At 32.0% G+C, this 71,482-nt stretch overlaps 6 protein-coding genes across 12 annotated transcripts; 4 read left to right on the top strand and 2 right to left on the bottom strand.

Annotated features, from left to right (window-relative positions):
• Positions 1-3,051: 3,051 nt before the first annotated feature.
• On the top strand, positions 3,052-5,193 carry LOC108484466 (uncharacterized). Of its 2 annotated transcripts, none has more exons than XM_017788258.2 (3): positions 3,052-3,206; positions 3,295-3,429; positions 4,751-5,193. In XM_017788258.2, exons 2-3 carry the CDS (start codon positions 3,383-3,385, stop codon positions 4,992-4,994), a joined length of 291 nt encoding a protein of 96 aa, XP_017643747.1. In that variant the 5' UTR covers positions 3,052-3,206; positions 3,295-3,382; the 3' UTR covers positions 4,995-5,193. The 2 variants fall into 2 exon arrangements, with proteins under 2 accessions (XP_017643747.1, XP_052886107.1); XM_053030147.1 differs by having other exon boundaries at positions 3,098-3,206; positions 3,368-3,429.
• A 4,137-nt stretch (positions 5,194-9,330) lies between these two features.
• On the top strand, positions 9,331-22,634 carry LOC108486129 (uncharacterized). Of its 2 annotated transcripts, XR_001871433.2 has the most exons (7): positions 9,331-9,965; positions 14,692-14,817; positions 15,058-15,209; positions 15,303-15,462; positions 20,750-20,897; positions 21,001-21,093; positions 22,262-22,634. XR_001871433.2 is itself a non-coding variant. In XM_017789972.2 (6 exons), exons 1-5 carry the CDS (start codon positions 9,480-9,482, stop codon positions 20,894-20,896), a joined length of 1,071 nt encoding a protein of 356 aa, XP_017645461.1. In that variant the 5' UTR covers positions 9,331-9,479; the 3' UTR covers position 20,897; positions 21,001-21,297. The 2 variants fall into 2 exon arrangements, 1 of the variants encoding a protein (XP_017645461.1); XM_017789972.2 differs by lacking the exon at positions 22,262-22,634 and having other exon boundaries at positions 21,001-21,297.
• LOC108486128 (fluoride export protein 1) lies at positions 22,358-26,483 on the bottom strand. 4 transcript variants are annotated; one of them, XM_017789971.2, is made up of 7 exons: positions 26,008-26,483; positions 24,710-25,074; positions 24,545-24,619; positions 24,277-24,375; positions 23,598-23,790; positions 23,044-23,468; positions 22,358-22,830 (listed from the first exon to the last, which is right to left on the bottom strand). In XM_017789971.2, exons 2-7 carry the CDS (start codon positions 25,070-25,072, stop codon positions 22,612-22,614), a joined length of 1,374 nt encoding a protein of 457 aa, XP_017645460.1. In that variant the 5' UTR covers positions 25,073-25,074; positions 26,008-26,483; the 3' UTR covers positions 22,358-22,611. The 4 variants fall into 4 exon arrangements, with proteins under 4 accessions (XP_017645460.1, XP_052885423.1, XP_052885422.1 ...); XM_053029463.1 differs by lacking the exon at positions 26,008-26,483 and adding an exon at positions 25,189-25,397; XM_053029462.1 differs by lacking the exon at positions 26,008-26,483 and adding an exon at positions 25,189-25,397 and having other exon boundaries at positions 24,710-25,079.
• A 17,556-nt stretch (positions 26,484-44,039) lies between these two features.
• Positions 44,040-48,341, top strand: LOC108484260 (cold shock protein 2-like). Of its 2 annotated transcripts, XM_053029957.1 has the most exons (4): positions 44,040-44,824; positions 46,935-46,996; positions 47,103-47,134; positions 47,508-48,341. In XM_053029957.1, exon 1 carries the CDS (start codon positions 44,160-44,162, stop codon positions 44,679-44,681), a length of 522 nt encoding a protein of 173 aa, XP_052885917.1. In that variant the 5' UTR covers positions 44,040-44,159; the 3' UTR covers positions 44,682-44,824; positions 46,935-46,996; positions 47,103-47,134; positions 47,508-48,341. The 2 variants fall into 2 exon arrangements, with proteins under 2 accessions (XP_052885917.1, XP_017643473.1); XM_017787984.2 differs by having other exon boundaries at positions 47,103-48,341.
• Positions 48,342-51,536: 3,195 nt separating this feature from the next.
• LOC108484328 (auxin transporter-like protein 3) lies at positions 51,537-53,963 on the bottom strand. The gene is made up of 8 exons (XM_017788073.2): positions 53,653-53,963; positions 53,366-53,551; positions 53,140-53,252; positions 52,868-53,051; positions 52,679-52,776; positions 52,379-52,586; positions 52,041-52,298; positions 51,537-51,952 (listed from the first exon to the last, which is right to left on the bottom strand). Exons 1-8 carry the CDS (start codon positions 53,806-53,808, stop codon positions 51,761-51,763), a joined length of 1,395 nt encoding a protein of 464 aa, XP_017643562.1. The 5' UTR covers positions 53,809-53,963; the 3' UTR covers positions 51,537-51,760.
• A 12,125-nt stretch (positions 53,964-66,088) lies between these two features.
• LOC108484664 (ubiquitin-fold modifier 1) lies at positions 66,089-68,301 on the top strand. The gene is made up of 4 exons (XM_017788537.2): positions 66,089-66,246; positions 66,360-66,457; positions 67,552-67,584; positions 68,036-68,301. Exons 1-4 carry the CDS (start codon positions 66,179-66,181, stop codon positions 68,101-68,103), a joined length of 267 nt encoding a protein of 88 aa, XP_017644026.1. The 5' UTR covers positions 66,089-66,178; the 3' UTR covers positions 68,104-68,301.
• The last annotated feature ends 3,181 nt before the right edge of the window (positions 68,302-71,482 follow it).

The following is a 71,482-nucleotide window of genomic DNA, read 5'->3' on the forward strand; positions in this document are numbered from 1 at the left end:
TTGAATTTATTTTTATCTATAATTTTATATTTTATATTGTTTTTTCATATATTAAAAATATTATGTTAAATTCAGATTCATTACAACGTCATTTTTAATTACATGACTACTAAGTGAGTATTTTTATTTAAAATGTAACATCAACAAAATTGACAAAAAAATTAACGATGTCAACAATTGGACTTGATTTTTAAATTTGAAATATTAATATTGAATATTTTCAATAATATGTGAATAATATTATTTAAAATTATTATTTTAAAATTTATTATTAAAATAAAATTGAAATATCAAAATAATTATATTTATTATATTAATAATTTATTATATGACTAGATATAAATAATTAAATATGTATGTTTAATAATATTAAAATATAATATTTTTAAATATTTTAAAATTAAAAATAAAATTTATTATCAATATAATAATATTAAGTTTGATTTAAGTTAATTTTATATAAAATAAACTTACGCTTTTCAAAAGGGTAAGTCATTTTAAAAGAAAAATGACTTATTTTAACTTGACTGTAAGTCATTTTCCGTTGAGTAAATTATTTTCTGTAAAATAAATACAAAAAATACAAAAATATTTTTCATAAAATCTTTTACATATAAACAAGATTAATTTACGAGAGTAGAGAATTCCTACAAAAATCAGATGTTGATTGATATTATTTTATTCTCCTTTTCTTTTGCCAAATGAGCTGGTTTGTAGAAGAGATATAAGCTAAGCTGTCAAAGCACTATAATTTATAAAAGCCATTAAAAGGATAAATTTTCAATTAATTAATTACTTAATACTTTTTATTTTATTTTTATGTGCGTGGTAAAGTATATTGGACCACCCTATAATTTTTAGGTTTGTTTACATTCATTTGTGTAGGTGCGGCACTTGTTTAACATTTAAGTTATATAATTTATATAGGGATACATTTACATTACTTTATAATTCATTAATATTTTTATAATTGAATCCTTAAATATGTTGGTATAATTGTACTTGTTACGTATATAAAATTTTGAATTAATTTAATAATTTGAGCAAAGCACACTTATTGATTGAATTGTGTTCATTCATGTCCGAAACCAATGCTTAATTTGTAGATTTACTGTGTTAGTAAAATATGTGCGTGTATGAGTTTGAACTTATATTGTATAAAAAAACATTTATTACAGATGGAAGTTTCTTTTTATATAAAATAAATTAGGAGTGAGCATTTGATCAAATCGAATCGAATGAAAAAATTTCGAGTTAATTGAGTTTTTGAATCATATTTCATCGTCGTAACTCGATTTGAAATTTTTATGAATTGAGTCGAGTGAGATGGAATTTGAATCGAATCGAATATATTTATTCGAGTTAAATTTAAGAAATGACATTGGTGTAGTTTATTTTCATACAATTTAAAAAATATATTTTTCTTTAAAATTTTCTTCCTGAATTCATCATTATAGGGATTTTAATTTGAGGGGTTTGAATGAACTAACGAAGTAGAAGAAGAAGAATTAATGGTTTGATTTAAGGGTTTTTTTAAGAAGAAGAAAAGAATTGATTTGGAAATTAATTTAGGGTTTTTTTTTTTAAGAAAAAAATTTGGTATTTGAGAATTGGGAGTTTCAAGTTTGAATTGGAGAAGAAAATGGATAATAAAATCTTGACTTTTGGGGAAATTGGGATGGTGGAGCTGGCCAAGCTTTGGGAAATTGGGAAAATGACATACGGGCTTTTTTTTTTGGGGGGATAGAGTGGGTTTGGGATTTGAGGAAATGAGCATTGTAAAAGGATTTGGGCTTGGGGAGTGGGGAGTGGGGAGTGGGGAGTGGGGAATATAATTTAAAATTTTAAATTATATAGTTTGTATTTGATTTATTTAAATTATTTGAATTTAAAAATTTAATTTAATTTAAATTTTAAATTTTAAAAATTTTAAGTTAATTCGATTAATTCGGTAATTAAAATTTTTTAAAATTTTTAAATAATTAAAATTTTTTATTTTATGTTAAATAATTTATATGAATAAAATATGAAATATGACCATTACATCATTAAAAATAATAATAGTATAAAATAATACAAATGAATGTAATTTTACACGTGTGTAAGTAAAATTTTCCCATATAAATTCTTCCCCACTCAATCTAAACAAACGTGACCTTTTCGCCTTCCTTGGTTGCTTCCGGCGTGGTCCCTGTTTGGTTGACCGTTGCTAACCTTGCCTAAAACAAACCTCACATCTCATCCTCTCTTCTGTAAGCCCACCTTTCTTTTTCCGTTTTCCTCAAGTTTTTCTAGCGTTTCTGTAGTAATAACGATGGCTTTGGGCATTTCTGGTGGCTCCTTCTGCATGGGGGGTCTCTCAAGTCGTTGTACTCGTTTTTGTCTCCACCTTCGGTGGTGGTTTTCTGGAGTTGCCCACGTTTAGTGGAATAGGCTAGCAGAACGAGTCCATTATAATGGAGGCTAGGGCATAATGAGGCTCTACGCATCATGGCAGCTACTCCACCCTGATGGTTAAACACAAACGTATACCAGTGAGGGTTTCTGCCTTTGCTTTCTTTGAATAGACAATGACGGCTTGTTTCATGTGGAGTATGCTACAGGATTTGGTTTGTTGGCCTTTGGGTCTTGACTTTTTCCGTCTATACGGTTTGTATCAGACTTTATCTTATGTATGTTTTACATCTGTTATCTTGTACTGAATGTACATTTGCTCCAGGCTTGATCATGATTTACTTTCCTTTTCTTTGTACCACATCCAAAAAAAAATCTAAACAAACGTGAATAAATTTTCTTTGTTCCCCGTTCATTTTTTTTATTTTCCTCGTGATGCATGATTTTCATATATATATGTTTTTGTATTCAAATCAGACGGCGCCGGTGATGATTGATGACTAAAATCAAACATTCATATCATCACTAGGTCAGAAAGTTTCTTATTTGGTACGGCCAGAGAAAGATCGAAACCCAAAAGAAAAGAACACCTTTAAACGAGCAAGCAGGCTTATCCTTGGAATAACCTACTGTATCGGGCAATGGACATTGATGATAAAGAAATGAACTTTTGGCCCATTAGAGGCCCGTTAAAATTTCACCTCAAAAATATCTGCAAAAAAAAAAAAAAAAAAGAACCCGTCTTTCTCTTTGTTTGTTGGCAACAAGAGAAAACGAAGCAGTCCTCTTATCAGCCCTTTCTCAAATTTCAGGTTGGCTTCAAATCATTCATACTTTGATGGGTTAATATTGTTTTTAAGTAATTTTCTTTTACATAATCGGGAGTTGCTGGTTTCTCAGGTTTTAGGGCTTTCGTTTTAGCTGATATAAAGTTCATTTTTTGGGGGGCTTTACGTGTGTCAAAATCAAATAGTTAGGAAAGAAGGAAATGGGTGGGCAAGAAGTTAAGCAGCTTGAAGAATGCTCAGTTTCCAAGTTAGTTCTCTCCTTTGACTGTTCCTCTAAATTTTACATTCTTGTTAATCTATTCAACCTTGTTAGGTTTAGGGTATCAATTTGTGCTTCTATAGTATAAAATGATTCTTGTTATTTACTTATAGTTTGGTTTGAATTATCTTCTATAAAGAATTTGACTAGTTTAGAGTTGCACTGGCCAAGAAATTGGGATTTATGTGAACCTCTCTATCAATGGCTCTAACCCTGGTTTTAGCAAGATTCAAGAGCAAGGATGTGCAATATGCTAACTGCTGATTCCCGGTCGGGGGTTTTGTCTTTCTATTCTACGGAGAGCCTTGACAGGTTCACAATATGAGGAGAGCCTGAACAGGCAAAAACATGACAAACTAAAGAGTTTGCGCATGGTCTGACTTGATCTCATGCCTTTGAATAACCAAAAATGATTGTCTTTCAACTGCTCCTTACCCAAGAACACCATGCTTGCTTGTGCCCACCACTAGAGTTACAGCAATATAGTTCTTTGCTTCTCTATTCAATACTTTTTGTGTCAATCTACCTTTGCAAATCTGGCATTCATGATCAACCTGAAACCTGAGCATCAAAAATCCGATTCTAATCGATCATGTGCTGGACTCTTAAGTCTAGTGATCAGATCAAACCCTAAAACCTGAAGTATAATGAACCAACCTTCTTTACTGAACGTAGGCCTTCATATGCTTCTAAATAAGATTCTAAATTACAACTTTTCTTCTAAAGCATAATGTACAATGAAATTTCAAATTAGGGCACAAAAACTGTTATTAAGAAACCTTTTACAACCCTTGAAATTCTCTTGAAAGTAATGAAATGTACTTAGCTGAACTATGGGAAACATGAACAACAAGATCTTTAGGTTCTGCAACTTTTACAAGAGCCCAATTAAGCGCCTGCGTAAAGAAAGCAATATATTTATTGAATTCACTATGACAGCTTATGGTGTTTGGGAGTAATTTGCAACTCATTGAATTGAACCATTGCTGATGATGTATGATTGCATGCACCTGTGTAAAGATAGCGATATGTATATTGAATTCCGGTTGCAGCCCTTTTTAAACCGATCCACTCGCCAACCATTTTGGCTTTTTCTGTATATAGTATTTAACCTGTAATATGTGTCTGGATGAACAATGAACATACTACAATCCAGTACATCGAGTTTCATCATCTATTTCCCTTCATGAAGTGAATCTCAATCTTCTCAGCAAGGTGGCTTGATCTTCAGATTTATTTCCTTTGGTTATATGTTTGCCATTACATTAGATGTATTGTGACGAGTGTAACTGTTGTGGAATATCTGCAGTGCATTGGGGACATGGGTGTTTTCAGTAGCAGGGGCTTTGCTAGCAATTCCGGTGGGGATAAAGCGGAAATCTTTAGCACCCCTTGTGTTCTTTGGCACAACTGGTACAATGCTCGATATCATTATGGGAATCAGTGCTTGCGAAAGGGAGCATGCAGAACGCCAGATGAAGCTATTAGAAGCCCAGAATTCCACAGCCGATGATTCATCATTTTCCGAGACGGGATCAGAATCGCATTCCTAAAATCTTAGGAAGGTCATTTACATTCAGTATCTTTGAGTGTTGCTTTCAAGCTGCCCTTCAAACTTTTCTTGGCTGTAAACAAGACGAAAATCGATTGCTGTTCTGGGTTGGTGGGTTTTCTCTATGATCTTCCTTTTTGTTCATGCTCTTTGTCAATGAACCATTACAGTTGAATAAGAAGGTGGCGGTTTGTGTTGAATTTGGTAAGTTGATTTGGGTTTTTTGGCAGAGGTTCAGATAGATATGATAAAGAGCTTGAAAGCGAGCTCAAAGAGTTCCACCATTATTTCGAGCATTAAATTCCAACCATAAAAATGAAATTAATCACCCACCTATGAACGTGATTTTGATTGTGATCTAACTGCAGAAACTTAATTTCTTGACTAACAGAGAGAAAATGATGATGTGATTTTTTAAATTGGTACAATTACACTTTTGGTCTTCAATATTTATAAGTTTTATCATTTTAGTCTGAATTCTAAATAATTCAACAAATTTAATCTTCTACATTTGTAAATTCTATTAATTTAGTCTTTAAATGCATTCTTTTGGTTATACAGCAAATCTAACCAATCAAAAAATGATATCGGCAAAAAATAATCAACTTTTAGGATACTTTCATTTTAGTCACCGAACCCTTAAATTTCTAATGACAGTTAACTTGCATGCACTATATAATGTTCATACTTTTACTTTAGTGGCCAAAAAATATATTTTTGGACCGGGTAAAAGCATTAAGGATAAAGTAGTAGAAACTAAAATAATGCTTTAAAAATTGTCAAGTTGTACTTGTTTATCCCTTGCCGAAAGCTCAATTTTTTTTTCAATATTGAAATTTTAAATTTCAAAACATCAAAATCAATTAAATAAGTTATTAAAAAAAATTATCTCTTGATAATGTGAATCGATTTGTTTTCATAATATTGAAATTAATTAAATTAATTAATTTAGTATCCTTTAAATCTTGAAATTTTATTTTATATTTCCAATTTAAAATCAACTCAAATAAATCATCTTTAATAATTTTATATGAAACCCAAATTTCTTTAGATTATATGATATCAAGTCTTTCATACTAAGCTAAAAGCAAAGAAAGATCCTTACAATTAATTTAATTAATTAATTTTATATTCCATGTCAAACAAAATCCATAACTTTTTCATCACTTTTTAGCCAAATGAAGAACTTGCCATTAATTTAATTAATTGTAATATTTTTCTTTGATTTTATCTTAGTATGGAAGATTGGAGATTATATAATCAAAATAAATTTAAATTTTGCAAGCAATTGTTAAATACGAGTTATCGAGTTGATTTTATTAAGAATAATATGGAAATATAAAATAAAATTTTAAAATTTAGAAGGAAATTAAATTTAATAACTTCAATATTACAATAACAAATCAATTAATATTATCAAGGGATAATTCTTTTTAACAATTTATTTACTTGATTTGTATGTTTTGAAATTTAAATTTTAATATTAAAAAATTAGAATTTTCTATAATGTGGTATACAAATACAATTTGACAATTTTCAATGTTTTATTTTAGTTTCTATTATTTTTAATTTTAATCCCTAATTTTTTACCCCAATCAATATTTTAGAAGGATTTTTTGTGGGTGACCAAAATGAAAGCGACTTAGAAGTTGGGTGACCAAAATGAAAGTGTGAACATAATGTAGTGTGTGCAGTTAACCACCATTAGAGATTTAATAGTTGGGTGACTAAAATGAAACCGTCTTAAAAGTTGAGTGACGAAATTGTAAGGATTTCATTTTGGGTGACCAAAATGAAAACACCTTAAAAGTTGAGTGACCAACTAAGCAATTTACCCTAATTATAAAAAACGGATTTTAGTAAAACATAAAGAAAAAAAAAAGGTTAGGTGTAAAAAGAAGAAGGTTATGAATTATGGTAAGGAGATGAGAAAATTTAGGTGAAAACAACCAAGAAGATGAGAAATCCAAATAGCTTTTGGGGCTAAATAATTTTTTGTAGTTATGGAGGTTTTAATTTGTTCGACTAGCTAGAATTAACACCCAAATTGAGAGGATGTACAAGTGTTATTGTACTCATTCAAAAAAATTACACTATCATTTTCGACATGATCAAAATAGAACTAATAAAAAATATTAGTGACGAAATTAAAAGTTTTTATAGTTTATTGACTAAAAAGAAATAGTTAATAGTTTTATAATTTACCAAAATAAAATTTGAGCAGTTAAGTCCAATAAAAAATATAGATATTTTTTATTTGTATAATTATGTTTGTTTTATGGTTTATGAATATTAATATTTTCGAGATTCATGCTATCCTTTCTAACATTATCTTTTTTAAATTTAAAATATGAATTTTGCAACAATATCACGAGGCCCTTGTACTAGGAGTCAAATTGTATTTTGCCCCCCTTTACTAAAAAATGAAACAATTAATTAAAACAAATGCAGTTAATGAAATAACCAAATAATTATACATGGTGCGCCATATGATACTCATATCAACATATAGGGACCAAATTTTAACAATAAAAATAGATGAAATTTTTAACAAAATAATTAATTTATTATTTAATTTATAATATGCAAGGACTAATTTACTCGTGTTTTAATAAAAAAAAGCAAAGAAGTCTATATTACTTTTACCTGTTCTTGAAAGTGTGATGTAAAGAAAAAACCCAATTGGAGACTTCAGCTGGGCTTTTCCGGTTCATAGGCTAGATTATGTCGTCCTTGGGCCTTCAAAAATCGCACTAAAGTTTTAAATAAATATTTAATTAATATTTGATAGAGATAATTATTAAATTATTAAATAAATTTATAAAATGCCATATTGCGAAAATATAAATATGGCACACATATTTTTAAAAGTACGGACCAACTGATGCAGGGAAGGGAAGGGGAAGGACTGGAGAGTTTTCATTTAGGGTTTTCTGATGGAACCGCCCAAGCTAGCCAATGCATGTCAAACTGTCGGCAAGCTAAGGCTAATTTAAGGCTTTGTATCAGACTTTTATTCTCCATCACATAAATGCATCAGGTGATTTCTAAAAAGAATAATTATTTCATCAAATTCTTAAACGTTTTTTTCGCTGCATATTTTAATTCGGTGTTATCAATTTGTCAAGAGATACTAATTTTTTTTATAATGATAAAGCATGATTGGAGAGATTTTTAAGGTGGTGCCGTTTAAAGAAAAATAACGGTATCTAACTCTGTTATAGAAATCAAGTCATTTCTATAATTAATTTTGAAATTAGATATTTTATAATTTTAAAAATTTTAGAAGTTTCTTAAAATGTCAATTTTTTTGGCTTATTATCCGAATCACATGTTATATTATTAGGTAGTCAATGCTTGTTTAGGCCAAGTGGCTCTTTCATTTTAATTATTTATAGACAATTCATTAAAATAGACAAATATTATTTCATTATTTTTATATATATTAACTAAATCAACATTTCACAAATATTATAAAAATGAAATTAAAAAATAATAGCGTGAAAATAAATATATAGTGAATTTTATTTGGCATAATAATAAATTTAGTCTCTAATGTTTATTTTTTATTTATAATTTTTTGTTATTTTGATCTTCAACTTTTAAAATTTAGTCAAAATTATTTGTTTTTCTAGGAAAAAGCTGATTAAACTGTTAAAATTTCAACTACATTAACGTGACTACTAACATAATACTCTCTGCACAATTCATAAAAAAATTTAAAAATTTATAAAAATTTCTAAAAAATTTATCTATATTAATAGTAAAGGATACGTGAAATGCCACATAAATTACCATATAATCAAGGGCGAAGCCAGGGGGTGGCATGGTCCTCGGCCCCCCTAAAATGTAAATTTATATTTTAGGCCCTTAAAATTTTTAAAAAATTTTAAATTAGTAAAGGTAAAATTACACTTTGGCCCCCCTAAATTATAAAAATTTATAAAAATTTGATTTAATCCTTTACAAATTATAAAGATATAAACTGTAAAAAAATTAAAATTTCATCTGACCCTCCTAAAAAAATTTTTCTGACTTCGTCCCTGCACATAATGCCATTAAAATTTTATAGTTTAGTCGACCTTTCTATCAAAAAATCAATAGACTAAATTTTAAAGGTTGCAAGCTAAAATAATAAAAAATAAAAACTAAAATGATAAAAATAAAACATGGAAATAGAGTGAAGTAAAAAGAAAAGAAAAATCAAATAATACTATTGGAAAAATTATAACAAGCAACTAACATTTGGTTTGAAAAAATTTTGATTGAAAATTATAAATAAAATAATTTCTATTTTATTTTATTATAAAAAATTAAAAGAATGAAAATCTTGGCTGTGGCGATTGGCAATGAAAAAAAAAACCACCAATTACTGTTTAACTGTTTTTATGACCATTTAAAAAAAAACATGTTTTTAAGACCGTTGCTTCAACGATGTTAACAGTTTTATTACCCAAATAACGAAATCGGTGAGAAAAAGGAGAAAATGAGTTTGGTTGTTGCTCCTCCTCACAGATCGATGATCCACTGCAAAACCCCAAAATTTCGCTTCAAAAATCCACAAAATCTCTTCGGTAAAACCTTGACTTTCTACTCTCTGAAGTCTCCGATTCACTTCAATTCGTTGCTTTGCCTACCAGTCAACTCAGTCCGTCCAGAGTCCCCCTCCATTCAGACCCATCATCCCATTCAGGAACTACTCCCTCTCCTTGCTTTCTCATTGACCCTTTTGTGTTTTCGTCTTTTGTCCAATGTCCTTTTGCCCGATTTCGCTCTTCGTTGGCAAAGCCTCGTTGCTTTCTCTCGTGAAGCTGAAGCTCGGACCAAATCTTATCCAAAACATCTATGGGAAGCCATCGTTGCTTACGAGGATCGTCGCTTCTTTACACATTTTGGGATCGATCCAGTTGGCATTGGTCGAGCTGTTTTGTCGCTTTCGGCTCGTGGGGGAGGTAGCACCATAACTCAGCAGGTTAGTGCTGTATTTTTTTAATTCGAGATATATGTATATATTTATGTACACAACATGTTTGATTGTTTTCCTCAACTAAGTGCGTTTATATATATATATATTCATTTGTTTATGTTTAAAATAGTGGGCGCTGTTTATTTGAGTTCCTTTTTTTTTTTTTTTGCCTCATTTCTTGAATTTTGTATTTCGGTACATGTGAATGGCTGAAAACGCATTTGACTCGGGCTACATGCTTCAAGTTTACCCAAGTATGAGTTTTAATATTAAATTGTGCCTAGGTGAATCGAATATAGTTGTTGAGCGACTTATGAAGTGCACTAGTACATACCAGATTGATGATTTTGGAATAAAGCCAAGTAGGATAGACTGGCAAGGAACCATTAAATTGGTAGTATTGTTGGTGTTTGGTTATTTTCCTTGTCTTTTTCCTATTCCTTTCTTTCTCAACTTGTGTATTGCAAGGTGTAATTTAAGTTATCTGAGTAAGAATATAACAGTGTGAAAAGGAAAATTCTATAAAGGAAAAAAATATAGATGGGAAAGGTGTATCTAGTGCATGGAAACACCTATCTGATTATAATAGTTAAACACTTAGGTTTGACTAGAACCAAATTTGTCATGCTTTACATCCCTTGCTGATGTTAGCATCAATTAAATAACAATCAGGAATTCGTCACTGTAGAGAGATTTGTCAACGCATGCTGAGCTCCAGCAATGAAAAAAATTTGAAGAAAATCATTGCAGACATATTCCATCCTCACCAACAAGGCTTCCATCATTACGAAATCTCCTCATTCTTTTTTCCATCTCTATGGAATCCTTCCTATTCTTTATCTTCGGTTTCCTGTTCTATTCTTCTGTCTCTGCGAAATCTTTCTCAGAGTTTATCTACCCAAATTTCAGTGCTTCACACTTCAGTTTTATTGACAAAGATGGTGCCTTCTTGTTCTCTCGTAATGGAACATTCAAAGCTTCTATCTACAACCCCGAAGCTCAAACCAACTTTTACTTGTGCATCATACATGTTGAATCCAATACCATCATCTGGTCAGCTAATCGTGATTCTCCTATCTCAAGCTCCGGTAAAATGGATCTTACAGTCAACGGGATTAGCATTGCAGATCCAGATGGTAATCCCAAATGGTCAACACCTCAGTTGCGGACGACAATTTATGCATTACTGCTAACTGAAATGGGTAATCTTGTTCTACTTGACAAATTTAATGGTTCTCTGTGGGAGAGTTTTTACCATCCAACTGATACAATTGTGATCGGACAACAGCTTCCAGTTGGGGCAAAACTGTCAAATGCTGTATCAGAAAGTAACTTGTCAACTGGTGATTATAGATTCATGGTTAGTGCTTCTGATGCATTATTGCAATGGCATGGACAGACATATTGGATATTGTCAATGGATACCAAGGCCTATGTGAATTCAAATTATGTGGTTGAATACATGGAAATGAATAAAACAGGCCTTTCTCTCTTTGGTCATAATGGATCAGTTGTTGTAATTCAGCTTAACTTGTCACCAGCTACCTTCCGACTTGCCAAGTTGGATGTTTTAGGTCATTTTACTGTAAATAGTTTTTCTGGTGGTAAATGGGTTGAGGAATTTGTCGGGCCAATTGATGACTGTCAAATTCCAACTAGCTGTGGCAAACTGGGATTATGTACAGGTGACTCCACTTCAAAAGCTCCCACTTGTTCGTGTCCATCTGATTTCCATCCAGCTTCACAAAATATTGGTGGTTGTTTGCCGAGTGGTAGTTCATATTCTCTACCTACTGCTTGTGACTCAACCAATAATGTTAGCGAGTCAAATTCTTCAACTGTTTCATATCTGAGGCTAGGCTCTGGTATTGATTACTTCTCTCTTCTTTTCTCTCAGCCTGTCAGATATGGTGTAAGATTTCCAGTTTGTCAAGATTTATGCTCTGAAGACTGTGCTTGCTTGGGCATGTTCTATGAAAATTATTCTGGCTCTTGCTATGTGCTTGAAAATGACTTGGGCTCCATTATATTGAGCAGTACTGTAGAAAATGACTTTCTGGGATATGTAAAAGTACTTGTTGGACCTATTTCAACAGATTCTGGTGGCGACAATAGTTTTAGCAATGAAAAGAAAGAGTTTCCCATAGCAGCTATTGTGCTCCTACCTTCCATCGGGTTTTTTCTGTTAGCTGCTCTAGTTTTCTTCTGGTGGAAAAGGCGGCTACACAGCAAAGGTGGAGAGATAAAATTAGGACATGTAAACTCAGGTTCTTCAGAAGATATGGATGCCTTCTACATTCCAGGTTTGCCACAAAAGTTTGATTATGAAGAACTTGAGGCAGCTACTGATAATTTTAAGACCCAAATAGGATCTGGAGGGTTTGGTTCTGTATACAGAGGAACACTTCCTGATAAAACTGTTGTGGCAGTCAAGAAGATTTCAAATCCTGGAATCCAAGGGAAAAAAGAATTCTGTACAGAAATTGCAGTAATTGGAAATATTCATCATGTCAATTTGGTCAAATTAAGAGGATTTTGTGCACAAGGGAGACAACGCTTTTTGGTGTATGAGTATATGAACCGGGGCTCATTGGACAGAACCCTCTTTGGCAGTGGACCTGTATTAGAATGGCAGGAGAGAGTTGATATAGCACTTGGAACTGCTCGTGGGCTTGCATATTTGCACAGAGGCTGTGAACATAAGATCATTCATTGCGATGTCAAACCAGAAAATATTCTCCTGCATGATCATTTTCAAGCAAAAATATCAGATTTTGGGCTCTCAAAGCTTCTAACCCCAGAACAATCCAGCCTGTTCACTACAATGAGAGGCACCCGTGGCTATCTTGCACCTGAATGGCTTACTAACTCTGCAATTTCTGAAAAAACTGACGTTTATAGCTTTGGAATGGTACTGCTTGAATTGGTGAGTGGGAGGAAAAACTGTTCATTGAAATCTCAGAGTCATAGCATTGAGGATACCAACAGTGGTGGAGGCAACTCCTTGTCCTCATCAGTGATGGGATTGATTTATTTTCCACTGTTTGCTTTAGAGATGCATGAACAAGGTAGATACTTGGAGCTTGCGGATGCAAAACTTGAGGGACGAGTGACAAATAAAGAGGTGGAGAAACTAGTGCGTGTTGCTTTGTGTTGTGTTCATGAGGAGCCAACACTGAGGCCAAGTATGGCCACTGTTGTTGGGATGTTGGAAGGTGGGCTTCCTCTAGGTCAGCCAAGAGTAGAGTCCTTGAATTTTTTGCGCTTTTATGGCCGCAGATTTACCGAGGCTTCCATGATAGAAGTGGAAAGAAAGCAAAGTGATTTCATGCAATTCCCACAAGCAAATGCTTCTCATAGTAGTACAACTGGCTCAAATACATGCCTTTCTTATATCTCTTCACAGCAAATCTCAGGCCCTAGATAATGTGAATGGTTGCAACTTATGCACCTTGTGTAGAAATTGTAGTGAATGCGGGTTGTTTGGTGTTTGTTATTGGGAACTAAACTTAGTTGTTATTCTCTGAACTAGAGATGGCAATATTGTGTATATCTCCTCTAAAAGATCCAAATATAGGGTAGATGGATGGTTGGCTATATTTTATTCACCTTGTGCAAATTATTTACTCAAGTAAATATTAAGATCGCATGGAAATTTATTGTCCATTTTGCCTCTTTCTTTTAATCTTTTTCAACTTTGTGTTAATTTTTTGTCTACTACTGCCAAACCTATAGTGTTAGGACCACTGAAAGTTACAGGGGTACACACTGCCACATGTTGCTGTAGGTGGCTGGCACGGTATGTGGTTCCGGTGCTGGTTTGTTCTGCATGAACTCAGTTACATCATTTTACGTTAGCGTATCTTGATTTCTGAACTCTTTCCAGATCGTTTGTTTTTCCTTGTAGTAATTTGTTGGCTGTTATTGACTTTGTAAGCAACACATGGATTGTGAATGAAACTGTTTATCTCCTAATATTGTTATCCTTCTATGTATATGAGATTGAAAGTTAGTAGTTTAAATTTTGTCATGCAACTGTATATTTTTCTTTGGTACCGTTGGGACAACTTGTGGCTCTGGTTTATTACACAGTTCAGCTGTTTTGACCATTTTTTCAAGTAATTCTTTATTTATTTTCTGCTTAGCCTACTTCAAGTTGGCAGTTCAAACTTGGCCAGGTGGTACTTCCTCCTTTCTGCTCAATGACAAGGTTAAAATTAAGCTATTAGTTAAACTGATAGGATTATAGTCCTCCAAAACATTTTAATTGTTTTCATCATATTTGATATGATCTGAAGTTGATAATCACTGATGACAAACAGTAAGCCTATCTTATCCTCATAACACTTGATAGATGTTATCTTGCCCCCAACCTTCATAAACATTATTGGAATGTTTGTATTCTTTGGGCATATCAATCAGCTAATATGGCATTACAGCGTTAATGTCGAATGGATCTATATCTTTGTATTTGTTTGGTTTGAGTGACATTTTGATTGTTGAGATGATAAATTTTTTTGTGCTTTTACTCCTGCCTTCTTGTTGCCTCAAACGAATCCTTACATATCAACTGGTATTTTGGACCTTGACCATTTTCTATTTTGCAAATTCTGGAAATGGATTGAATTCAACCAATACTTGCAGTTTTCGTTATTATATATATCTTCTAATTGATTTGTCTGTTTTATCAATTTTTGTTTTGTCTGATAATTCTCTGCAATTCACATGGCAGCTTGTGAAGAACACCTTCCTGAAAAATGAGCGCACATTCTGGAGAAAGATCCTGGAAATGGTGTTGGCACTGGCACTAGAAAGGACAATGTCAAAACAAAGAATATTGAGCTCTTATGTTTGTAAGGTCAGATCATATGTCTCATTTACTTTGATGATTGATGCCCTTCCTAATGTTTATGCATGTGCTTCATTCTTTCCCATCTTTTTTATTGAATGGATCGTAATACTTCAAATACATTATCAAGGAATGTCCAAAGAATGGATGAAAGAAGCAAAGCAGTAGTATTATAGCCATTTGTTTTGGGATTTTGTGACTCTTAAGATGTTGAAATTTGAAATCTGAAAAGGCCTTTGTAAATTACAGATATACTTGGGACATGGTATTAATGGCATTGAATCAGCATCAAAATTTTATTTTGGGAAGCATCCATCTCAACTGAGCTTGGCCGAGTCTGCAATGCTTGCTGGACTTATACCAGCCCCAGAGCATAGATCGCCACTCAGGGATCGCAGCAGGTTTTAAATTAATCCTGTTTATAATGAACATACATTCTCTGTTTCTAAATCTTTCAACTCCTTTGCTTAGAAGTTAATTTGTCTTTATGGTAGTGGCAAGACCTACCAGGCCAGAGTTCTGAAAAGGATGGTGAAATTTGGCTTCCTTGATATTAAGATGGCACTTTTAACAGTGAGACAACCTCTTTATGTACGTCTTAGAAGGCCAGAACATGCTGATGAACTTTCAGATGCGTCATCTTTCTCTGAGCTGGTATGTCACCTCTTCTTGTTTTGCCATTCTGTAATGACCATCCACAACAAATAAATGAAGTTGATCAAAAGATCTTAATATGAAAGTTTCAAGATGACAGCAGTGACCCAAAAAGTCACCAGGTTGCTATTTTGTGGTTCCAGAGCTCTCTCTTGCCTATATTCATCGTGATAACATCCGCAATCACTATAAACATGAAGCAACCACAATTTACATATGATGAAATTAGGGATGAATATTCTAATGTATTGAGGAAAAAACTCTCTCAAAGTATATATTTCTTAGAAATATGTATAACCATATAAACATGTAGGATTTAAAAACTAAGGAAATAATATCTCTTAATTAGAATCTCTAAAAACATCAGATGTAATCTCTAAAAATACTATTTAATAATATTAAATAATGAAAGATTCTCAATATCAAATAATCAAAGATTCTCAATACATCCCCTCAAGTTGGTGCATAGATGTCTTGCATGCCTAACTTGTAAAGAAGATTATGATAAGTCTTAAAGTTGAGTCATTTAGTAAAAACATCAGCCAACTGTTTTTCGGATGCTAGGTAAGATAAACTTAAGGCACCACTGGCTACTTTTTCCTTAATAAAATGACAATCTATTTTGATGTGTTTGGCTCTATCGTGCTGTACTGGATTTTGAGCTATGCTGATGGCCGCCTTGTTGTCACAGTACAAGGTTGATCCATTTTCGTTCAACAACTTTAGCTCTTCCAATACTTTTTGTAGCTATAAAAGCTCACAAACTCCTTGAGCCACGACCCAATACTCAACCTCTACACTTGATCGAACCACAACACTTTGTTTCTTGCTCCTCCAAGTGTTAAGTTTCCTCCCACAAAAGTACAATAACCCATTGTAGACCTTTTGTCATCAAGAGAGCCAGCCCAATCTGCATCTGTAAATACTTCTATCTTGAGATGACCAATTTTTGGGAAGAGAATACCTTTGCCCAGTGTAGAGTTCAAATAGCACAAAATTCGTAATACTGCCTGCATATAAGCTCCGCGAGGATCATTCATAAACTGACTTACCAAACTAACATCATAGGCTATATCAGGTCGAATATGGGTGAGATAAATTAAACGTCTGACGAGCCTTTGATATCTCCCTTTATCCACCATTTCATTGATCCCTGCTTGTAACTTGTGATTACTCTCAATAGTTGATTCTGCTGGTTTGCAAGCTAACATGCCAGTTTCTATCAGAAGATCTAAGACATACTTTATTTGGGAAATAAAAATTCATTCTTTCAATTTGGCCACTTCTATTTCGAGGAAATACTATAACTTTCCCAAGTCTTTGATTTTAAATTCCTGAGCCAATTGTTTCTTAAGCCGGGTCATTTCTTCCTTGACATCTTCTATCATAATTATGTCATCAACATAAACTATAATGAGAGTAATCTCACCATTGTGATGTTTTATAATGAGGGTATGATCAATATTATTTTGTAGATAGCCAAACAACCCCATGGCTTTACTAAACCTGTCAAACTAGGCTCTGGGAGATTGCCTTAGTCCATATAGGGCCTTTTTCTGTTTACATACCTTCCCTTGAGTATCTTTATCCTCAAATCCTGGAAGAACTTTCATATACACTTCTTCCAGGTTTCTATGTAAGAAGACATTCTTTACATCAAACTGCTGTAAGTCCCAGTCAAGATTTGTTACACATGATAAAAAGATTCTAATCCTGTTTAATTTAGCAATTAGAACAAGTGTTTCTTAATAATCCACTCCATGTGTATGAGTGAATCCTTGCGCCACTAATCTGGCTTTGAATTTTTCAATTGAACCATCAACCTTATACTTGATAATGAACACCAATTTGCAGCCAACTAATTTCTACCCCTCAGGAGTATTAACTAGTTCCTACGTCTCATTTTTTGTTAAAGCCTTCATTTTTTCAATCATAGCCTTCTTTTATCTTGGATCGGTGATAGCCTCTCTCTAATCCTATGGAACAAACATAGAGAACAAAGACAAAGCAAAAGCTCTAAAGGATAGGGATAAGAAATCATAAGAGACAAAGTCAGAGATAGGATGTAAAGTGCAAGTTCTAACACATTTTAGTTGGGTTATTTATAATTTCGAATCAGTAGCAACTTGAGGTAAAGAAGACTCACTTGACAATGAGGAGTTAAGGCATAAAGTAGATTGTATGATGACATCTTCTTTCTTGCATTTTCTAGTGTATGCCTGTAAATCAGGCCTATCCAACAATCATCCACTAGTCTTCTCTTGAACCAAAGTTTCTGTTGGAACTAAATTCTTTCTCGAAAGAGTAACAAAACAAGGTATCATCTCTTCATTTTCAACAACCTCCCCTTGAAGAGATAGTTGTGATGAAGAAAAGTAGGATTCATCTTCATGAAATGTTACATCCATACTTACATAATACTTTCTAAATGGCGGATGATAACATTTGTAACCCTTCAGTGTTGGAGAGTATCCAATAAAAACACATTTAACTCGCGAGGATCCAGTTTGCTCCTATTTCGAAGATGAACGAAGTAAACACAACCAAAGACCTTTGGTGAAACTGGGTAATTCGTCTTGCCCTATAATGTTTCTATGGGGCTTTTAAAATTAAGGACCCGAAGAGGCATCCGATTAATGAGATAAGCCGCAACCAAAATCGCATCCCCTCAATAAGGCTTTGGGAGATTCATAGTGAACATAAGTGATCCAGCAACCTCCAAAAGATGCCAATTTTTTCTTTCGGTAACACCATTTTGAGCATTTGTACCTGGACAACTAGTTTGATGCAAAATACCATATGATTTCAAATAATCATTAAAGTTATACTTGGTTCCATTATCAGCTGGCAAAATTTTAACTTTAACATCAAACTGAGTAGTAATCAAGTTATGTAAAGAACGAAAACACGAGAAAACATCACTTTTGCATTTTAATGAAAATACTCATGTCATCCGAGTGCAACAATTAATAAAAGTAACAAATCAATGATTATCAGATAAAGAAGTAAGGCGAGTAGGGCCCGAAACATCCGAATGAAAAATCTCAAAAGGAATAGTACTTTTGTTATTACGCAAAGGATAACTGCTTCTTACATGCTTAGCAAACTCATAGGCATCACAAACTAAAGAGTCTAATTGAGTTCTTGAAAACAAATTAGGAAACATCTTTGCAAGAATAGTAAATGATGGATGTCCTAACCGCTTATTCCACTGAATTATCTCCCAGTTAACATCTTTATTGTCACTAAATAATGCTTGAGACATACTGGACAATTGATCTAGAAGATATAAGCCATTACACAATCTATTACTGCCAATCGTTTTCCCTATCTAGAGGTCCTAAAAGACACAATGATCGGGAAAGAATTCAAGTTTACATTTTAAGGATTTAATGATAGTACTAACAAATAAAAGGTTAACCCGAAATTTAGGGAAATGAAGGACAGAGGATAAAGTGATATTGGGAGTACAAACAACAAAGCCTGTTCTGGAGATGGAGGTAAGGGAGTCATTGGCTAGTCACACACTATCTTTAGATGGACAAGTAGTATAGTTAAATAAGCTTTTGTTTGACCTGTCATAAGTCAATTCACACCGGAATCAATAATCCAAGAGTCAGAAGTAAATGGAGCAGTTAAAACAATACCTGAGTTTGCATGATTAGACTTGCCAATCGAGGTAGAGTCCAATTGAGACAAGAAGCGTCGAAGATGTTGAATCTGGTCTGAGGTAAAACTTCCAACAAAAGTGGACTTATTCTCTGTTATCACAGAGTCTTAACAAATTTGACTCAGACCGAAAATTACCCCCTCGTTTTCCACCACGACCACGAGTGGGATGACCATGCAACTTCCAGCACAAATCTTTAGTGTGCCGAGGCTTACCACAGTGGTCATACGTTAAGTGATCCTTGGTAGACTTACCACCCGATAGAGTATAACACCACAATGACTCTCCTCCTGTTGTACATAGGAGTATGCCATATGAAGGGAAGGGAACGAAGTCTTGCCAAGCACTTGAACCCGAATCTGATCATACTCAGTATTCAACCCAGCCAAGAAATGAAAAACACGCTCCTTTTCCACCATCTTTTGAAACTTTTCGGCATCATTGGCATAATTCGCTTGAAAATCTTAATAATAATCAAGTTCCTTCTATAACCCACTTAATTCAGCAAAATATTGAGAAATCATTAGCTCCCCTTGTTTTTACCATGCACCTTATTATGAATCTAAAAAATTTACGCATCATTCCCAATATGAGAGTAGGTGAGAGCAGCAGCATTCTAAATCTTTTTTGCAGTATCAAGCAACAATTAGGTTTTGGAAATATGGGGTTGCATAGAGTTTATAATTCATGTCATAACAAGAGAGTTCATTGAATCCCACAACTAAAGGTTGAATCAGTGAGTTTAGGTTTCGATGAGTTACCGGTGAGGTATCCTTGTAAGCCACGAGCCTTGATAAACAACAAGCAAGACCAAACCAAGCAAGGTAATTATGTCTATCAAGCTTCACAAGGCTAATTTGCAATGAGGGATTATCGGTTGGAATCATGAGCTTCTCATTCTGGAAAAAAAACCACTAAACCCCTCCCAAAAAAAATCTGCTTGCACAATTAGAACAAAAATGCTAAAAAAAGAAAAACACCAAATATATCCCACACAAAAAACTTAGCCAAAAACACACCACCACTTAGAGGAGAATGATTGGAAGAGAGCAGAGAGCACAGCGACGGCATCAGAAAACACATGGCGGCAACAGGTAGAGTCCATGTGTGGCACGCAAAACAAAGCAGGAAAAGCTTGCAACGACGTGTAGGGCCCACGCGCAGGTCTTCTAGTCACCGAAGTCGGGGGTTTCACCGACGAGTGGATTTCAACTCCACTGGTAAGGGTGCTGAGAAGAAAAAATAAGGCTAGGGTGGAAAGTATCAAATTTGTGTTTCTACGGTTCGTGGGAAAAAAAGTTTTAATTAGAAAAAAAAAAAGAAAGAAAATCTCAAAAACTGGATAAAAAATCTGATATCATGATGAAATTAGAGATGAATACTCTAATGTATTGAGGAAAAAACTCTCTCAAAGTATATATTTCTTAAAAATATGTACAACTATATATACATATAGCATTTAACAACTAAGAAAATAATATCTCTTAATTAGAATCTCTAAAATACCCACCGGAATCTCTAAAGATACTATTTAATAATATCAAATAATCAAATATTCTCAACTACATCAAAGCAGCAACTAATTATTCTCAGTTCTTATCCTTTTTTTTTTCTTAGGGAGTTGGACTAAAGAGCAAGGTGAATGAAGAAGGTACGGAATCAACACTAAAAGGTACATGGGACTGGGAAAGAGAAAGCAAAATACGAGAAGTATGTGAGGAGATGGAAAGATGGGCCATGAAGGCTGAACTCAGAAGTTCTTAAGGTAACTCAAATGCTTTGTTTAAAATGAAAAGCTGAAAATTTGTGCTAATTGAGCGTCCATTTGTTTATGAGACTCAATTTTTACTTTTTTTTGTTGAAACTAGACGATCCACTGCTGGTAACAATGACTAATCTCCTCACCGTAGATGCTCACGAAAGAGGCAAACAACTAACCATAAAATGTGCTCTTCGAAGAGGTAAATGTCAGTTAGGTTAAAGTAGTTATTTACCGGTTAATAGTTCAGCGAATCTTGCTCTCCAACAAACACTATCTTATCATCACAAAGGTCCCTGTTATTACTAGGCACTGAAGATTGGATCATCCTCATTCTAGAATTTTGAACTTCATTTTAAGTAATGTCTGTTGTTCTAATAAATCTCAGAGGCTACCATTTCAACGACTTTGTCTTGTGTCTGACCTTTACAAACGTTATTTAGTGATTTATGAATCCCTTGCCAGTTTGATCAATAGATAAAAAATTATTTGTGTTTTCATTGATCAATACACTAAGTACACTTGGTTGTGTACACTAAAAAATAAAAGTGAAGTGAAACATATTTTTCAACAGTGCCAGCCTCTTATGAAAAAAAGATTACACCGAAATCCTCTCTCCATACTGATGGTGGTGGAGAATATAAAAGCCTTTATTCATACATCTCCATTCCCATGGTATAAAACATCTTTGATCATTTGCCTGCCACCGTGCCGACACCAGCATGTTATTGAAACAACAAAAACAATTTTACATAAAGTTTGTCTCCTACCCAATCTTTGGTCACTTGGCTGTCACCATGCTGCACCAAACTACAATTCTTTAAAAATATTTTGATCCGTGGCCAAATCAAGGTATTGTTAATAGTTCAACGAATGCACTTCAACAAACAAATCATATTTCAACAAATTGTATTTTAAATACAGATTTTATTTTATTATTTGTTATAAAATAAATAGATAGAGAGTAAAAAATAAAGAAAATGAGAGAGCAGAAGAGAGAGCGTATTTTATTAATCAATTGGAATAGAGCATTGATACACTTCCATTCATCTTCTTGTTCTTTTATACCAGTAAGAGTAGTATTTCAGTACTCTCACTATTCTGAAGACAGTAATTTATGGACCTGCTATTTTTCTATTCATTATTTCTCAATGTTGATGAAATTTATTAATTTTTATTCTTTTTGAACTATATTTTTTGTTGAAATTTAATAAAATTAATATTTAAGTTGTTAGTGTCAATAAAACATAGAACACTAAACCTCTATGATAAACCCATGATCATTTTGTTCAATGTCGAACTTTTTTACCTTAATGATCTTGCACTTGCTACATGATGTGTTGATAGAGAGAGGTCTCTTGTAAATCCAGGTCGATTTGATTCTCTCAAGAAGCATGGTTCATTAGTGTCAACATAAAACACCTTCAATTGTGACACGAGAAAATATACAAACACACTCCGGGAACTTGAGCTTTGAAGGCAGCAATGGAGCTTTTCGTAACTCATTTTATTGTGGTGGCTTATTAAGAACGAAGAAAACTGATGTATATACCTTGCTCTCTGGTACAAATCGTGTAAATGTATTAGATGGAGAATACTAACGGACAGCAAGGTATTGTCACAGCAGGTGTTCATTTCTATGAACAAACCAACGTGTTCTCGTCAACTTTTGACATCCCCGGGTTCAAAACATAGCCATCCCTGCGGCAACCCCCGGATTCTAAGTAAATCCTTTTGTCCAAACAGGTACATTGAATATTAGAATCCCTAAAACAAATGAAATCCCCATTGTAGTTGAAGCATAAAGGTAAGCTCTCCAAGGGTGCTTGCTTTCTCTCATTGCATTGAACTCGGCAATGAAAGTTGAAACTGTACTCAAACAACCCAGAAATCCTAGCTGTATCCCGTTTGCAACAGTGTCGAAGTTCTTGATATTTACCTGCACCTCATAGGAATTGTTTCGGTATTCACAATGTTGAAAGCATAGCTGCATATAACTATTTGGCAGATGAGGATATGATGCAGATAATGAGAAAGAGCCATAAGTTGCTAATGTGGAAGACTATGCTAGTGCACATGCGTCGTGTAAACAAGTGACATTGGTAAATAGAAGATAAAAACTACGGACAGAAACCATTCAGTGAGCCCTTACCGACTTTTCAATCGTGGAGAGTCCAGCCATTATACAAGCAGCAGAAACGTTGGTGATCAATGTCCCGAATGGAAGCCATCTCAAAATCCCAGATTTTCCTAACCCACGTCCATTAAGTCGAGCCAAGAACCACCTGATCCATACTCCGAAAGGTCCAACTAAGCAAGCCAGCCACAGCTGAGCTCCACTGCTACCACTGCTAAATTCTTCCTTGAGCAGCAATCCACTCACGCCCAATAAAACACCAAGAACTAACAATAATATCAACATTGCTACCAAATGACGTCTGGAGCTGTTGAGTGTCCAATTACAGTTAGAGCTCGGGACTCCCTTTTCCGATCTTGTATTCAGCTTTTTGAGAATCCACCGGAAACCCTTTGCTGTCTCTATCCCAAAAATGATAGAATAAGCTACAAGAAACAAGCCTGCAAGAAAAAGAGTTTCAACTTTAATGGATGATTGAGCCAAGAGAGTACCATTTTGTTCATTAGTTCTGAATATCCAAACAGAAAACACTTTTTCCAATCATAAACAGGCATCATGTAGCACATTACCTATGAGAAACCCAAGTATAGCTTGCACCCAGTGGCCATCTACACTGAGATCAAGCATTTTCTGATTCCAACCACTGAATGTTGTGACGCTACCCAAGTATCCGGTAGTCAATCCAATTGCCAAAATATCAGATACTTGAGATATGTCACCTTTGAAAACAACACCCCACCACCCCATCAAGAAAGAGCCAACCTGTATGAACATGTAACCAAGTTCACAAGTGGAAAAAAACTTTGAATATATTCATAGGGGTGAAACAAAGAAGAGAGGAAATCCGAAGTGAATAAAAATTTATTTGGAAGTGCAAAAACTGAACACTAGGCATCCGATCTATCTCTAGGCTTTCCTAACCAAAGTCTGCAAAGAGTTGTCTACCAATGTAGCTTCCTCGGGTTATCTAGAATCTACGGGTTCGGATTAAGTGCTTGTAGAAGCACATCCAGTGCATAAGCTTCACAACAACATTAATGAAGAGTCACTCCTAGACTAGCATATCATCAATATATCAGCTCAATTAGCATTAGACAAACCAAAGTCCAAATCTTGTGGCATTGTGATAGAGCGAACCACTGTGTGCAACCATGGTTGTACCGGTTAGTATGTGCACCCTACACCCATAAACCGTTACTCATTGCAAACAGTGTTTGAGTTGGAGAGAGAGAGAGAGAGAGAAGATACCATATTAGAAGGAAGGTTGGGGTATACAATGGTCTCATTGCTGGTCACACCTAAAAGACTCGGTCCGAAAAGTTTTTCAAGCAAATATCTTGTGAAAACCTGCAAAACTATGAGAAGTCAGTTTTTTACCAACAAATGTATCCTTCCTTATGTTTTATACACCAGAAGTCAATTTTACCAACAAAAAGTATTCTACCTTATGTTTTATATATCAGAAGTCAGAATTCCAAAACTAATTAACTCAAGAATGGAAGCTCAAGTAAATTACCCCGAGAATTCCGAAAACAGCCAAATGGATAAGACACGAAATATACTCCAACGACATAGGTAGTCCTTGTTTTTCCTGCATGTGGAAGCATGATGCACCAAATGTACTTTTATTATTACAGCGAAACAGCGTAACAGGGGGAAAAAATAACACAGTAAAGCTCACTTGTTTTTCATCCCCAGGGCCCTTTAATGGATAAACTGGAAGGGGAGATGTGACATTCTCTGGCATGGGTGACGCAACAGAGACTTTATGCAAATCTTCTGGATGAATAACTGACCCGCCTTCCATTGCAAGATCCAGAGATAAGCGGCAACTACTACTCACACTGTGCCTGTTGCTTTGAAGAGCCCGATCACCAATATCCCCTGCCTCCGAAACAGCCTCACTTCCAATGTCATCATCAATACGATAGGACACAGAACTTGATATACTAAAGGAACGCTTCCTTAATGAAGAGCCAAGGCTGCCCGTCCGGCTAAATGCTCCGGTTCTTGTAGGCTCAGGGTTATTAGTACCACGATCCATATCTGTCCTGCCAGAAATATCGGATTTCGATCCTATAAGTAAAGCTTTCTCAAAAGAAGCAACAGCAAACATGAATCATCACTTGATGATAATATGATTGAGTCAGTTATACTCACAGCTTTAACCAATGATTTAAGTACTTTGTTAAACTAAAGTCCATGCATATAACAACAAGTGATTACTCTTGCAAATACTCATAACAAAAAAGTCAAGTTGCAAGACAAATACATATAGACAACTGCATTTCTCAGCAATTTAACAAATACATAACAATTAATAAGATTTATATTTTGATAATTCTTATCAAATGAAAGATGTAGGCAACCATTTAAAAAGAAACAAACCTTTTTTATAACAACCAAAGAAAAGGAATCAATAATTAAAGTGGTTAACATAGAGTAAGACAAAGTAACTATGTACCCCATGATTCTTTTCTGATAATCTACCACTCCATTAAAGTGGAAGTGGATCCCACGTTTCATTAAGAGAAAAGAGTAATCACAAAGACGGAACTTTTGAAATTTAATTTAGGAACAATCTCAATAACCATAAACTAACATCTTTTTCAATGGTTTTAAAGATGTGTCCTCCACTAACATAACAAACCAGGGGAAAAAATTGAAATGAGTTACATCTGAAAAGAACTACAATAAACACAGCTTTAAATCCAATTGGGTTTTAGCTGAAATTCCGTAAAAATTAAATCTTTATAGAACTGAAATCTTTAAAAGCCAAAACTTTTTCCATCTTTTGCACTAAAATAATAAGAACAGTATATGTATAAGTGAGAACGTAACAACAAATCAAAAAGTCCAGCTAAACAAAGAAGAAACTGCATGAACAAAAGCTAATAAAAAATTAAAGAAACAAGAAAAAAAAAAGTTTACTGCTCATATGTTAAATTTGAATAAAAATAGAGGAGAGAAGTGGCATACCAAATACTAATAATTGAAAGTCAGAACGGCCAGGGAAACGAACAACTGGAAAAAAAAAATTAATAGAGAGGATTCAAAGCAAACAAACGCGTTATGAACAAGAACTAATGGGGAAAAACAGATGGAGTTTTGATGCAAAATAGAGATTAAAGTATTGAAAAGGGAAAAACCAGAAAAAAGGGTGTTTTTCAATGTTTTGGAAGAGTTAAAAACTGAAAACGAATGAATGGTGTGTAGTAATGGAGGTATGGGTTTTCAGGAAGATCAAAAAATAATAATAATAAAGGGAACACTGAGGTAAGATTGGTTGCAGAGGATGAAGAAAGCAGAATCAATGAATGTCATGCGTTGTGCTGTTTCTAAGCCATGTGTTCGAGTTTGACTTGCTCTCTTTTTTTTTTTAATTATGGAACTGTGTACTATTCACATGTATGTTTATACGCGATGACAGATAGATTGTGTTACTATTTCAAGTCCATAATTTATATTATATCTAACGTATGTCCAACATCAATCCATCATATCAAAGTTAAAAACTTCATACATAAACAGTTGTAAAAGGAGTTAAGGATTCTCCAATTGGGATCAGAAAATGCTTAGTAAGACTTTGGGAAATAAGATTCGGGGGGTTCCCTCAAGTTGGACCACATGAATTGGGGTCCCTTCAACCCTAAGCATCTAAACAATGACGAGATCACCTAAACCTCAAATTAGGGAGGGGACGACCCCCACATTTATGGAGTGGAGATAAGATTTCAGTAAATGAGAACTAGCAACAACCTTTAAGTTAAACTAGGAAAAGCATCCACTGAGCACCATACGAGCCAAACGAGCCAAAGTCCACCTTTATGTCCAATAATCACTGATTGTCGAAGGGGAGTTGATTGATGATAGAAGGAACCTCATCCCTTCTCTCCCTAGTCTCGGTGATGATCATGATAAAAAGGTTGTAAAGCCTCACCATATCCTTGACGATTTTGACAAAGTCGTCATGTTTGGCCCCTCAACAATTCCAAACGAGATCAACATAGAAATAATGAGTGAAAGAGACGAATTAGAACAATTAAATCCCATTGATATATTTTCTTAAGTCTCCCCCCAAACTTGCCTCATTTCCACATTATGAAAGAGGTATTGCGCTCCTTGAATCGCTAGAGAGCCCATATAAATCTTGCATTTATTTATTATTGGTTATACTTCTATTAACATTGCTACCAACACGTTGCTTTGGAGATGGAGTTTTTATCCCTCTATTGTAAGAAGTAAGAAGGATTCTCTGAATCCACTTGTTCGCAAAGTTCAGATTCCATAAAGCTCAATAAATTGCTAGATAGGTAGTTGCTCTTTTCTCTGGGAAAGGCCAAGCCGGTCTCATCGGTATCAACAATGTAGGGAGTTCTCATATAATGTGAGAAATTGGTGTAACGTCCCTACTCGAGACCGTCGCTGGAGTTGAGCAGGAGACATTACAAAACTTATCTTAGCACTTAAACAGTTTTCGTAGTAAACTATCCATCTGCGTCACGGTCGCTAAAAAAATCATATCTCGAGTTACAAAACTCGAAATCTAATTCCGTAAATTTTTCCTGAAACTAGACTCATATATCTACTTACTAATTTTTTTCTAGAATTTTTGGTCAGGCCAATTAGTACAGTTTATTAGAAAAAGTCTCCCCTATTTCAGGGTTCGACTACTCTGACCCTTGTGCACTACGAATCAAATTTCTTCCTGTACAGAAATCCAATGACTATGACATTTGTTTCAATTAAAAATAGACTCAATAAGGAATCCATACAAATAAAGTTTGAGTCCTAATTCTTAATACACAATTTATGGTGAATTTCTAAAGTCAGAACAGGGAATCCAGAAATTGTTCTAACCCTGTTTCACCAAAACGTAAATATCTCATAAAATACAACTCTTTTACCTATTTTATTTCTTCCATATAAAAATAGATTCATTAAGCTTCAATTACAAATTTTATTCATTATCTAATTCACTTTATACTATTTTTGGTATATTTTCAAAGTTGGACTACCACTACTGTCCAAATCTGTTTTAGTATAAAATGTTGATAACTAAGTTTATAACATCTTCATTTCTTCTCTCTACAATATTTACCAACACTTCCTCTTATTACTCTTCACTAACATATCAAACATACCATACTTAAGGTTTTGGTAACATTTACAAAACATACCAAAATATCACTTAACAACTTAGATACTTTCAAAATGACCAAAAAACATCCTAAGTACAATGCCATTTTCCAAAAAGATAGAAACTTCAATTTCTATCAATTTAACCCATAAAACCTCAATTTATTCAACTAAATTAATATCTAAAAATTCTCTATTTTTCTTCATTTTAACCTCATACATGTAGAACTTTGAATTAGACATCTATAAACATAAAAATCATAAGAAAATGCGCTAAAACAACTTACCAATCAAACTTTAGGGCCTTAATCCTCAAATTTCCCTTTTTTATTTCTTTCTTTCTTTCTTCTTTCTTTCACGTTTGCTCTCTGTTAGTCTTTCTATCTTCTTTTTCTATTTTATCAATTTTACTTATTATACTATTATTAACCTATAATAAATATAAAACTAACATGTGTAATAGCTATAACATAAAATATCTTATAGCTATTACACATATATACCAACTATTACACACGTTATTCAATATTAACACACACATGGCACTTAAGGTCTAATTACTAGATTAGTCCCTTTTACTTCTTTAATCTATAATTAAACTTTTATTCCTTATGCAATTTAGCCCTTTAAACTAAATTCAAGCTACTTCACTTAATTAAACACTAAATAACCATTCAACTATAATTCATAAATATTTCTAATAAATATTCATGAATAAATTTCACGGAAACAGTACTCAAGACTCAATTTTCGATACCGTAACTTTCAGTTCATTACAATTGGTGGGATCTTTGCACTAATCTACTAGTTCCTTGGGGAGACCGGTCTATGTCATCCATCATTTGTAGCTCATTCAAGGCTTCACTGATTGGGTCTTATTAAATCTTTAAAACATTGCCCTTTTATCTTAGACTCACTCGATTTTGATTCTCTATTCAGTTCACTCGGCTCTACAATAAAGTCACTGTAAACCACTTATCCAAGATTAGGTAGAATCATTATCTTATTCTTGTTGGAAAAATTAATTTAAATAGTGGAATAGTTCACAGTGGAATTTTAAAAAATTTCTTTCGAAACCAATCAATTGTGATGTTTATAGCAATAAACCCATTTACCTAGATCATACCCATGTTTTATACAAGGTAGACTAAATCGTTCTCGACTTTTGACCACCCAATCTTCTCTACTATTCTTAATCTTGATTTGCTAGAGTGTGGGGCTCTATACGCAAATCGATGGAAACGTTATGTAAAACTTTAAGCTAAAAATTGAAAGATGAGTTCTGTCAAAAGATAGAATTTATTTTAAAATAATTTTTTATATTTTGACAGAATACCAACATAGAGAATCAACTCTTATATGAAATAATAATATTTTAATAGGAAATCAACTCCCATATATAGCGTATATGTAGAGACAGTAGCAACCCCTTTTTGGGACTAGAGTTTGTCGCCCCTTGTATTTAAACTGAGCCTCGTCCTAGAACGAGTTTATTATATGCGCTAATTGGTCTTTAAACCAACTCGTATAATTTTCCAAGCCTAATAAATATTTGCATATGCCCATAATGTTATTTATTCATTTAATTAATTAAAATAATTAATTATACTAATTAAATTATTTTCTCAACTCAATTCTAATTTCATTAAAGTTTTCATTAAAGTCATGATGACTTTACCTTACTAGAATCTATGAGTAAACTAATTTAATTAATTTTATTCTTATGAAATTATAATGACTTAAGTAATTTAATTTTCACTACTGAAATTCAATTATTTAATTTCAGATTAATTAAATAATAATTCAAAGATATAAATTAATTTGCAAGTTATCTCTTATTCATAGTGAGAAAACACATTCACTGCGAATAGTGATACATGTGATCTATTTCTCTAGTTCATCGTTTCACATTTTTCATTTCATCAAGTAATGCAAACCATCAAGATTATACTGAGCTAACGAAGGGACTAATTGAATATATATAATTAGGGTCCAAATAATCCGTAATTAAGTTCTGACTTTTCGTTTATTAATTACAATATTATTTAGTCATAGAGTCATTCCACTAAAGTATCATAAGCTCTCCTCATTATATACCATCACAAAAGTTACTTTACTAAATGTTCATCCAATGGCATTTGTCATATGTGTGTTACTCTCATTGGATATCCTTAATCTATTTAGTGTAAATATGTTCTCCCAATATAATCCTATTTTATCTCATAGTAACAATTACATATTCCTTCATGAAAAGCTCATTACTAACAAATAGTAATTAAATCATTTATCTTAAGACAAATGACTTGTAGTCACGTTCTTTTTTTTTCTATCATGTAATGTTAATAAGAAGATATCATTTACCATTTTATTGAGCTATGAATTCCACTATTGTAAGTAAATTCATGTAACGAACCACTATTGTAAGTAAATTCATGTAACGAAGTACTTGTATACCCAACGTACCAGCTTTTAGCTTTATTACCAATTGAACACAAGCTTTCAATACATCAAAGTATATGAGTCACGCATACATAGTCATCACTTACTCAATATTGAGGTAATTCACACTATGAACGTCACAAGTGAATAATACATAATCTATTCTACTTGGGTCATGTTTGATGTACTGCTAGTCTAGTTAGTTACATTTATATATCTATCATGTTTGATGTACTGCTAGTCCAGTTAGTTACATTTATATATCTATCTTTTGGAAATTATCCGCTCTAATACCCATGACAATGTATCTTTCCATTTGGACTTGATAGATATCATATTAGTCTTTCAATCGACTTGTTGAATTTCGATTAGACTAAGGAAGCATTTAGATAAGCTACTACTACAAGTTCTCTTCTCGCATTACGATTCAACCATGTAATGTCGCTCAATATTAGTTAAATATTAGATAATCAACGAAATAATATTTGATTTTATTTTGCTTTGTGTGCAAAAATTGTTTGAGGACAATATATAAAATATATGAATGATAATGATGGAGTTTTATTAAACCAACTTGTTCAGAAAGTTACAAGTATATAAACGTAATCACTACAAGGGCACTAGATCCCAACAATTCTTGCCACCCTTGAGAAAGTGGGTCATACGAATTGTGATCGACCCTTCAATTTTAAAAAGTTGTGAATGGATCACCTTGAATCCCACTAGATCCTTCAAGGGTTTTAGGCCTAGCTTGATTAATACTTAGTTCCCACTATCGAAGCTTTCACATATTACTTCAAAAAGTGGAACAAAAACACTTTTAGAAATGTTTTTAAGAAGAAAAAGTGTATTTTGGCCAAGCTTAAGAGTCTTGAAGTTGCCCTTGAATTGAGGCATTGTGAATTCCTTTTGAAACTTCAAAATACGCCCATTTAATACTACTAGAGCATTCTTAATGAAGAGGAAGATTTATGGATACTTAAGTCAGGGATAATTGGGTTATCGAAGGTGATTGTATTACCTTTTTTTTTCATTTAGCTACAATTAAGAGGCGTAGTTATAATAGGATTTTAGGCCTCTCAAGTGCTCGTAGGAACTAGGTCATTAATTCTAAGGATTTGAACACTATAGTTAGCAATCATTTCAAGGATATGTTCTAATCTTCATCGCTGATGGTGGATAGGAAGATTAAACCAACTCTTTTCCTTTGGCCTAGTTTATCTAATGAAGAGTCTGAGTCTTTGGTTAAAAAGGTGATAGATGCGGATATTACCAAAGTCGTCTAGTCTTTAAGTCCTTTAATGTCCCAGGGTTGGATGTTATCCACCCTTTTTTCTTCTAAATATGTTAGCCTCAAGGGAAAGAGAATATTTGTGACATGGTAAGAGAGTCTTTCTATTCTTTTAAGATAGTTGATAACATTAATTAAGCCCTGGTTGCCTTTATCCCCAAGTCTTAATCAACTACTCTGATCCAACATGTTAGACCTATTATCCTGTGCAACATTAGCTATAAAATTACTATCAGAATCATGGTTCAAGATATCCACTTATTACTTGAAAAGTTTAACACCCTTCGCCTGGTCCAGTCGTCGAACTTGAGTTATAGGATCCTACAATAGTACAACTTACACTTAAATACTTCACAAAGAGCTTGCACATACATACCATACAAAGTTAGTTCACACATAACAACTTTATTAAATCAATTCACACATAAACACAACTTGCGCATTTACAAGGTCTACACATTGATAAGCATAGCTCGCATATAAAATCAACTTGCAGATAAACTCAGTTCGCATATAACACAACTTGCATATAAAGACAACTCGCATATACATACAACTTGCATATAACATAACTTACATATAAAGACAACTCACATATAAACACAACTTGCATATAAAGTATAGCCGTTCAAAGTCCAAGCCACATTCATGATCCTGAATACCATAATTTGTTATCGTATTAAGCTATCACCCAACCATCACATATTGAACAATTTTACACCATTCTTATAACATTACCTTAACCATTCAACATTCAAAGTTTGGCCATCATACACATTTATATACATAACAAGTAAATATCCAAAATCAAGTATAACGCATATGCAATGCAACTTCTATATACATGCCACATAACCAAGTTCGGAATGGTTAAAAATCTACTGAGTCAGAAGCTGAATAGTATGAGCTCTAAGGTGATCCAATAATGCCAACTACAAAAATAGAAAATGAAACAAAGTAAGCATTTCGTATAAACATTTCCAATTTTAATTCATATCATCATTCCGTCATTTCTCTTTTCATTAACAGTTTAGCCCGATGAACTATAATAAATACAGATACACGAGTGACTACACCACACCAAAGCACCGAAATGCAAGGTTCATAGGCTCTTATATCATATATCAGTACACTCTCCACCATAGCAAAGTCTTCGTAGAGACAATCGGTAACAGTGGTCTCCGTGGAGACAAATTCAGTAATCCGCAACAAATGTTGGATTCCGGTACAATCAGTGAATTTTCGTACATCAATATCAACTCTTATGCATATCTTGTATACAACATACGAATAAACCTATTGGCATGCCATTTGTATCCTATCATATCACACGTTCATCCACACACAAGTAACATATCATAACAACTATTTACAATTCAGTCATTTTTTCACTTTTTTGTATCATTTTGTAAACGGTTTAAAGTACATTCAAATAATATAAATGCACGATTCAACCAAAAACATTACATATATGAATATAACTATACCATATGAACTTACCAGGTACAATCAACGATAATTGAAGTGTTAGGGACTAATCTGTAATTTTTTTCCTCGATTATCTATCCGTTGATTCAAATCTTGATCTATACGGTAGTTCATTTCAAATTATCAATTTCAATTACCTTATAACCTCTTATTATATGAATATGACATTTTAATTTCACTTTTTACAAATTCCCTAAAGTTTCACATTTTATTCAATTTAGTCCCTAAAACTGAAACTATTATATCTTTCACATTTAAGCCTCTTATTTCAATCCTATTTCAATATCATCCTTCTACAGCCCTTTAATATCTATAATTATAAAATTTAACATAAAATTCAAGTTCTTTACACTTTAATCCTTATGTTCAAAACTAACAACTTTCACTTTATAAATTAGTCCTTTTTCATTTCTAAGCTTATAAACTAACATATTAACACCGAAAGCTTAAAAAATAATCAATGAAAAAATTATTAAAATTTAACAGTTTCACAATTTAATTTTTGGGCTAGCTAAATCAAGCTACAACGACTCAAAAACATAAAATTTACAAAAAAAAAAGGGAGCTCAATATGGACTTACATGCAAAGGAAGAAGCTTGGTTGAATTTCTTAGCTTCTTAAAAATGGAGAAACAATGAAGAGAATGAAAGAAAGATGATGATGGCCACTATTCTTTTATGCTATTATGTTTTAATATATTTTAATCTAAATTAACATTAATTTAGATAACAATTAAACATAAAAATTCTCACTAACCATCCATGGCTTTTAAAAAGTGGTTATTTTCCACTTAATCCTTGAATAATTACCATTCAAGTCTTTTTTAACCAATAAAAATCAATAGCGTCTAACTTTTATAGTTTTTACGATTTAATCCTTATACCATTATTACTAATCGTTCAACAAAATTGTCAGACCAAAAATAAATATAACACCAATATAGACTCGTAAATATTAAATGATAATATTTACTGACTCAATCATCGAAAAATGGGGTTCTAAAACCACCATTTATGACACCACTAAAAAACAGGCTGTTACAAAAAGGTTATCTCCTTTTTTCCAGAACAGTTTTGTACATGGGGGATAGATAATAAAAAATTGCATTTATTGTCCAAGAATTTATCCATTCTTTTAAGAAAATGAGAGGTTGTGTGGGGTTGATGGTTATTAAATTGGACATGGAAAAGGCTTCTGACAAGCTTGAGTGAGGTTTTATTCGCAAAGTGCTTACATACTTTGAATTCTCAAAAAAATGGATTGCCCTTATTATGGATTGTGTTTTATCCTTGACTTTGTTAATGATGGTTAATGGCCAACATATTGAAAAACTCAACACCTTTAGGGACATTCATTAAATGAACCATTTGTCGCCCTACATTTTTATTCTTTGTATGCACTATCTCACTTTGAGTAATGAAAAATTTGGTAAGGATAAAGACTAGAATCCCATCTACATATTTAGGAGAAGTCCTAAACTATCTCACTTTTTTTAAGGATGACATTATTCTTTTTGCTAAAACGAGTAAGAAAATTGTTAATGCCTTAAGAGGGTTTTAATTGAGTTCTGCCAAAAATAAGGTTAAAAGCATCAGTGTCCCTAAATCAAAAGTATTTTTCTCTCCTAACACTAATACTTGTCATAGAAGTATGGTCGTTCATGAGCTTAATATTAAAAAGATGAAAGATCTTGGTAGCTAGTAGATACATTGCTTTTTTCCTATCCATTTCAAGAGTCTATAAACAAGGTTGTGGTTTCATTGTTGATGAAGTCCATTCCAAGCTCAGTAACTGGAAAAGTAACTTATTTTCTCTTGTGGGGCACTCTACTTTGATCTATCCATCACTTCGACTACTCCTACCTACTTCATGCAACGTGTTTTGGTTCCTTCAAGTGTTTACAAAGACCTTGATCGTATTAACTATGATTTTATGTAGGATGGGGATGATAATCACAAAAATAATCATCATATAAAGTGGAAGGCCATTACAAAGCCTAAAATGTAGAGGTCTTGGTGTGAAAATTACAAAAGCTTGAAATCAAGCCCTTCTCATTAAGCTTGGTTAGAGAATTATGAATGAAAAAGAGGAATTACGAGCCCATTATGGATAATAAGAAACCTTAAGGTTGCAAAAGACCTACCTCCATTGTTTGGAGCTCTCTTAGAAAAGTTGTAACTTCATTGAAAAGGTATTAAGTGGAGAAAGCACAATGGGAGAAACATCAATTTTTTGTTTAATAATTAGTTGAGTTATGTCTTTTAAGAAGCCTTATGGAGAGGCCTCTTAATTGCGAGGAGAGGCCTTTAGTATTAAGAAGTTTAAGATTAAATATGAGCAAATAAGTGGTAACCCATGCTCTTCCTCCAACCTATGATATTGTCGATGTAACGCCCCAATTTTTGGGAATTCTGTGAATGTTGGCATAGGTTTAATTATGTTAGTGGGCCTCTAGAAAGCCCAAGCTTAAGATAGAACCCGGTAATTTTAGTTAATTTTTGTTCCATAAGAAAAAGGGAGTGAAATTATGAAATAGGACCTATGTGAAAATGTTTGAAAATGCTATAGATTAAATTGAAGTGGCCAAATAAATAGGAGTGCAAAATAGGAGGATTTGCATGACAAACCTCCCATTTTACATGAAGTGGCCAGCCATCATGTTGTTGTAGACAAAATGTACACTTGATATCCATAATTTATGGTACAAATTGATACAAATTGATGATAGGTTAGGTAAATGTTTCATGATAATAGGTTAGGTAAATGTTCCATGATAATAGGTTAGGTAAATGTTCCATGATAATGGGTTAGGTAAATGTTCCATGATAAGAATTTCATGTCTTTTGTATTAAAGAATTAAATGGATGAAATATGAAGTTTTATTAAAAGAAAAAGGGGTGAAAAGAACAAAGTTTTGTCTATCTTTGTCCATCATAGCTGAAAGTTAGAGAAGAGAAAGGAGAGGAGAAAGCTCTTGAGTATTCGGTCATTAGGAGGAGGAAAATTGAAGGTAAGTTCTTGGTACCTTGCTTCTATTTTGAGGTTCATGAGTTTTTCTTGATTCTACCTTAACTCTTGAAGTATATTTTGATTTTTAGTTGTGTTGTGAGCATTTGGTCATGAATTAAAATGAAGGAAATGGTTGTTGTTTCATGTTCTTTTGATGAAAAATGGAAGATATGTGAAGTTGAGCCAAACAACTGAGCATGCATGTGCCTTAGATGCTAAAGGGAAAAATCGGCTAACATGTGATGCTTTAAAATGATGAAATGGAGATTATGCTCATAGATATGTGATGATTGATTGGTGATATACATGTTTAAATAACATGCAAGCAAGATAGGTGTATGAAAGAGTGATTTGGTAATAAATCTGCTTGGGACAGCAGCAGTAACGTGACTTTGGAAAATCACCATAAATTGTGGGAGATGAATTAGAAGCTGAATAAATTATGTAATTAAAGCTTATTGAGTCTAGTTTCTAATGAAATAAACAAGAACATATTTTGAATTCTGTACAATGAGAAATTTGATTCGTAATGAAGGGTGGTCAGATTAGTCAAACAGTGAAACATGGGAAACTTTGAGAAAAATCTGGTATTGATCGGCTAAACCAAAAATTCTGAAAATTTTATGGATAGAAGATATATGAGTCTATTTTCAAGAAAAATTAACGGCACTTGATTTGGAGTTTCGTAGCTCCAGTTATAAATAATTTAGTGACTGTTGCTCAGGAAGACAGCTTGTAGTGAAATTATGATTATGTGGTAAATATTGACAAAAATTTGTTAATGAGTTGCTTATTGATTTCTTATAAGCTTACTATGATCTGTAGGTGTGGTTGGCCTAATATTGTAAGGGGTTAATACGTAGTTTGTATTTGAATAGTTAGATTAACGTGTTAGTAACCCAATTGTAGGCGGTTCGTGTGTGGATCTCACAAGATATCGTCAGCAAACAGTGTGTAACTAACACCCTCTTTCTTAGTCTAGATCGCAAAAGCGAAAAGTCAAATGCCGAAAACCGGTATTTTGTAGATTTATGATGTGCGAATGCTCGTGAGGTAAATCAATTAATGTTTTTGGTAAGCTGCAATGTTTGGACCGCAAAGTGCATGATTTACGTGCCTCGATATTTTTGGGCTTAATGGGCCAAAATTGGAATGATGGGCCAACGGCCCAATTCGTAAGAACCCTCGATGCGTGATTCTGTTAGTACGTGAAAAGTAGGAATATGCATGAAAAACCCTAAAATAGATAAATTATTGAAATACGCTTTTACCCTAGTAGATAAATTACCGAAATACCCCTAGGGTTAAATTGACCTAAATGCATGTTTGATTGTTGTTATTTATCGCATGCCATGTTCTTATTATCGATGCATGGGACCGGGATATTGACGGAGGAAGTACTGAAAGTGGCTTGTCCACATCTTGGAGGCTTTGCCTCAATTTATCGTTAATCGAGCAGTTAAGGCAAGAATGAGAGTGTTGGACCTGGGTGGGTTGAGTTATTCCCCACATGGAGTGTATGGTCGTACGGGTGGAGTGTAGTGGTGAGTAGTCTCCCCAAATGGGCTTGCATATGTTATTGATATTGCATGTATTTTGAAATGGGCCTATGGGCCATACTGTTATCTGAATAAGGGGGCTAAGGCCCAGTTTATTGTAATCTGAAAAGGGCTTTGGCCCAGTACCACTGTTACCCAAATGGGCTTCATATGTTATTGATGTTGCATGTATTTTGAAATGGGCCTATGGGCCATACTGTTATCTGAATAAGGGGCTAAGGCCCGGTTTATTGTAATCTGAAAAGGGCTCGCCCAAGACCACTTTATTACTGAATGGGCTTAGGCCCAATGGGCTTGAGTGACTTGGACTTTGAATGGGTTTTCCTTACACACGAGTTTCCCCAAACTCACCCTTTTATTTTCATCCACGCAGAAATCCCCAACTATAGTGGGCTTGGAGTCGTGAGGGAATTCGGAGTGGCCACCCGCTCAAAGTTTGATTTTCTTCCGTGAACTGGACATCCTTTTAATTATGTTTGAGGTTTTGGGCTTTTAAATGTAATAAGGCCGCTTATTTATTTTTGATGGTTTTAATATGTATTACTAAGATAGGTAATACTTATTTTAACTGTTGAAATTGGATAGCTTTAGGCGCGTTTTCAAAAACAACAGTTGATTTCAAAATAACACGACAACAAGCAAAGCTTCCGAATGAAAGTATTTTCCAAAATTAATCACTTTTCCTAAAATGACTTAATCAAATCGGTTTCTAGAAATATCCATGACGTTAAGGTGTGGCAATGGCGGTATGCATGTCAGGATGGATCCGAAGGGAGCTTGGTACTTAAGCAGTCCGATGGACTCACCACCTCTTTTCTGGTTTCCTACTTGGTGCACAGCTTCCATTCACTTTAACCCTTAATGAATTAATCTTTTGAACATCAAGTATGTAACGGCCTAATTTTCAGTGGTGTCGGAAATGGTGATTTGAGATCACTAAATTCGACAAATAAGATTGAAAAAGATAGTAATTTAATATTTATGAGTCAAGTAAGAATTTAGAAGAATTTGTGAAATGGTGAAATTAGTGAATTAAAAGAATTTATTAGGTCAAACGGGTCAAAAATGAGGTATCGAGACCTCAAAGTTGAAAATCGAGCTATAAATATTTTTATAAATATTTATGGAGTGTCATTGAGTTAGTATTAAAGTTTCAGTTAGAAAATTTTAACGTTTGGATGGCTAATTAATTAAAAGGATTAAATTGAAAATAGCACAAAATTTGTTAAATTGTGAGTAAATAGCTTAAGTATTTAAAAAGATGGATTTAAAGAGCAATTAGACCCAAAGGTTAATGGCTGGACGGTTTGGGTATGAAATAAGCAAGAAAACAATGTGAACAAGGGGCAAAATTGGAAATAGATAAAAGTTAATAGTTAAATAATGATGTAATTGAAAAATCTAGACATTTCTTCATATTTTCTCAGCCAAAACGCCATAGAAGGTCTGGAGAAAGCTGGTTTTTCATATTTTTACATCATGTGAGTCTAATTCTTGCTTTTTCTTGATAATTTTTATGTTTTTATGACTTTTACAATTAGGTCCACTTGTAGAATTCATTAGTTTTTGATTTTATGGGTGAAATTGGAAGTTACCCTGGATGGATAAGGGAATTTTATGATGAATTATTATGAAATTTAAGTTCTAATTTCATATTAAGGTGGTTTTATTAAGTGATTTTGATAGGAAATGATATTTAGGACCTAATTGTGAAAAAGTTGTGAATTGAAGGTTGCTGTTGAAATTCAGAATATAAAAGGTTTTGAAATAGTTTATAATGATAAAATAAAGTGTCAATTGAGAAAAATTAGTTCAATTGATGGGTGAATTGAGTAGGGACTAAATTGTGAAAACTGTAAATTTTGGGGTAAAAGTGCAATTTCGAAATTTGAACAGCATAAATTGTGAAGTGAAATAGAAATCAAATAAATGCTAATGAGTAGAAATATTTTATATTATAGATCAAGAATCCAAAGAAGAACGAGGAAAAGAAAAAGTTGCGGAATAGTCCCTAAATTTCAATATCTTCTACAAATTAGCCAAGTAAGTTCATATGGTTGGAATTAGATGTTATTTGTGAATGATTGAAGTTTATAATGTGTTATTATATACGAATTTGTTGTGGGATTGTGTAGATTTTGTTAATGAAAGAATAAATGTGGAAATGCAAATTAGGAAAAACGCAGGATTGAGTACGTTCGTATCGTGACGTGTGATGAATTGACGGATAAGACCATGGTTGTTCCATGGAAAAGTGTGAAATGTAGGTATGGTATCATCCATACTGAGTTGTGAAATGTAGGTATGGTATTATCCATACTGAGCTATGAAATGTAGGTATGGTATTATCCATACTGAGCTGTGAAATGTAGGTATGGTATTATCAAATCCATACTGAGTTGTGAATCGTGGCATTGAGTAACGACGTACTCAATTTCGTAAGCCGTTTCCTAATTTGATTATAAGAAATAAAAGAGAAGTGATCCAAATGAAAGAGATTGAGTAGTTATTCTTGTTGAGCTCAACTATGTGAATTATTATAACAATGGTTGTGAATCGCAGAAACTTTAGTAAATGTTTTGGTATTGTTTGGAAATATTATGTTTGGTAAGCATTACTTTTAACCTATGAACTTACTAAGCTTCAATAAGCTTACTTGTGTGTGTTTAATATTTTATGTAGATTGACTTGAAGTGAAGTGGGTAGATCGGATCAACACAACAAAGCACACTATCCAGATCAATTCGGTAGCTTTTGTTTTATGTTTGAAGATTTATATGGCATGTATAGAGTTTGAATGAATTGAAGTAAAGATGTTATAAACTAGTTAACAATATTTGTACTAAAACAGTTTTCGTAAGTAGCAGTAGTTTGACTTTGAAAATCACTAAAAATATTAGAAATGGAATTAAATAATGAATAAATTATGGAATCGAATCTTGATGAGTTTATTTTCATATGGAAGAAGCAAAACAGGTATATAAGCTATATTTTATGAGATGTTTAAATTTTTGTGAAACAGGGCCAGAGCGATTTCTGGATCCCCTGTTCTGACTTTGGAAATTCACCATAAATTTTACAAAGATAATTAGAAGTCATACTTTATATGTACAGATTCCTTATTGAGTCTAGTTTTATTAGAGACAAACGGCATAGTCATTGAAGCTCTGTACAGAGAGATATCTGATTCGTAATACACAAAGGTCAGAGTAGTCAAACCCTGAAACAGGGGAGATTTTAAATAATAAACTGTACTAATTGGCTTGACCAAAAATTCTAGAAAAAAATTGGTAAGTAGATATATGAGTATAAATTCAGAGAAAATTTACGGATTTGGATTTCGAGTTTTATAACTCGAGATATGAATTATTTAGCAACTATGACACAGTTGGACAACTTGTCTAGAAAGTGTGATATAAATTGTTTGAATTTGTTTAAGTGCTCAAATAAGTTTAGTAATGCCTCGTGCTCGACTCCGGCGACGGTCTCGGGTAAAGGGGGCGTTACAAAGTACGATTTTCTGGACTTAGAATGGAAATTTTTTTTTACGTTTTTGATGTGGCATACCGGATCCGGCCATAACTTCTGGGCCGGGTTTGGGGTGCTACAGTCGATGCCTTTTTAAGCATTCCTATGAGTTTTGGAATTGAAGGAGAAGACTTCCCTTCTTAAAATTTCTCCAAGCATGAGGCATTTAGCATAGGTAATGCTTGTGGCTTGGTGGCTAACAATATTTGTGAGCCTAATTCTAGTACTAATGTTTGGAAGATTTTGTGGAAAATCGAAATCTCTTCTAATTTTTTTTTTATGAATGTTGCCACAAAGCTATTCCTACCAGATATTTCTTAGCCAAAATGGGGAACTCATGCTCAAGATTTATGCCCTTTATGTAAGAACTACGTTGAAACTATAGAACACATTTTTAGAGATTGTGCAAGTGGAAAATTGGTTGGGAGAGCTTAAACCACCACCAAATTTTTCTTTGAGAATAAATCTGGATTGGTTTTCTTGTATTATGACTAATGTTACTTCTAATGATTGGATTACCTCTCTTAAGTTGCCATGGAACACTATTTTTTACCTTTTATGGTAGATTTGGTTAATGCGCAATTCCCTATTTTTTAATAATAATCCTTATGTTGACAATGTTATTACTAAAGTTGTGGCCAAGGTAAGAGAATAGGTTGTACTTTCTCCCTCACTAAAACATATTGGTATTTCTTTTTATGCGTAGGTTCATTGGAAGCCCCCTATCACGATTGTTTTAAGTTGAATATTGATGGTTCATCAATGGAAAACTTAGGATTAACAAGTATCGAAGTGGTCATTGGGTTAGAGGATCAATGCGACACATTCCTAAAGCCTCTAGTGTTGAGGATGAATTGTGGGCTCTTGAGTACAGGTTACAGCTTTCTAAACCATGAATACCACTGGATTGGAAATTGAGATTGATGCTAGTAATGTTATTAGTTTGACTAAAAGCACAATTATGAATAACCATGCTTTATTTACTTTGGTGTCTAATTGTAGTATGCTTTTCAAGTGCTCTCCACAAGCAACAATGAAACATATTTTTTAAAGAAAGCAACAAGTGTGCAAATATGTTTGCTTGTTTAGGAAGCAACTATCTTAATCTATCGACCACAAAAATTTTTAGTTTTGAGCTTATTGTTTTAATTTTTTCATCCTCTATAATGTATTAAGATCATATTCATAGTTGACTTTTGTAAGGATACCTTCATCCTAAACTATTTAATTTTATGAATGCACTTTACTTGATAAATTAATGAATTAAGAGAAATTGTTTAAAATTTACTAGCAAAAGAAAAGTGTTTAATTAATCAAATGTAAGGGGTAAACTTGATTACTTTTATTTAATTAATCAAATTATTTTAATATTTTTAATTAAATGAAATTTAATTCAAATAATTAAAATTAATGTTTTAATTATTATTTTCGTTAAAAATGATTTGATTTTTTTAAAAATTGAGATCAAATTTAACTAAAAATTCAAACAGACAAAAAATACAAACCTTAATAACTAGATTTATTATTATGCTTAAAAACTTAAGTTTAAAAATACATATTAATGATGGGTGTGAAACCACCAAATATAAATTCTTATAATAAAATAACAGTAAATGACAATATAGAGAAGTAGAGTTTTTTAGTGGGTTTGAATCTCATAATTATTTTGTTGGAGTAATTTTGAGCTAATACTAAAAAAGTTTAGCTAATCATTAAAAGAATCATAATAAATGGTTTAAATAGAATTGTAGAAAATGGAAAGGAAAAAGCCTTAAAAAGATAATTAAACCAAAAGGGTTGAAAGTAAAAGAAGAATGGATTGACAAATAAAGGAATTTTTTATCAATTCCAAACTATGTTCAATTAGTTGTAACTATTAGGTATTTATATATACTTTTAGTGCTAAAATTTAGCTAGATTTTTCCTGGATATTATTATTAAATAATTTAAAATTTAAAATCAAATTTAAACTAGAATATAAAGTAATCATAGAGTTGTAACAATATTAAAAATCATTTAATCTTTACCTAACCATTTTGAAAAAAAATTTTAACCTTTCAATCTTTATTCAGTCATGTTTAAATCTTCAATCTTTCAATTAAGCCTTTCTCTTTGTTTTTGTTCCAATTTAACCTATTTTTGTAAGAGATTGAATTCAACACAGTAACTTCATTCTTGATAATAAAATCTAAAATTTAATAGTATTTTTTTATAATTAACCAAAATAAACATATTAAAAATATAAATTTATTTTGCAATTAAATAAAAACAGTAAAATATTTTATCCAAAATAAATATAATTTTTAAATGATATGAAATTCGCTTTCTTGATTTAATTTAAGTTGTAAAATCATAATTTCATCTAAAAAAATGTTCATCAATTTGATATTTTTGATTTTTCACGTCAATAAATGAGACGTTAAGCTGAAGGTAATAAACCAGTCAAACAAATACCCACCAAATGGATAAACCACCAAAAAATTTCAACCGTTAGATCCAATCCAATCCTCACATTTCTACCTTCCGATCTACCAATCGGGTCCCACAACAACCCAGAAAAAGAAAACCCGCCACCAACATTCTTGGCGCGTCCAGAAAGGCCAAAATCCACTGACCAAAAAATTATAATAAAAAAACCGAAATTTCTGGTAAATTGTCTAGAATCTTCTAGAAGCCAATGGCTGAGACCACCAGCACCGAGAAATCCATTGGCACAGTTAAATGGTTCAGTGCCCGAAGAGGTTTCGGTTTCATAACCCCCGATGACGGCGGCGATGATCTTTTCGTCCATCAAACTTCTATTCTTTCCCAAGGCTTTCGCACCCTCTCTGATGACCAGCCTGTTGAATTCTCCCTCGATTTAGGCGAAGATAGTCGTGCTAAGGCCGTCGATGTGACTCCTCTTTCCCGATCTCGCCGGGGTAGTGTAAGAGGTAGAGGTGGTAGGGGCGGTTACAGGAGAGGCGGTTATGGTGGTGGTGGTGCGTGTTATAATTGTGGGAAGACGGGGCATTTAGCGAGGGATTGTTATCAAGATGGTGGTGGGAGCACGATATACAGTGGTGGCCGTGGAGATGATGATGGAAGTAAAAGATACGGCCGCGGCGGTGGTGGAAGTGGTCGGGGAGAAGGACGAGCTGGAGGACAATGTTTTAGTTGTGGAGAAGAAGGTCATCTTGCAAGGGATTGCTCTAAATAAATTATTCAAAAAAAATGGAAGATTCCTATGGCTAGGAATATTGTGGCGTTGATGCAAATGGGGTTTATCAGCAAAAGAAGAAGAAATCGGAAAGTTCACTATTTTCCGATTAGATTCCTCTGTTACTACTTGTTTGAGCGCCGGTAAAAGAAAGTTTTATTATTCTGTATGATGTATTGTTATCATTATTATTCTCTTATTCTTAGCAATTCTTGTTTTAGTTAAACATTGATTCATAGTCTTTACATTTGCAGTTTAAATATAAAGTCAAAAAACAAAAAGGAAAAAGAATTGTGTTCTTTGAAGCATGTTTCTTTGGTTATGTTGTTTTCTTCTTTGATTTCTCTGTTATTTTAGTACCCTTTTTGGTTTGATGCTTGAAAAATAATTCATCATGTCTTTGAGATATCAGCAGGTGTTAGTACTATGGTCTTGTCTTTGGAAAGAGATGTTGAATTGTTTTTTATCTTTTAATTGGTTTTTTAGTTGTTTTAGAAAACCGTATCACTGAAAGGTACATTGAGAGCGAAATACAATTTCAAGACTTCGATGAGGTTCACTGGACTTTGTTTGCATTAAGGGCCTTGATTAAGCAATCCAGACGCTCGACTTATCTGTTTTCTTGCAGAGAGGATGAGGACCTAATCATCTCTTTCTGTTGGTCCTTATAATCCTTATCTTGCTTTATAACATTTGAGAGGTTGGTGTTGGATTGATTAGGATTACATGTCACTTATTGACAAGATTCAATATATGGTCTTAATCTCAAGGTTCTGTTTTTAGTGTTTAATTTTTTTTCATTTTCAAGCCATGCTGACACCTTTTTCCTCTGTTGATTAATCCTTTTATTCATAGGGACAAAAGAAAAACAAAATGAAAAAAATATTGTTATATCTAATTCGGTAACTACTCTGTACCATGAGATGGCATGATGATACTGAATCTTTTCGCCCTAACAGTGTCAGCGGATCAAAACTTAGAAGGGGATTGTTTGAGGCATCCATTATAATCGCACTGATTTTCATATTACTATGGCATTCGCAATAGTTAACATATCATTTGTTGATTAATCATAATGGAAATGAATAACTTTGAGAATTTGAACAGACAACGTCAACTCATACTTGTGTAAGTACTGCTTCTTAGTATCACCGTAGAGGTATGAATATAACCTTGATGCACAATTGAACTGCAGAATTAGCTACATGTTTCTTTTTTTGTTGTATGTTATTCTTATGGTTCAGAAGAAATTTGGTTGTGGAAGAATAATCGTGATTGACGGCATTTGCATGATAAACAATACGAGTGCAAAGTATTCAGCTGTGAAATTAGTACTTCGTTCTTTATTGGAATTTAAGTATCTCTTATTGAGCTTACAAGCTATTTGCAGTTGTGGCACATCTTTTCATGGTTCAAAGGCAAGAAGTACGCATGTTCTTTGAGATCAAGACCCTATCTTTTGTAGTGTACTATAGAACTCATTCTAGCATGATATTTCTGGCATCATAATTGCATTGAAACCACACAAAGTAAGTTTTGTGCTTATATTAGATAAGTTTTGTGCTTATATTAGATGCATGTAGCTGCAAAAATCAAATTCTACCTTGTATCTTATCCTAGCAACTTATGATCAATTCCAGTTTTGGAAAACATTTTATGTTGTTAACTATTCTAGGTTCATGGCTTCATGCTAATGTAACATAGGGACCTTTTGGTGAAAACTTTGGGAACTTAGTTTGTGGTAGAACTGAGTTAATTAAGACGTAAAATTGAATCATGATTGTCTCCATTGGACAACGGTTTATTCAGATATTGTTCTGAAGAAAATATTTTGTAGTGATGTTGGTGGTTAAATACAATTGGTATTTACAACCTTTGAGGGTTGATATGTTGTTCTCCAGGGAGCCTTTTGTGGAATGCTTTTGTAATTTGCGACTAACTTTTAAAAGATATAAAGAGTACTGGGGTGATCCGGTAACCAAGACTTTGCACTCTAGTGACATGAGGTTTTTACTTTTTACCATTTTGAATTGTTGCCGAAGGTATTTTGAAATCAGATGAAAATAATGTTGAGAAACAGTTTTCTGTGTAGATGGTTGTGCAGACTTCTAGTTCCCTTCGTCATCGTTGAGGAATTGGCATGTTCATGCTAATATCTTTAGTTCAATTATTCCACCCATTTGCTCCATTTGTCCTAAATTACTGTTGTTTATGCCAATGTACACCTGTCATTGATGGTATTTCTGGCTACAGATGAATTCAGTTTTGCTGACCATGTAACTGAACCATTTAAAGTAGGAAAGAAATACTGAGAGGTACTTTCTGATAATCCAATATGCTTCTATTAGTTTTCTTCAGTGTTAGATATAAACTAAGGATATAAGAGAAATTATTTACACTTTAATAATTTATTTGTTACAGGACATAATCTGATGAGTTGCTGACTTCACACAGTATGTATTCAATTAATGTGTGTGTATAATTACATGCACACACTGGCACATAAACATATTGAAGATAGGACTACCAGTAATAGTATTTGCCATGACATGGTACATGACGAATTATTGTCATAGCCTTATGCTGCAACTTGAGGATTTGGTATCCTTTTCTTTATAATCACTTTTTCCTCTTCACATTTTGAATACTAACCATCGGTTGAATATTCTCTGAATCGAAGTGGTTGCTTTGAATAACAACAGTCTAGAGAATGTTACAGTAGGGCAGAATGCATAATCTATGCGCTCTCCGATGCCATGATTTGTGTCCTGAGGTCTTTGTTTCAATCATGTTATGCTAAGATTAAAATTGAGATTGTTTAATCAGAATTGCAGGACCTAATGTGTGTATGTGAGACATGAAATGAAACATCCTATTGGGAATTACACGTCAAAAGCTTAAAGTTTCTTGAGAGTTCGAACACAGGCAGTCCAATGGTGTTTGTACATAAGTTATTCAAGGGCCATGGCACAGGCACGAGACATATTGCGTATATGAGTTGAAACCCAAATTGGCACTAGTTTGCTGTTGATTATGTCAATGCAATAGCAACAAGTTGTCAGTTGAGGTGATAGCAGCCTTGCCCCAACAAAGGTGAGAACACAAATCTGAACCCGGAAAACACAAATTTGGGTTTACACCAAAAAGACCATGTGAAAGCAGTTTTGGGATCTAGAAATAACTGTTTTTGTTATTTCTATAACCAGACTGCAGCTATATAAGTGGACCATAGGCAATCAATTGGCAAATATTAGTTAATATGGAGAAAACGACTATGCGGCCTTCCCCTTCAGTCTACCTTCTACCTGTTTTCCACTAGAGGAATTTAGATTAGCCCCTACAAAGCAGTAGGACAAAGACCCATCATGAAGAAGCACAACATAGTTTTATTTCAGTGTAGAAAGAAACTTCTCCATGACTGGACCCAATACTATGACTCGCTGAGCCATTGACATTGCCATTCTACGAGTAGTCACCTTTTCTTTTTTGGGGGGACTGATCTGATGACCCCTTTCGGCTTTGGATTCAGTGTACATAAAAACTAAGTCAAAACAACAGCATGAGTCAATTTAGGATTCTTAAATGAAGGGTAAAGTTCTCCAATTTTGCATTCCTCACTCAATAAACTTGAATTCTGAACTCTTTTACCACTCGATCAAACTAGTGTTTGTAAAATGTTATAGTCTTGCAAGAAAACGTGGCAAGAGTAATGCTACTTTTTCTTTTTCCTGTATGATTCTATAGATGGGGTATATGGTACCATTCAAATAATAAGATTATAGATCTTATAAGATCTCAATAATTCATTTATTTTTATCGTATATATGTAACATGATAAAAAACATTCTAAGAAAAAAAGAATGTAAGGATGTGTGTTTCCAAGAGTTTGTATGTATGACAGTTCAAGTACTGATAAAATGGCATGAAACAGAGCATGCAATAATTATAGTAAATGTCCTGTCATGATGCTTCTGGTCTAACATTTCAGCTCAATGTAAACATTTGTGTGTGTGTGGCTGCAAGAAAAAACCATAAGAGGGCGAAGGGGGTACTTAGTTTGTCCATGATATTCTGAGTTGAATTGTGATGCCAATGTACTTTTCGTAAACAGGTGCTGCCTCTCAACTTGTTATCCCATTTAAATAATTCCACCAAATTATCCTTTAAAAGCAAGCAAAATCTATGCAATTAGAGGAATAATACTGGTGACACAAAGTGAGTTGAAGATGATGATGATGATGTCATAATGAAAATCCAACCATGTAATGACACACGTCACTTCAATCATAAATTGGTATGTCTCTGATTGAACCCTACCACACACGTCTACTTTATCCTGACTGTTGGATCATCCTTGCATGAAAATTTATGATGAAGAAAGATTTGATTCTTTGTTACCATAAGGTTACAAGCTGCATGCATACAAGTACTAGGGGTTTTAGTGTTAAATGCCTTGGACCTGTCCCTCTGTTGCCAATTGCTTGTCTCTACACTAAACTAAAATCTACACTATTCCATGGGCGGGCCGGGGTGGGCTATCCATTTAGTTCGTTAGATTTTTACGAGTGAAGGTTAAATGAAAAAATCTAGTTCAAGCAGAGCTAATTGTTTTAAATAAATTTTTTGACATTGCTGTGTCAATATATATATATATATATATATATATATATAAACATTAATTAAAAATGTATTACAGATTTTATTTTAGATTATTCTTATAAACAATTAAACTCTTTTTATCAAAAATGGATGAGAACACCCATGATTTTACAAAAAAAAATTAATATCTTGATTTATCCCTTACTAATTAATTTAATTATAAATAAATACTAACACAAAATTTGATTTATCCAAAATTTTTAAAAGGTAATAAAAGATTAAATAATATTAATATATATAAAATAATACATATTTTTTTCAGATTTATCAATAAATATCCAAAGGCTATAAGTGAATTTAGTGTTTCTTTTTTCCCCAATCATTTGCTTGATAAATCAAATGAAGATTTTAAGAACCCAACATTTCATCAATTAGGAGTGAATGGTCAAAAGCAATTGTTCAAGTGGATAGTTAGATTCATTGATTATTGGAGGACCAACAAAAATTATTGAAAAATTAATATATTCCTTGACAGCAACCACACAATAATACACTCTCATCTTGGATGGTGTTAGGGTTTTGATGGGGACTCATCATGTTTGAATACCCCCTTCTACCAACCAATTCAACCTTCATCATAACCTCACTATTTAGTTTGCCAAACTTTTTAAAACACCTCTCCCTCCTCTCTAATTAATTCAAATTATCATTATAATCCTTAAAATTTCGTCATTTTTAAAAATCTATCAACGACATATACCAAATTTTTTTATTACAAAATTGAACAATTTAATCTATGTACGTACAATAATACTGACATGTTATTTATAATTTTAAAGTATAATTTTGTTATCGTATGTATAGGGGACTATGCTTGTAGGTCCTACTACATAGTTTTAACACATATAAGTCATGTGAATTAATACCAAATGACATGTTACTTTCCCTTGCACTCTTTTCTTTGGAAGGTTGTTTATTTTAGCTTTTCTTTTCTTTTTTTTTTTTTGCTCTATTGAGTTTGCTTGAGATTAGGTTTAGAAAGGGAATATTGCTTTTTAGTTTGCATAGGCTTAAGAGATTAGGTTTGCCCTTTTTTCTTCTTTTCTAATATATATATTTGTTCAACTTTATTTTTCCCTTTTCAAAGAAGTGAATGTGTCACTTTAGCAATGAAGATAGGTAGTCATAATGAGCCCAACAAGCCCATGGGTCCACAGGACCATGAACCCTAGCTAACCCTTTAACACCTTGGCTAAGTGGCTCACTTCTTTAAGGTCCCCTAGCCCAGAAACCCAAGCTAGCTGGTTACATGGTTCAGTGGCACATATGTACCAAACATGCAATGCAATAATTATGAAGGGGGTATGGTCCTACAAATTAAAAAGGGTTTTAAAAACCCCAAATCCCCTCATGTGGAGGACACCAATAATTTATACAGCTAATTTCCAAGCACCAAATGGTTGAACCCTTGAAACTTGTGTGCTCGTTTCATTTGTGGTCAAACACAATGTACAAAGGGAACGCTTCAAATTAGGCAAGCCTCCAATTTTTGAGTTATGAAGATAAGACCCTGTTTTTAAACAATATAATAATAAAAAAAACCCTTTAAATGCCTAAAGGACAAACCCTATTCTGTCAAATTAGGCCCTCTATAATTGAAGTTCTAACACACCCCATCATCCTTTAGGCAAGGTTTTTGCTTCCCAATAGTTACAAATGCCCATTGTCCACTGGTTGTATTTGTAATTGCAAGCACACTTCCACAAGCTATCATACACTATATATTATAATCTCTTTTTGCATTGCTCTCACATGGGATGTGAGCTTTTTTGAAGTGATTTAGTTTTGCTGCAAAAAATTGATATAAACCTACCAGTGAACAGTGGGTGATAAAGATATATGATACCATTAGATAAGTTTCTGACCCTTTTATTAGGATTTCATAGTTGGCCCATGGGGACCATTAAGTCCAAATTCTAAATTTATCAAATGTAGACTAATCATGGTTTAAGATTGTGGGGTGACAAGTGAAAAAAAACTATTGTATTTGTTGTTTATTTCCCATTGGAAGGCAATGAAAAGGCTTTATATATATATATCAAACTTTGTGATATATGTGGGGAAAGGAGATTCATGAGATGAATAGAATAGATTTGATATATATAAATTATGAATAAAAAATATCATTGCATGACAGGGATGACATAAATGGAGGGGGTTAATCCCATAAAAATATCATAGGCTTAAGAGATTAGGTTTGTTTAGGGGTGGCCATCATTGCCATCACACCTTCATATAGAAACCATTAATAATATATAATATATAGCTCTCTTACAAGAACAAACCCAAAAATAAAAGAAAGAAAGGGGGGAATGAGAGTTACAACTTACAAATGCCAATCTCTTTACACACTTAAAAAGAAAAGTATCTTAAAACTTTGTTAATCATTTGGGAAGAAGATGATAATAAATCCATATATTTCAAGCCTTATGAGGGCATTGATAGCATTTGGTGAACAAACCAAATGTATTAATCTGTTGTATGAAATTAAGCATGCTTGCCCATCCTCCAAACCCAAATCCCACAATCAACACCCATACTACAACAAAGATGTTGATGGAGTACATGCCCGCCCACCCTCCAAGGAATGATGGTGGTCTCTCCACTGCATTCTGCAAAACAGAAAACAAAGAAGAAAACGTCAGTAATAGTTATCGAGAGGGTAATGATGATGATAATTGAACAAAAAGTATGGCTAACCTCTCGTGCGGCTGAAGGTGCAAAAGTAATCATGTGTGCTAATGAAGGGATAATGTAAACAGTGAAGCTGACAAGGAGAGATCCAACAGTTGAATTGATAGGGCCAAAGAAAGGGAAGATAATAGCCAAGAACCAGATTGGGATCACTACAGGGAGTCTAGCCAGTGCTCTCTTGAACACACTCTTGGTTTCATGCACCCCAATGAATTTCTCCCACACAAAGTATAAAGGAGTGCAGGCAAATCCAAATGTAATAAACTGAATGAAAAAAAAAAAAAAGAGTTAGTTTACATACTTTTTCACTACCATGAATGAATCTGAAGTTCATAAACACGGACCTGATGAATGAGCATGAGAATAACAGCAGTGTCTCTGAAACCAGACCTTGGCAGCAATGATAAGGCATTGGAATGGGTAAGAAGCAAATCCCCAAAAGCCCAGTAAACAGCAGAAGCTGATGGTAAAGTTAGGGTTAACACATAAAGTGTTGCTATCAAGTATATCATTTTGAACTTTTGTGGCTTCCACATAGCATGCATGATCTCCCTACAGTTAAAACATATATTTAACAATGATTATAATCCAAGTCCAATTATATCACTAAAAGATGTATAGATTTTTTAGGTTGAAATGCTCACACAGTGACAGCATGACCACCAAAGGTGTAAAGAATGTTGGTGGCTCCAGTGAAGTAGAGAACCATCTTGTTTGGACCTGAGTGCTTCACTCCATCAATCTTTCCCATGAAAAAACAAAGAGAATTTTTGAGGGATAGAGAATAAAACATGACAGATCATATATATGTATAAAGCTGCTATGTCATGTACCTGTCCATGGAGAAGGGAGGCAATTGTCAGGTACCATGCAGTGTAAGAAGTCATCATAAGGCCAAGAAATGACCAAACTCTGTAGTTATGGAATGAAGGAATAAACACAGTTGTTGCACAGCAGGCTCCAAAAATGTACGTCCAAGTTCTCTTATCAAGGTTGTCATTTATATAGTAGATGTTGCTGTATATTCCATTAATGCAAAATCAGAACAAATGGATAAAAACATCCAAATTGTAAGCATTAATTATGATTCTTTATGTTTATTTACCTAGCACAGGCAATTAACTGAATCACTGATCCAAACAGCAGAAAAGTGCAGTTGAAAAATAGACCTATGTTTCTCCAATGTTTCCCCAACAATCCATCCAGCACTTCAAACCACTGCCATGAAAAAAATTTGCAAAAAGAACCCAAAAAATTGTGTAACTTTTTGTTTTTCTTTTGCTTTCTGAAAGAACATTCAGTATGAGAAAGAAAAGGTAAAAACTTGGTACCTGAATTACATGATTCCTGAAATCAACCTTTTCTCTTTCTTTCCTTGTTCTATACTCCACATAAAGTAAACTTATAAGGTATGCTGTCCAGCTTCCCATTAAGCCATAAAAAAGTTGGAACAAAATCCCAGATAACATTCCCAGTTGTGAGAATGAATATGGCAGTGTAAGTAGCACTTGAGCAACCTATATGCAATTTCATAAGCAACATAGAAAAAGATTAGCTCAAAGTGGTTGACAAAATGTGTAAGAAGAAACAAGTTGGCAACAAAGTGAAGAAAGTGTGCCTGGTTAGAAGCACAGCTGAACCATGCATCATAGACTGAACCACCATGCCAAAAGAGATTTGATAGTTTGTTCTTTGCAGACTTGGAATCCCCTTCTTCTCTTTCCATTTCTACATAGTTTCCAGCTACTACTGTTTCAACCTTCTCAGAAGCCATGTTTTTTGGTATGATACTGTAAGCTTCAATAGCAATGTTGGGGGGGCAGTGATGGAGTGATTTAAGTCTATTTTTATAGATAAACCTAAGTGCTGCTTTTCCCTATCTACTACTAGTTAAGCAGCTGCCATACTCTTTCTTTTCTTTTTTTTTCCTTTTCTTTTTTAAATATAGTAAAAGAATTTGTTGAGCAATAATTGAGTCACCCCTGTGGGGACCTAGCTAGTTACTGAATACTAGTACATGTATATACATGTTTAAAAGGTTAGTACACCGTTTTTTGTGAATGAAAAAAATATAAGTTGAAAATAATCGGGATTTACATTTCTTAATACGAAAAAAAAAAGATAACATGATATTTCCTAAGTTGGTTACAGCTTTAGCATTCATTGGTGGGTTGATGCATCAATGTCCCCCATGGGTGACAAGCTCATTTCAGTGTTATTTCTTCCTTTGGGGCTGACAGGAAGGTGATGGCCGGTCCATGCTCTCATGCATTGCACGAGCGGGTGGTCCACTATGTGTCCTATTTATCATCATAAAAGAAAGCCATTCAATATTGATTGGTATTGAATCAAATACAAAAAAAAATATTTAGTCCTCAAGGATTAAATTAAAAAAAGATAAGAAAGTGGGGGGGAGAGAAAGGATTAGTGTCATTGATTTGAGTATGAATGTTAGGGGAGGGGAGATGTTGGGGTAGGCTAAAAAGGATGGTAGTGAATGATTACAGGGAGTGAGCTTTGGTGCTAAACATGATTAGTACCACACGTGTGCCAACTGGCTTTACAATATATATAGTTTTCAAAGGTGTTTTTTTTTTGGAGGGGGGTCAAATTAAATCTAAACCAAGATTGAAGGGGTTGATTAGATGAGAATATTACTGATTAGGTCTTTTATTATTATTATTTTGAGGGGGCAGTCTTTGTATTAGGCATATCCCATCCGACCATGATCTTGAAATGCTATCTCTTTTAGAAGTCACAATTAGGTGGCCTTATTTAGATTATGGCGACATGTTCAAATTAAGGGAATAATTGAGTTAGCATGTCATTTCATCCCTTGCTCAAATTCGTTTTTCGGTTCGTACAAAAATTCATTTTACTATGAAAATAATAAAATATATATTTTAATTAATGTTTAAATTAAATTTATATCCGAACAGATCTAAATATGAATTTAATAAAAGTTTTTTCCTTTACATGTATAAAAGCATATATCAAAATTGTTATAATATTGCCTTTGCTATGTACATAATAACATGAGAACTAAGTTTGTCTTAATACATAATTGTAGTACGTACTTTGTCATATGCAAATGTATATTTGGTCAAGTCCAATATTACACCACTGAAGAGACCCAAATGTCAATATTAATTTATGCGATTATTTTCAATTTTAAGGGTATTTTTAATTTAATTTGTAAATATTAAATATGGTGACAAAATATATTGTATTTTTACAGAAAAAATTCAAATTTAAACCCTAAAATAATATTATAAAACAAAAACAATTACGTGCTTCAAAAAATTTTAATCTCATAAACTGTTATTTCTAGAAAATATATGTAAGACCACAAGCAACCTAGCATTTTTCATTTTGCTTAGTTCTGTGGCAAACATGAGAAAAAGAAAAGATAACTTAGAGCCTTTAAAGCCTTATATTTTGGACCTATATATCAATGTTGTTTTCTATTAAACACTATTTCTCAAGCGGTATAAAGTTGGTATTTAAATAATTTTAAACTTGTTAAATTCGAATTTTACTGTATATAATTCATACATGAGTTTATTTTAGTGTTGGGTGTAATGGTACATCACAATTTATAAAAAAGATGTAGATTCGAATTTTAGAGATAATATTAAGGGATAGGCACAAATTTTGAATATATACGGTAAAATAAAAGTAAATTTATGAATGATTGGTTAAAATGGAGATGTAAAAAGGAAGGGAATATTTAGGGGAAAAAACTTTTTACCAAAAATGATAATTCAATACAATATCATTTGTCGCGTTGCTTTAATGCAAGGCAAATTAAAACATGATTGTGGTTAGGCTGTAAGATCAGGCTTTTCACATTGTAATAGAAAGGAAATGTTAGGCAAAAGGTAATTAGACAGCTCGAAAATGATACTTGTCATTATTTTGACTGCCTTTAATCAAGCACCTTTTGTAATTACAACACAATCACCACCATGCTTTTTTCTTCTTTTTTTTTTCATTTGTTTATATTCCATTTAGTTCTAATCATGAAGGATTCTTTCTACTGAAATTAAAAAAATAAAAAAAAAAAACTGTAAAATTTAATTGTTGAAATTGGATGTGGAATAGTTTTAAAATTCGTTATTAGTGTCTACTAAGAGGTGCTTATAGACCGGGTTTAGTCCAATTAAAATTTTAGGCCCATTTGTTAGTTTGGGCTCGGCATAGAAAATAGGCTTAAAATTTTGTTTAAACACGACTGGATAAAAATGCTAAAACTCGTGCCCAAATTTCAGTTTACTCCTATTAATTTTTATTTTTAAATAAAATATAATATATCAAAAATACTAAAAATATTAAAATAAATTTTTCTCAACAAATTGAAAATAAATATATATATATATATGTATACTTAAATAATACTAAGATAGGTACAATTTAACAAGTAAATTCCTCTAAAATAGTAACAAAATTAATAATGAAATAAAAGTAATACAATATCCAAACAGTAACAACAAAATAGTACTAACATGATAATGAAATGGTAGCAAAATAGTGAAAAAAAAAAATAACAAGAAAATAGTAAAAAAAAAAAGACAGCAAGGAAAAGCAAAAAATTTCTTTCTTTTTATTTTCCATATTCGGACTAAACCCGTTTTCTAAACATGCACTATTTTTTTTACTCAAGCCTTTTTTTGGGCTTATATTTTTACCTAAATTCTCTCACTTATCGGGTCAGGCCGAGTGACCTAACCCATATGTCTACTGTTTTAATGGATTTATAATACACAAAATATTAATTATTGGATTCGCTCTAATGAATACCTTTGAGAAACAAAAAGATATATTATATGGTGAGATTTTAATCATAAAAATTAGTTTAATATTATTTAATATTTTAGTTAGTTTTAAAATAATTGATTGATAGAATTGAATTGATAAATAAAAATCTTAAAATTAGCTTTTGATCCTATATTCTCTAACATTGATATAATTAGGGATGTGTTTGATTTGATTGAATCAGGATTTTTATGAATTGTTTTTAAATGATGTTTTACTTCAACTCGAGTTTTCTTTATTAATTTTAAGTTTTGAAAATTTGAACTTATTTTGACCAATGTGTTTTTCTTTTTAAGTATAAAATAAGTAATAAGACAAACTAAATCAAATAAGGCGAATCCCCTCTCACTTGATCATCATGCAATAACGGAAACATTTTCTCCGGTGATTGCATGTAAATATGACAGACCATCCATGAATGTTTGAGAAGGTCTTTGATAGTACGCCCCACAGCTGAAAAAAAGCTATTCATTTTCATATTGGCAAGTGTGTTTTGTTTTATATTTGGATATTATTTAATAAAATTTTAGAAATTTTCCAAAAATATTTCTAGCACAAATTAAATTATATTTTTTACTAAAAACATAATTTTTTATATTGAAATTGTAACTTCTTTTAAAATATTTATTTTTATATATTAATTTCAAATCATCATAATTTTTTGATAGTCTAAATAAAACTAATTGAATTGATTTTTTCTTTTATTAGCCTTAATCATAATCATCTCTCAAAAAGCAACTGTAGCTCTGTCTAGGATTTTGGATATTTGCTTAAATACAAGATCCAATATATATCACAACACAGTTACAAATACAGTTATAGTCAAGCTACAAGTATAGTTATAGTCAAAGCAAGCGTAAACATAAATTTACTCCCTAATGTTTTTATTTTATTTTATCATTTTGATCTTTTTTAAAAGATTATTTTGACTGTCAACTTTTAAAATTTAGTCAATTTGTTCTCTTTTAGATAAAAAAATTATCTAAACTGTTAAAATTTTAAGCTCCGACATGATAACTCAATATGACATTTTCCGAATACTTCACTACTTACATGGATAAATTTTCTAAAAGTTGCTACAAACCTTTTTTTTTTAATTTGTTAAATTTTTAAACATTTTTTTAATTTTTATGAATTATAACGTGGATGGTCACATGAGTAGCCATATCAATATTGTTAAAACTTTAATACTTTAACCAGTTATTTAACTAAAAAACAAGCAATTTGATTAAATTTTAAAGATTGAAAGCTAAAATAACCCCTGAAAAAGAATAACGGTCAAAATAATAAAATAAGTAAACTTTTTAGTATTTTGTTGTTAGAATAAGCTCTTATTAAATTTGGAGTTAAACCAAACCTTAAATGAATGGAAAGTAAAATTCTTCCAAAAACTCCTTTCCCTACCTATAATATTCAAACTTAAAATCTTAGTTACATATCCAACTCGTTGCCATTTAGTGCATATGGAGCAACTTTCCCTTGTGAGAGCAAGAGGGTAGTCTTTCTGGGGAAAAAAATAAGCGGGGGGGAGGGGGGACCAAAACAGCTGCGAAAAGCTCGAAAGCTTATTTTGGAATGCCCCACTTTGACTTAGGGATCGAGTGGATTAGTGATGCATCAACTTTCAGTTATTTTTCTTTTTTTCAAAGTTTCCAATTTGATCATAATTTCATGATTTCACCTTTGTTTGGATGCTGGGAAAATGAATGTGAATGGAAAAAGAAAACGATACAAGACCTTTAGATCAGATAGGATGTGGATTGCTCGTCGGCGAACAAAACAAGTAAACAAATCTCAATTCTTTTGAGTGACAACCTAATTTGAGGTTGAAATATGCCCTAAGTACTTTTTATAAATTTGAATTTTAGTCCATTTATTTTTATATTCAATAATTTAGTTCTCTATTTCTTAAAATTTAACATTCAAGTCCAATTGTTAATACTATTATTTTTTGTTAAATTTATTGATATGACATTTTGAAATAAAAAATCACATTTTGTAGTAATGCAACTAAAAAATAACATTGTAATGAACTTGAATTTAACAAAATAATTTTAGTAATATTAACAGTTGGACTGGATTTTGAAATTTAAAAAGTAGATGGATTAAATTCCTATAAATAAAAGTATAGGGCTAAATTTTAAATTTTTGAAGAGTACATGGATTTATGACATATTTTAACCTTTTTTATTAAAAAATATAAACACAATCAACTCTCTCTATAATAGCCCTATTTGTCTATTACGATTCTGTCTGTTGTAAAGAGATGTCTATCATACACCTATAACAACATGTTGTTACAGAAATAATTGTTGTAATCGACCATAGAATATATTGTGAATTTTCATTAAATGAAGAAAGTGAAAATTATGTTCAAAAATGAAAGAAAGTGAGAATCAAATCAACAAAATTAAAAAAACGTACAGCATATGATGCATTACTACTTTTATGTTTACCTCATGTTACATTTTAGTCACTTATGTTTAAAATGTTATGTTTTAGTCACTTACGTTATCACATTGCAATATTTTAGTCATTGAGTCGTTAATTGTCATTAACGGTGTAATGATAAGCTGATTTGGCACATTAAATCATCATTTCAAACAAAAATTTTAGATTAATTTATACAATCGGTCCCTATATTTTTTTTTCATTTTGAGGAATTTAAATTTTTTCTTTTATGTTTTTTAAACTTTCCTTTTTTCTTAATTTTTTATCCTCTTCTGCTTTTCCCTCTATTTTCCTCCCTTCTCAATTTTTTTTAACGTAGTTGTTCTGTTGTAGGCCAATTTTGGGCCCTTTTACTAATACATCAGCCAACCCAAAATTCAAACCCCATTTACAACCAGAACCCAATATCTCGAACCCATATACCAAGCCCAATAACCTAAACTACCAGCCCACTAAACTAACAAACCCATTACACAAAATCGAAACAAAAATACCTAATCCCAAACCCTAGCCCCCTAGCATTCGGCGCCCACTTGCCTCTCACCACCGACGCCCGCCACGCCCCACACCCCACTACCACAGTCCCATACCTCCACAGTCCTCAGACGCCACGCCCACACCCCGCACGCATGACAACAGACCTTGTTCCGCAAAAAAGAAACAACACAACAAAGAAAGAACAGAGCAAGAGTAATATTTTTGTACTCTTCTTTAGAACATTTGGCTATAAAGCCATATAATAACCGTTGTAAGTTTTTAGACGGGCAATAAGAAAAACAGAAGAGAAATATTGAACTTTGGATCCTGCCTATATCCATATACAAGAATAGCACCAGACTAAGCAAGAAAATAGCAAAGATCGAAGAATCAGAAGTTAAAAACTAAAGGTTATTTCTTTTTCATTTCTATTTCGTTTTAAAATTAATTTTATCACCCACACACATAAAAATTTAATAAACTAATTAAATAAACAAATAACACAAAATAAAAAAAAATTAAAAATTTTTACCTTTCGGTGGCCGGCACCGGCGCCGGCGACGTTCCGACGACCGGATCGGAGCTCTCCCCCCTGGCCGAAAATCGCTCCGGGCTCCCCTCTCCCTTCTCTCCCTTTTCTCTCCTTTTTTTTTTCTTTCTCCCCTAACTCAAATGATTTTTTTAAAATTTTTTGACTTTTATAGGGGGTCAAAACGCACCGTTTTGGACCCCCGGTTTTAATGAACAAAACGACGCCATTTTACTTGGCCCGACCTGATTCGACCCGAACCCACCTCAGGATCCGCGTGTTTTTAACTCAATGGGATATTTGTGCAATCGGTCCTTCCGCATTTTTTGTTGTTTGAATCAGGTTTATATTTATTTACAAATCGGCCCTAAAATTTAAACTGATTTGTGATCTAATCCCTATTAATGCGCTGCGTTTTGATAGAGCGGATATATTGTTGTTTCAGTCCCCCCATGTTTCATGCGCATTGCAATTCGGTCCCGTGGCTTATTTTATTTCGAATTTCGCCCTAAAATTCTGTTTTGAGCTCAATTTAGTCTTTTTTGCTAGATTACGGTTTTATTTTCAAATTATTTGTCTCTTATTTTCTGTTAATTATTATTATTAATTATAATCTTTATATTCTTATTATATTTACTATATTTAATATATGTAGTGGTGTATATTGTATTATGTACAGATATGCGTATGTGTTCTATATATATTTATGGAATATTATTATTAGTTATTTTTAATATGTGTATTATGTAAATATTTTAATATTGTATTCTATACATTATTTCACATAATATTAAATAACACGTGTTCTCAATATAACCATGTGCATTTAAATATATACTGTATATATTTGGGGAAGCATTGTAAATAGTTTTTTATTATCCTTTTAACATGTATGTATCATATGAATATTTGAGTGTTATATTATGTATATATATATATATTTCCAATGTGTATATTTTTTTTGTATTTTTATACATCATATATATTTTTCAAGCTATATTACATTTCACATATTATCATATAAATATGTACATATATTTTTAACTACTTTACGCACATTATTTTTGAACTTCACATTATGTACGTATTTTGAACACCATACATATTGAGTATTTCTAATGTCCCGTTTATTCATACCCACGCATTTAACATATCCATGTAATGTACTAGTAAGTTCATTCTATGTCGTTATCATTTCTAATGTATATGTATGTATATATATATCATGTACACATATTAATGTTATTATGTAAATCTTTTCATCCCTACTTTTATATATATTCGTAATGTCATTTTTACATGTGTATATTCAATGTTTTTTCGTTTTCGATATTATTGTCATATTTAATCTTGCATGCACGGTTATTGTTTTAATATTTTTTTGTTATGTTTGTCATTTGCTTAAATATGTATACCTAGTCCTTTCATTTGATTATTTATTTTTGTATTCGTTTTGTCTTACACGTTTTAAAAAATCACGTTCTTGTTTCTAAATTAATTTCGATAATCAAAGGCAATATATCGGTTTAATACCAAGTCGACAGTTCCATTGCTATGTTGAGTGGAATTTGTCGGTTCGTGTTTAATCGGTATACCCTTCTCAAAAGGGAAATCAAAATTGAAAGTTTTCGTGTTTTGAATCGGATCACGATTGAATATTACTTTGAACTCATATTTTTGAAAATCAAGACAACACTTGTTTATGAGATACCAATTTTGGACGCCGCAAGGGTGCTAATACCTTCCTTGCAGAATCGACTCCCAAACTCTAATTTTCTCTCGGCTTTTTAACGAGACCTTAACTCGGCCTTTTTCTCGCTTAAAAAGGAAATCTAATAGGTGTCCGATCACACCTAGAAAAAGGATCGTGGCGACTCGGTTTATTTTAAATCAAATTTTAATTTCCAAGATTTTAATCGCCACAATTTAGCTTAATTCGAATCCAAACTAAAATTTTTACGCCGCTACATGTTCTATATTTTTCATATGTTAAAACTATATCTTTAATAGTTTATTAAATATTTAATTCCACCCATCAAGATTATTTCATTTAATAAAATATGATTAATAGATTTTTTCATGTGAAATTTAAACATTTTATTAAAATAATATTTTAATAAATTATAATTAACATGCTTGCTTATAAGAAATATCTATAATTTTACTTAAAATTTTAGATTATATGTTGTTATAGAAAACTAATTTAATAAAGAATATACTTCATAACTATATGATTGTTATTTTTATAAGTGAAAATTTGTTATAGATGGTTAAAATAAAACATAAAAATCGGTTTTACTAAAAACTTGATTGTTATAGCAAAATATTGTTATACCGGGCGGTTGTTCTAGAAAAGGTTAAAATATGCTATATGTCCCTGCACTCTTTGTACTTTTGTTTCTAAGAATTTAGTGATTCTACCTTTTAGATTTCAGTATTTAGTCCAATTGCTAACCCTATTATTTTTTTTTGTTAATTTGAAATAAAAAAAAATGTACTCACTTTGTAACTATGTAACTAAATAAAATGATATTGTAATGAACTCGAATTTAACAATATTAATAATTGGCCTTACATCTTTAGATTCGAAAAGTAAAATAACTAAATTCTGAATGTATAAAAAGTAGAGGCACTTGGAACAAAATTTAACCCTTATGAAATGGTACAACTTGACTAATCATGGGAAAACCTAGGAAAATTAGTTGAATTGTTACATTTTCTTACATGACCTTTTTGTCGTTGGTTGGATAATTCCATCAAGTTTTAATTATATGATAATGGATAATCATCTCCATCTTTTGTTATAAATTTTGATTTTTTTTTCTCTCAAATGATTGATTAAAAAAAGAAAGGAAAAGGTGGTGATCCTTTCATAAACTACATATCTCAAGTAAAGGAACATAATGAGATTTTTTTAAAAAATTATTTAAATTTAATTATAAAAATATGTGATATAAATATAAATACGTAGTTTTTAATATGTTAAAAATAATAAAATGAGTTTATTGAACTAAACTAGATGCAATCTGTATTTAATATGATGTAAATTTATTAGTTTGAAGGATGTTGGTAAAATTATTATGGAGGTCCTATACTAAAAATTAAATTATATTTTGTTTCTTTTGTTTAAAAAAATGGGTAAATTAATTTTTGTACATTAGATCATAGAATAAAGTAGTTCTTTTGTTAAAAAATTCATTTATTTCTACTATTAAGAACAAATATGTTAGCCTGAGATACACATGGCATGTCAGGTGTCATTATCTAGGTATTTCATTAGTCACGTCAATTTTTAATAGTACAGATGTAATTTTTAACAAAAAAAATTAATTTATTCTTTAATCTAACGTACAAAAACTAATTTACTCATTTTTAATAGAGAAAACTAAATGTAATCTAACCTGTAATACGAAAATTTTCGTAATACTTTTACCGAACGATGTCATGCGAAGTTTTATATAGCATTTAAAAGCACTTTCGTGGTGCTTTAAATTCTTGGGAAGATAATAGCTTTGGGTAGACCAAAAGCTTCTAAATCTTTCAATGAATGTATTGTCCCACGTGCTTAAAGGATGTTTCATTGAAGAATCCCTTTCTTTCTTTCTTTTTTTTTTCCATCCTCCTCATCATAAAATCGAGAATATCCTCAATCAATTGAGTTAAGCTTCAAATTTTTTTTATTAAAACACTATTTTACACCTAATATAAACATAGCTCTAATAATCTTAATTGAATTATGAAAGATAATTATTAAGTACGAACAAACTGTACTTAAAAAAATCTAAAATAATTTTAACGATCAACTAAGTTAAGTTTCAAGTTCTATATTTTATTCAAATCTCGTTAGATAATCTTAATTTCATTATGAATATCAATGATTTTCAATGAGGTATTAACTTAATAGTAAGGTAGAAGTTTTGAAAACTCTGAGATTCAAGATTCAAGTTTAACTATGTGTAAATACCATATGTAAGTTCTCAATCAAAATTTAATTTAAGTTTTACGATATATGAGTCTTGTTTAATCATTATTCTGATGATCAATTTGATGATGATATTGCATGTATTTGTAACCTAAAAAATGGATGAAAGTGAAATGGTAAGTGCAAGGAAACTAGATACATTGAAAGAAAACTCCATGAACCAAAAATAGCTTTACTTGAAGGAAGGAGATGAATGATAGAGTAAGTGGGATGGTGAAGGACCATGTAACATGGGAAGGGTCAGACCAGAATCTAAGGCTTGGCCCAGCCATTGTGCCATTGGCTCCATCTTCCATGTTCTCTTCTCTGCCTTCCTTTTTCCCTTTTTTATTTTCTCCAAAAAGTTCGAGCTGACTACATACATTTTTATGACTTTCATATATAATTTTATGGTAATCTCCAAAAGCGCATAATTGGGTATCATATCTTCTTCATTGGGCCCTCAAAGTACTAAAGCTAAGGGCATTGCCGGCCCATCTCAACCTAACACCCCAACTCAAGTGTTTCTCAATCATTATTAAATAGAAAATATCTGTCAATTGAATCTTAATTCGGTTAACATTGGTCAGTGAATTTTAATTCGGCTAATATTGGTATTATTATCAATATAGGAGTTCATGAGTTCAAGTATACTGAATCATATATATTCTCTTATTTAAGGGTTGAGAAAGAAAATATCTTAAAAAATTCGAATTTAATTTAATTGATTTTTTTCGTTAAAATGAGTTGGAATTTTAGAATTTGTAATTTTTTATCTCCAAATTTGAGTATTGACTTTGGGCAAGCAACATAAAATTAATTTTTTTAAAAATATTTGGATAATGTGTTTTAATAATTCATGAAATTGTAGTTCCTCCTAACCCATAAATAAAAAATTATGTGTTTCAATGCACTCAAAACACATCCTCTTAAATTGATAACAATACTCATATTAATCGAACTAAAATACAATCTATATTCATTTACTTATTTTTTATGTGTAGGTTATATGTTGATGAATTTTTTAAAAATCATATAATTTATTTGTCATGTTTATGAATTTATAATAAAACATGTTCGCAAACCATTAAAAATATGTTCATAATATAATAATTATATTATAATATATAAAATAAAAACACCAATGATAAAAAAGTTATTAATCTAATCATAATATTCGTTATTTTATACAACTGGATAAATGAATAGAGACCATAAAATAAACTATTTATGAATGAATATCATATATTCATTTTAAATTGCTTCATCATTGCTTAAAATTTTAAATAGACTTATATAAAATTAAAAAAAATACAAAAATAATTAAAAATAAAGATATAATTTTTAAAAATTAAAAAGTTTCTAGTGGCTCAATTTCAAAGTATCACATTATTACACTTTAATAGAATCCAAATTTAGGGATTAAATTGGATAAAAATTATCAAGTTTTGAAACTAATGTGAACAAAAAAATCAGAGGCCATAGTTGGAAAAGTTACAAGTTGAGAGACTGGGCACTAAATGTTCCTTTATTCCTATTCATTTTTCCTCTCCAAATCTAGTATTTAATTAACAAACTTTAAGGACTAAACTGGGAACTCTGATAACGTTAGAGACTAAAGTAGGAAAAAAACTTTAAGGACTAAAGTGATAAAAACGGTATACTTCAAGGACTAAAGTTTGCATTAAGATTTTAATTAATTATATAATCAGAATATTTCTAATAAAAGGTCCAGGCCCAATGAACCCAGCTCCTTTTTAGGCCAAAACCCAGCCCATTCGAAGTCGATTTTTTTCACTGTTTTTCATTTATAGCGATATCTATATATTAATTTCGAGAAATTTAATTAAAAAGATTATATATAATCAGTTCTCTTTTTGTTGGGAAAATTTCAGAAAGCAAAGGAGAGAAATGGCGAGCGGAGGAAAAGTGTCATTTAAAGTCACTCTTACCTCTGATCCTAAGCTCCCTTTCAAAGTGTGAGTTCTTTTTTTTTTTTTTGGGGGGGGGGAGGGTTCGATCGCTTGATTTAATTTTCCCTAATTTTGGTTATTAATCTTGATTTTTTTTTATATGATTTTCGTAATTGCAGGTTTAGCGTGCCTGAAGCAGCCCCTTTTACAGCCGTCTTGAAATTCGCAGCCGAGGAATTCAAAGTCCCTCCTCAAACCAGTGCTATCATCACCAATGGTAATTCAGTTCGTTCCTTCTACTCTTTTTCTTTTTTGGATTTAAGTATTGATTTTGGTGATTTTATATTTCTTTCTGCATGTTTCAATTAAATCACATGCTTTTTTTTGTTAAATTAGGATTTGGGAATTGGAAGATGTAAACTGGCTTAGATTAGCAAATTTGCCCTTTTTTAAAGGAAATCGAAATAATTGGTGAATTAGGCAGAATTCAATTTAGTACAATCTGATTTTCTTAGGCAACTATGATGAAAAAAAATACGTGATCAAAATAATTGTTTTTCTTTTAATATTTTGATAGAATTGGCAGATGTTATATGCTTTTTTGTCAAGTGCAATCTCTTTATTTATTTTCTATTATGTTATTTAAAGTGTTTTTTTTTTAACATTTGGGCTATTTTTTTTTCTTAGCTATATTATCTTGTTCCCCTACTTAAAATTCATCTGTATTCACTTATTTGTGGCTGCAAACATTGTGTTAATTTCATGAGAAGTTGTCAACTATGGTTAAAGGCTATTCATTGATTTTCAATGTGCAATGTTTTTTCTCCCTACCTGGAGCAAAATGGGTCATAAGTCAATCAGAGTTGTTCGGTCTTATTGATTAGTAATGACATGAGAGACTTGTACAGAGGAGCACATTACGGTGCTCCATTTTTTCTATACATATGGTTGTCATTTAGTTAGATTAGCTAAAATATCAAGCAGGCCAAGACAATGAAAAGACACTATATGCTCTTTAGCAAAAAATTAAAAATGGCCTAATCAAGTTCATCATATTTGAAAGGATTCATTATCTTCTGCTTGAAATTTGGTTCTGTTTGTCGATAAATGATAGTTGGAACCGATTGTTGATAAATCAAAACTTTGCCAAGGTTAACTCTCCATAAGCAGCTTTGGCTCCATTTTTATCATTTACTTTTCAATAATCATAGTTGCAACTATGTTGTTTTAAATATAAATGTGTATATAGTTGGGATCAGCTGGGCATGTCAACTCTATGATGTTAGGTATCTTAATATGTTCATCCTAAATTATATGTTAGTTTCCACTTCATTTTATATTGAATTATATTATGTTTTTTTCTGAAAACAGATGGTGTGGGAATCAATCCTCAGCAAAGTGCAGGTATGCTGACACTTAATTGTTGTTGACTAATTTTAGGGTTTTAGAGCTTCATTTTATTTGCTCTTCTTTATCAAGTCTCCTGAAATTTTACCATTTTCTTTAAACTTTGCACTTGAAATAAGCATCGATATTTTCATTTTTGAGAATCCGGCATTTAAGATTAGTTTAGGATATCATTTAAGCAGACAGGCATTCCTGTGTAAGTTTCACTTTCGTTGAATACTTTCAGAAAAACTTAATGATGTGAATTGCAGCTATGTTAAGTCTATTCTACCTCTCTTCTCATGCTTGGTGTCTGTGTTGAATGTTCATCCTATTATGACTTATGTAAATAGAATCTCCGTCTAAGCCGGAAAATAAAATAGCTATTATGCGGTTACAACAATGAAAAGATTTTGCACTTTTAGTTTATGATTTATGTTTACCTATAACACTCGATTGGATTTGGCAGGAAATGTGTTCCTCAAACATGGATCGGAACTTCGCCTGATTCCCCGTGACAGGGTGGGAGCCTTTTGAAATAACAAAAACTTCATTTGTTATCTCTGAGTGAGAAGACTGGTTATGACTTTGTTTGGTTATGGATCCTTTGTTTTGGTATGTATGTTTAAACTTTTACTTGAGTGTAGAACATGACGGATAGCAAATTCTTTTTCCCCTAAAGAAAATATATAAGAGCAATAATAAAATAAAGACCCTGAATTTTGTTTGATGCAACTTAATGTTTGGTTTCATTTCATCTCGATGTTTTTTTATTGGTAACATTTTTATTTTATTACTTGATGTTTGAGCAATGTAATTATCCTTTAATCATGTGTTTAGTGTTCGATTTTTATTTTACGATACATTAAATGAATAAAAGGAAATTTTCAGAAGTCCTAAGAATTCTAAGAAAATCTCTAAAATATTCAAAAATTTCTATATTGAAAAAACTATAAGATTGTAATAAAAGAACATTTTTGACATTTTAAAAGGGGATAATTTCATATTTGCCCTTTTTACTTTATCAAAACTTTTAAGTTTTTAAATGTTTAATATGCCTTTTATAACTTGTTCCGTCTTCCAAAAATGTACTTGGGTTTAACGGTGTTAAAGTATAACGTGTCAGTGCATTTGGTCCACTATAATACTACCACGTGAAACTTTTCTACAAAAATGAAATTCCAAAAAAATCTGAAAATATCCAAGTTTTTATTTGAAATTACTTAAATTATAAAAATCCAAAAGTTCTAAAATTTCAGAAATTATAAATTTTTTTAAATATAGGTTTCTTTATTAATTCAATTTTTAATTTATATAAAAATTCAGAATTTTTAGGATTTTATAATTCTAAAATTTCAAAATATATAAAACTTAATTGTTCTTTTCTAAAATTATAAAAATACTTTATATAGATTAAAAATTCAAATTATAAAAACCAAAAGTATTAAAATATTACTTTATATAACTTCAAAATATGAAAATATTATTTTGTATATAAAATTACAATTTCTTCTAAAAGTAAAAAAAAAAACTATAAACTAATAATTAATTTTTTTCTAAAATTTTAGATTTCTTGAAAAAATAAAAGCCATGTTTTTTTTCAAAATTTCAGAGATTATTGGAATATTGAAAAAAAGAATTATATTTACTACAATAAAATATTTTTATATTTATTTGTAATTTTAATATAATAAAAATATTTATTATATTTATGGTAGTGGTTTTAATATAATACTTTTTAATATATTTATAATGTGTTAGGAAATTTTTATTTTAATATTTTTAGTGTATTTAGTGTATTATATATTTTTAAAATAAATTCTTAAATAAAAATAATTTAAAAATTAAATATGAGTAGACCGAATTAGACTCGAGTTTACTTCTCTTAAATTGAGTTTGACTTGAATAAAAATAAAATTATTTTTTGAATTGAATCAAATCCAAAATCAAAAAATTAATCTGAATACTTTACATATATTTAAACTAAATCCAACTCAACTCATGAATTCCTCTAATCCAATTTAACCCATTGCCCAATTTTTTTTTTTCTTAATTCAAGCCTTTGATAGTTCTGGAGACAACTATTAAAATATGTATATAATATAATATATATCTGCATTCAACTATTTATTTTATTTCTCACTTTTTGGGAAATTGAAACGAGAAAGAAAAGTATCCCAAATATCAATGATGCACAGACAATTTATATGGGCAGTGTAAGAAGTTTTCAATTTTTTTAATTTGTGATGACATTGGAAGATTTTATAAATATAATATAATATTGTAAGAGCTTACTGAACCCATACTAACCTATTTTCCATTTTTTTATTTGTTTCACTAAACTATATTTTATTAACTGACATCAAAATCATGAGATAATGAGTATCAAACCTGAGTCAAAGAACACCAATAATATCTAGAAATATACATGTGGACAAACAACTGCTAATGTACATTAAACCCATAAAATAGCCCATTTTGTTTTGATAGTTTGATATCATTTAAATAAAATCTCTGACTTTATGTTTAGATAGTTTTATTTTCGGATTCGTATGGGATCGATGCTAAATTTAATTAAAATTCAATGTAATTATCGAATATTGGAAGGTTTTAGACAAAAAGAAAAAAGAATATGACAATATTTAGTTTTTAAACTTGACAAGATTTAGTCTTTAAACTTGATAATTCTTCTTAATTTTGGTCCTTGTGATGACCTGGCACTTTGAGATCGGGTCATATAATCATCTAAATTATTTTTTAAAAAATTATAATTTTTTAAGTTATAACATAAACCAAAACCGGAAAAAGTTATAAGGTAAACTACAATAGAGGTCACCCAATTATTTTTTTTTTATCATCTAACTATGAAAAGTTACAAAATAGTCGTCCAATTATTCTTCTTTTTTTATTTTTGGTCACTAGCTAGCTAATGTAAAAATGGAAACATTCAAAAATTTAAAATAGTTAAATGACAAAAAAAAAAAATATTAATAATTGAGTGACTATTAATATAATTTATTCAAAAATTGAAGGGCTAAGTTTAAAAAATGGTTAAGTTACTGCTTTATCTGAAAAGAAAAAGTGAGTAGGAAGGAGAGGTGTTTGTTAAACTAGGTTGTTCCACTATGGCTGCCCTTGAATCATCCATTTAAACAAAACTGTAAGAAAAAAGGATTCATGTTTCAGTTTCAGACTTTGTTTTCAGAACCAAATTCTGTCAGGATTCTCTTCAAATTTGAAATAAAACTGAAAGAGGACAAGACACCAAGGCATGATGTCCCAGTGCCGGTTCCACTACCATGGAAAACGAACCTACTATTCCAATTTACATGCAAATATGTTTGGGTTTTGGCTTTTAGTAAGTGACAATGGAATCAAGACATTGATATTGTAAGAAAAAAAAAGTAAATTCCCCATTAGGGAGAATGGAAGTTATGGGTGCCTAAATTGTCCTACCTGTTGAGTTATTATATGATGGTACTGCTTCACATTTTATATTTTACTATAACTCTGTTAGTTTCTTCGATTGTTGCAAATTTTTTGTTTTTTCTTATTTGGGTTCCAACAAGAATTTAGAAACTTTATGTTTCATTGATTTGGGTTTCTAAATCATCTGCAAGCTGATGGATTAGTTCGCTAATTTGTTACATTAGCTTCTTTTATTTTTCAAAAAAAAATTATGTCGATTGAACCTTTGCTCGATTAGCATGGACATTATCAATGTAGAAGGACGTGAATTTGAGTGTGTTAAAGTGCATTATCTTTCTATTTATGGGTTGGGGAGGAGTTATGGATAATTCTAAATATTGTGTCGAAAAGAACATACATGAACAAAACCTATAATTAGGAGTGTTCAAACTTTGGTTAAAACTGAATTAACCGGCCTAATTGATCTAATTTGGTTAATCAATCTGTT

The sequence above is a fragment of the Gossypium arboreum genome, chromosome 6, assembly GCF_025698485.1.
Source record: "Gossypium arboreum isolate Shixiya-1 chromosome 6, ASM2569848v2, whole genome shotgun sequence".
NCBI classification, from domain to species: domain Eukaryota; kingdom Viridiplantae; phylum Streptophyta; class Magnoliopsida; order Malvales; family Malvaceae; genus Gossypium; species Gossypium arboreum.

What these genes read in the sequence shown, in the direction of transcription:
- LOC108484664 (XM_017788537.2), top strand. Translation starts at nt 66,179, where the DNA reads ATGGCGAGCGGAGGAAAAGTGTCATTTAAAGTCACTCTTACCTCTGAT. An exon ending in CAGTGCTATCATCACCAATG is followed by an intron (nt 66,458 to 67,551) that starts GTAATTCAGTTC and finishes TTCTGAAAACAG; the next exon opens with ATGGTGTGGGAATCAATCCT. An exon ending in CAATCCTCAGCAAAGTGCAG is followed by an intron (nt 67,585 to 68,035) that starts GTATGCTGACAC and finishes TGGATTTGGCAG; the next exon opens with GAAATGTGTTCCTCAAACAT.
- LOC108486128 (XM_017789970.2), bottom strand. Translation starts at nt 25,144, where the DNA reads ATGTTTGCTGTTGCTTCTTTTGAGAAAGCTTTACTTATAGGATCGAAA. An exon ending in CCAACCTTCCTTCTAATATG is followed by an intron (nt 23,791 to 24,276) that starts GTATCTTCTCTC and finishes ATGTTCATACAG; the next exon opens with GTTGGCTCTTTCTTGATGGG. An exon ending in TCTCCACGATTGAAAAGTCG is followed by an intron (nt 22,831 to 23,043) that starts GTAAGGGCTCAC and finishes TATGAGGTGCAG; the next exon opens with GTAAATATCAAGAACTTCGA.
- LOC108484328 (XM_017788073.2), bottom strand. Translation starts at nt 53,808, where the DNA reads ATGGCTTCTGAGAAGGTTGAAACAGTAGTAGCTGGAAACTATGTAGAA. An exon ending in TCAGCTGTGCTTCTAACCAG is followed by an intron (nt 53,552 to 53,652) that starts GCACACTTTCTT and finishes AATTGCATATAG; the next exon opens with GTTGCTCAAGTGCTACTTAC. An exon ending in CACCTTCAGCCGCACGAGAG is followed by an intron (nt 51,953 to 52,040) that starts GTTAGCCATACT and finishes TCTGTTTTGCAG; the next exon opens with AATGCAGTGGAGAGACCACC.
- LOC108486129 (XM_017789972.2), top strand. Translation starts at nt 9,480, where the DNA reads ATGAGTTTGGTTGTTGCTCCTCCTCACAGATCGATGATCCACTGCAAA. An exon ending in CCACTCAGGGATCGCAGCAG is followed by an intron (nt 15,210 to 15,302) that starts GTTTTAAATTAA and finishes TCTTTATGGTAG; the next exon opens with TGGCAAGACCTACCAGGCCA. An exon ending in CGTCATCTTTCTCTGAGCTG is followed by an intron (nt 15,463 to 20,749) that starts GTATGTCACCTC and finishes TTTTTTTCTTAG; the next exon opens with GGAGTTGGACTAAAGAGCAA.
- LOC108484466 (XM_017788258.2), top strand. Translation starts at nt 3,383, where the DNA reads ATGGGTGGGCAAGAAGTTAAGCAGCTTGAAGAATGCTCAGTTTCCAA. An exon ending in GAAGAATGCTCAGTTTCCAA is followed by an intron (nt 3,430 to 4,750) that starts GTTAGTTCTCTC and finishes GAATATCTGCAG; the next exon opens with TGCATTGGGGACATGGGTGT.
- LOC108484260 (XM_017787984.2), top strand. Translation starts at nt 44,160, where the DNA reads ATGGCTGAGACCACCAGCACCGAGAAATCCATTGGCACAGTTAAATGG.